Source organism: Theropithecus gelada, chromosome 11 (genome assembly GCF_003255815.1).
Source record: "Theropithecus gelada isolate Dixy chromosome 11, Tgel_1.0, whole genome shotgun sequence".
Lineage (NCBI taxonomy): Eukaryota > Metazoa > Chordata > Mammalia > Primates > Cercopithecidae > Theropithecus > Theropithecus gelada.
In genome coordinates, this window is record NC_037679.1 from 14,094,408 (window position 1) to 14,166,496 (window position 72,089).

The following is a 72,089-nucleotide window of genomic DNA, read 5'->3' on the forward strand; positions in this document are numbered from 1 at the left end:
ATTGTACTTTGCAGATATTGAACTTAGTACAAATAGAAGGTTTGTGGCAACCTTGCGTGGAGCAAGTCTATTAGCATCGTTTTCCCATGGCATGTGCTCCTTCACGTCTCTGTGTCACATTGTGGATGTTCTTCTAATAGTTCAAACTTTTTCACGCTATGGCGATCTGTGATCAGTGATCTTTAATGTTACTATTGTACTTGTTTGGGACACCACAAACTGCCCAAATATGATGTCAAAGTTAATTGATACAGGTTGTGTGTGTTTTCTGACTGCTCCATCAATTGGCTGTCCCCCCGCCTCATCTTTCTCCCTTTCCTCAGGCCTCCCTATTTCCTGAAACACAACAATATTGAAATTAGGCCAATTAACAATCCTGCAATGGCTTCTAAGTGTTTAAGCCAAAGGAAGAGTCACATATCTCTCACTTTAACTCAAAAGTTAAAAATGATTAGGCTTAGTGAAGAAGCCATATCAAAAGCTGAGATAGTCCAACTGCTAGGCCTCTTGCACCAAACAGCCAGGTGGTGAATGCAAAGGAAAGGTTCTTAAAAGAAATTAAAATTGCTACTCTAGTGAACACACAAATGATAAGAAACTGAAACAGCATTATTGCTGATATGAAGAAAGTTTTAGTGATCTGGATAGATCACATAAGACACAATATTCCCTTAAGCCAAAGCCTAATCCAGACAAAGAGTCTAACTCTCTTCTATGAATTTCATAAAACTCTTAGTTCTATGAAGGCTGAGAGAGGTGAGGAAGCTGCAGTAAAAAAGTTTGAAATTAGTAGAGGTTGGTTCATGAGGTTTAAGGAAATACATTATCTTGATAACACAGAAGTGCAAGGTGAAGCAGCAAAGTGCCGATGTAAACATTCCAGCAAATTATCCAGAAAATCTAGCTAGGGTAATTGATGGAGGTGGCTACACTAAATACCAAATTTTCAGTGTAAGTAAAACAACCTTCTATTGGAAGAAGATCCCATCTAAGACTTTCATAACTAGAGAGGAGACATCAATATCCGGCTTCAAAGCTTCAAAGGACTGCCTGACTCTTGTTAGTGTCTAATGCAGTTGGAGGCTTTAAGTTGAAGCCAATTCTCATTGACCATTTCAAAAACCCTAGCGCCCTTGAGAATTATACTAAAACTATTCTGCTAGTGCTGTGTAGATGGAAAAAAGCCTGACGGATGACAGCACATCTTTTTATAGCATGGTTTACTGAATATGTTAAGCCCTCTGTTGAAATCTACTGCTCAGAAAAAAAATTATTTTTCAAAATATTACTGCTCATTGACAATGTACCTGGCCACTCAAGAACTCTGACAGAGATGTACAAGATGATTAATTTTTTTCATGTCTGCTAACAAAACATTTATTCTGCAGCTCATCAAGGAATAACTTCAACTTTTAAGTTTTACTGTTTAAGAAATACATTTCGTAAGGCTTTACAAAATGGATGGATCTGAGCAAAGTAAATAAAAAACCTTCTGGAAAGAATGCACCATTCTAGATGCCATTGAGAACATTTGTGATTCATGGGTGAAGTAAAAATATCAACATTAACAGGAATTTGGAAGGTGTTGATTCCAACCCTCATGGATGACTTTGAAGAGTTCAAGACTTCAGTAGAGGAAATAACTGCAGATGTGGTAGAAATTGCAAGAGAACTAGAATTAGAAGTGGAGCCTGAAGATGTCATGGAATAGCTGCTTGTGATAAAACTAACAAATGAGGCCGGGCGCGGTGGCTCATGCCTATAATACCAGCACTTTGGGAGGCTGAGGTGGGTATATCACCTGAGGTCAGGAGTTGGAGACCAGCCTGACCAACATGGTGAAATCCCGTCTCTGCTAGAAATACAAAAATTAGCCAGGCATGGTGGAGTGTGCCTGTAATCCCAGCCACTTGGGAGGCTGAGGCAGAAGAATCACTTGAACCCAGGAGGTGGAGGCTGCAGTGAGCCCAGATCACACCATTGCACTCCAACCTGGGCAGCAAGAGCACAACTCCGTCTCAAAAAAAAAAAAAAAAAAAAAAAAGGAGTTATTTCTTATGGATGAGCAAAGAAATTGGTTTCCTGAGATGCAATGTACTCCTGGCGAAGACGTTGTATTCGTTCTTGAAATGATGACAAAAGATTTAGACTATTACATAAACTTAGATAAAGTGGCAGTGGGGGTTGAGAGGATTAACTCAAATTTTGAAAGAAGTTCTGCTGTGGGTAAAATGCTATCAAACAGCATTGAAAGCTACAGAGAAATCTTTCATGAAAGAGTCAATCAATGCACAAACTTTATTGTTTTATTTTAAGAAATTGCTATAGCCACACCAACCATTAGCACCCACCACCCTGATCAGTCATCAGTCATCAACATGGAGGCAAGACACTCTACCAGCAACAAGGTTATGACTTGCTGAAGGTTCAGATGATCCTTGGCATCTTTTAGTAATTAATAGAATATTTTAATATTAAGATGTATACTTTTTTAGACATAAGGCTATCACACACTTAATAGATGGCCATATAGTGTAAACATAATTTTTATATGCACTGAGAAACTAAAAATTCATATGACTCACTTTACTGTGATATTTGCTTTATTGCAGTGGTCTGGAACTGAATGTGCAATATCTGAGAATTCAGATGAGGTAGTCCTGTGCTCTTAAATTAGTTTGCAGTTTGCTAGAAAGCAACTCAAATTACAATCACAGCCTCAGGCTAAGAGTCTTCTACTTTTAAAATTTAACAGTCTATATCCTCTTCAAGCCAGATGAATGCCTCCTCTCCCTCACTTCCCATCCCAGCAGTCTCCACTGCCCTATTCCACCCAGTAGCCTCAGAGGCCTTTCTGTAACTCAGGAAAGTGATCTCCTAAATGCTTCTCCACCAATGTCACTTTCCTTGGAATCAGCTCCCTGTAATGACCTTGGCTTTCCTTGGCCTCCCCTTAGAATTCACTTAGGAACTCTAATTTGCATACATACATTTGTCACTTTTTGTTTTTTTGGGCAGCACTTATGAGGTCCCGCCTGTTTCCTGAGGGCAGCCTATCTCCCAGATTGGCCTCTCTTCCTTCTACAGGGCTTTCAGATAATGCAGGATAGAAATAGGGGGTGGGAGAAAGTCATGGCTGAGATAAGTCAGCACTGAAAGGGGATAGTGAAGAATTGGGGGAAAGGCTTGGACAACATGGAGAATGCATATAATAGAAAAAAAAAGCACTTCTGCTCATGGCCATAGGAACAGAGCTCTAGCTCTGGATGCCAGTCCGCGATCTTGATCACATTCCTTTGCTCTATCTGGCCCTTTTTTGTTTCTTTTCAACGAGACAACTGGGTTAGTCCTTTTGAATTGTGATAGTCTGTAATTTCCAGCCTCAGTTTACCCATTGGGAATGGAAATATTAGCCCCTGTTTTGCTAAGTTCACAGTGTAACAATTTGGTTTACAGCTTGTAAACAAGCCTACAACTTTATCAAGACTGCAGCGCTGCACTCCGCTTAAGAAGCCACTGAATTGCCATGTGTCTAATCCACTTTTCCTAAACAATGCAGCAGCTGTGCCATCCACCCAGCTTCTGTCACTCACATGGGAGAGAGGAGGGAACTGCAGAGTGGGCTAGAAACAATGAGCAGTTGTCCAGCAGCAATCAGCCAGTTCCCTTGGAGTGCAGACTCCGTCGTTCCATCGCCTCATCGTCCCTTCACTTAAGGACAGTTTGTGGCTGGGGAGGCTGGCAGAGGAGTCTGGTACTCCCTGGTAGTCAATTGGAGGAGATGGAGCCAGGCAGATTCTGGAGAGAGCTAAGGCAGCAGGGGAGCAAGGGTAGTCGTTCTCAGGGTTAATAATAGAACTTGCTGCAAAAGATTCACTCTCACCAATTCAGTTCTTTCAGAAACTTTGAGGTGGGTGGAGAGGGTAGGGCAGCAGGGAAGCATGCATTGTTTCTCTCTCCCTCCCTAGTGTTCCCTGTGCAGATCCATCAGTCACTCCTCATGGACTGTGTGGCCTGAGACTAGAGACTAGGAAGCCCCTAGGGAACAGAGGAGATTATCTTGACCATACCCCACTACCTCCAAAGTGAGATCTCTGATAGACATGCTCCCTAGATGCCTTTCAGTTGTCCACTTTCAGTTGTTAAGGAGTAGTGTTTGGCAGAATTGAATGTGGGGATTGCCTCATTCTGCAGCCCCAACCCATTTCCTCATGGAGATGGGATCAAGGATGCTGTTAGTCTCAGGTTCTTAACATGGTTTGCGTCATGCATGTCCTTGTGAAGAGACCACCAAACAGGCTTTGTGTGAGCAATAAAGCTTTTTAATCACCTAGGTGCAGGTGGGCTGAGTCTGAAAAGAGAGTCAGCAAAGGGATATAGGGGTGGGGCCATTTTATAGGATTTGGGTAGATAGTGGAAAATTACAGTCAAAGGGGGTTGTTCTCTGGCGGGCAGGGATGGGGTCACAGGTGCTCAGTGGGGAAGCTTCTGAGCCAGGAGAAGGAATTTCACAAGGTAAAGTCATCAGTTAAGGCAGGAACCAGCCATTTTCACTTCTTTTGTGATTCTTCACTTGCTTCAGGCCATCTGGATGTATATATGCAGGTCACAGGGGACATGATGGCTTAGCTTGGGCTCAGAGGCCTGACATTCCTATCTTCTTATATTAAGAAAAATAACATAAAATAGTGTTGAAGTGTTGGGGCAGCAAAAATTTTGGGGAGGTGGTATGGAGAGATAATGGGTGATGTTTCTCAGGGCCACTTTGAGCGGGATTAGGGGTGGTGTGGGAACCTAGAGTGGGAGAAATTAACCTGAAGGAAGATTTTGTGTTAAGGGGTGATATTGTAGGATTGTTAGAAGGAGCATTTGTCATATAGAATGATTGGTGATGGCCTGGATATAGTTTTGAATGAATTGAGAAGCTAAACGGAAGACACAAGGCCTGAATAAGAGAAGGAGAAAAACAGGTATTAAAGGACTAAGAATTGGAAGAACCCAGGACATCCAATTAGAGAGTGCCCAAGGGGGTTCAGCATAATTACTTGCTTGGTTGGCAAGTTTTTAGGCTCTATCCTTGAATTTTTATGTTGTCATATACTAGGCCAGATTGATTTAGGTAAAAACAATACCTTTCATTTAAAAATATACAGAGTCCCCTTTTTATAGCAGTAAGTCGAGGCCTCAGTGATTTTGGAGGAAAGAGAAATGCAAAGCTGGCAATTATTTGTTAAAGAAAGATTAGAAACAACTAGGAGAGAGTGAGTGAGATTGATAGTGTGGTGGAGATAGTTGGGGAGAGGTAGAGGGTGGCATAAAAATGGGAACAAGAATAAGAGTGAGTATGAAAGTAAAGACTAGGACGTCATCAGGGTGAAAGTATTGGAAGGTGCCCTGCCAGGAAAGATTATTTATTTACTTTAAGCGGGAGTTAAGAGTGGCAGTTTGGTGATAGAACCAGGAGATATCAGCTGTGATGGCTTGGAGAAACAGTGTAAACTGGCAGTGTAAACAAGAGCAGGGCATTTATGAGTAGTTGAGAACAGTGAATAGGAGTATGACTAGACAGAAGACAGTAGGGATGAAAAGTTTTTGGGGTGCAGTCCAAGTTGGGCTGGTGTCTGGAATGAGACTGGGGCTTAATAAAAAGGAGTGTCCATACAGGAGCTCAAATGGGCTGTACCCTGTAGCATTCTGAGGACAGGCCCAAATTCTGAGAAGGGCAAGTGGTAAAAGTACTGTCCAGTCCTTTTTAAGTTGGACACTGAGCTTGGTGAGGTGTGTCTTTAAAAGACCATTGGTCTATTTTACTTTTCCTGAAGATTGAGAATGGTAAGGGGTATGAAGTTTCCACTGAATACCAAGAGCCTGAAAAACTGCTTGGGTGGTTTGACCAGTAAAGGCCTGTCCATTATTGGACTGTATAGAGATGGGAAGGTCAAACTGAGGAATTACGTCTGACAGAAGGGAAGAAATGACTGTGATGGCCTTCTCAGATCCTGTGGGAAAGGCCTCTACCCATCCAGTGAAAGTGTCTACCCAGACCAAGAGGTATTTTAGTTTCCTGACTTGGGGCATGTGAGTAAAATTAATTTGCCTGTCCTGGACAGGGGCAAATCCCCAAGCTTGATGTGTAGGGAAGGGAGGGGGCCTGAACAATCTCTGAGGAGTAGTAGTAGATTAGCAGATGGAACACTGAGAAGTGATTTCCTTGAGGACAGATTTCCAGTATGGAAAGAAAATGAGAGGTTTTAAGAGATGTGCTAGTGGCTTATAACCTATATGGAAGAGGCTATGAAATGATGAAAGAATAGAATGGGCCTGTGAGACTGGAAGGAGATATTTTCCTTGGTCTAAGAACCATTTGCCTTGTGTGGGAAGAGATTGATAGGTGGAAGTTTCAGTGGGGGAGTAGGTGGGAGTAACTGATGAGAAGGAGAAAAACTGGCTGTGAGGGACAGAAATTGGAATGCTAGCTGCTTCTTTAGCTACCTTATCAGTTGAGGCATTGCCCTGAGCAATGGGATCTGATGCCTTTTGATGGTCCTTGCAGTGAATGACTCCAGCTTCCTTTGGAAGTAAAGCAGCCTTGAGAAGAGTATTTATTAAAGAGGCATTAATGATGCAGGACCATTGTGTAGTGAAGAAACCTCTTTTTGCCCATATAACAGCATGGTGGTGCATGATATGGAAGGCATATTTAGAGTCAGTATAAATATTGACGTGTAGTCCTTTTGCAAGAGTGAGGGCTCGAGTTAAGGCAATGAGTTTGGCTTGTTGAGAGGTAGTGGAGGGGGGCAGAAAGTATATGTGCCAGATGTGAGGAAGAAAATAGATTTTGGAAGTTGTGAGAACTGTAGAGAGTGAGTTGAGCATAGTTTGTGATTTTGAGAACCTCTAAATATATTAAAGAAGCAGTAGCCACCTCACACAGACATGAGGGCTAGGCTAAAACAGTAAGGTCAGGTTGTTTGGACAGAAAGGCTACAGGGCGCAGTCCTGGCTCTTGTGTAAGAACTCCGACCACACAGTGATGCACTTTGGCCGTGTGTAATGAAAAGGGGGTGATGAGTTAGGGAGAGCTAATGTGGGAGCTCTTTTTTAAGGACTGGAAAGGGGAATGGGGAAAGGATTTAGGATCTATGGGGTCAGCTAGGTTTACCTAGAATAGAATGATAGGTTGTGGAGGGAGGTATTGAGGATAGGAAAGTATATGGGTTTGGCACCATAGTGTGGATAGGCAAAACAATTTGGTTGATAAGGCACAGATCCTGACCTAACCTGTAAGGCTTGGTTTTTGGACAGGTAAAATGGGGGAATTGTAAGGAGACTTTATAGGCTTTAAAAGGCCATGCTGTAACAGGCAAACGATAAAAGGATAAAAGGCTTTAATCCTTTTAAAGCATGCTGTGGGATGGGATATTGGCGTTGAGTGGGGTAAGGGTGATTAAGTTTTAATGGGATAGTAAAGGGCATGTGATCAATTGCCAGGGAGGGAGTAGAGGTGTCCCATATCTGTGGATTAAGGTGGGGAGATACAAGGGGAGGATGACAAGGAGGCTTTGAACTGGGGAAAAGGGTGGCAACGAGGTATGGCTGTAGCCTAGGAAGAGTCAAGGAAGCAGATAATCTAGTTAGAATGTCTCGGCCTTATAAGGGAACAGGGCAGGTGGGGATAACTAAAAAGGAGTGCATAAAAGAATATTGTCCAAGTTGGCACCAGAGTTGGGGAGTTTTAAGAGGTTTAGAAGCCTGGCTGTCAATAACCACAACAGTTATGGAGGCAAAGGAAATAGGCCCTTGAAAAGAAGGTAATGTGGAGTGGGTAGTCTCCATATTGATTAAGAAGGGAAGGACTTACCCTCTACTGTAAGAGTTACTGAAAGCATCTGTGATGGTCCAGGAGGCTTCCAAGGTGATTGGGCAGTGTCAGTCTTCAGCCACTAAGCCAAGAAGATCTGGGAAAGAGTCAGTCAGAGAGCCTTGGGCCAGAGTTCCAGGGGCTCTGGGAGTGGCTGCTGGATGAGTTGGACAGTCCGATTTCCAGTGGGGTCCTGCACAGATGGGATAAGGCTTAGGAAGAATCCTGGGCTGCAGGCATTCCTTGGCCTAGTGGCCAGATTTCTGGCACTTGAAACAAGATCCTGGGGGAGGAGGTCCTGAAGGAATGCCTGACCACTATGACTTAGGTGTTTTGAAGTTTTTGTGTGCTGGAGATGTGGCTGGGGTTTCTCTCACAGTGGAGGCAAGTAATTACAACTCTTCTGTATTATTGTACAGCTTGAAGGCGAGGTTAATTAAGTCCTGTTGTGGGATTTGAGGGCCGGAATCTAATTTTTGGAGCTTTATTTAATGTTGGGTAATAAAATGCATATTGAGAATAAGACAGCCTTCTGACCTTGCAGGATCTAAGGCTGTAAAGCATCTCAGGGTTGCTGCCAAATGAGCCATGAACTGGGCTGGGTTTTTATATTCGATGAAAAATAGCCTAAACACTAACTGATTTGGGGGAGGTCAGATAAAGAAAAAGGAGATTAACCTTGACTATGCATTTAGCTCCAGCCACCTCTTTAAGAGGAAATTGCTGGGCAGGTGGGGGAGGGCTAGTCACGGAATGAAACTGTAAGTTGGACCAGGTGTGAGGAGGGGAGGTGATAGAAGGATTATGGGGGAGCAGAACCTGAGGAAGAATTGGAGCCTGATTCAACCTGGTGGGGAGTGACCTGAGGAGGAGCAGCCTGGGGATGAGGGGAGAGGTCAGATGGGTCTGTAGAAAAGGAAGATTGAAAAGACTCAGTGATGCTTGGGGTTGGGACTGAGGGGAAAGGTGGGAGGGAAAGAAGGAGGATTTGGGATGAGTTGCATTGGGAACAGAGACTAGGGAGGGACCAATGTGTAAAAGAATGCCTGGACATCAGGCACCTCAGACCATTTGCCCATTTTACGACAAGTATTATCTAGATCTTGTAGGATGGAAAAAATCGAAAGTGCCATTTTCTGGCTATTTGGAACCACTGTTGAGTTTGTATTGGGATTAAGCGGCATTGCAGAAGAAAATAAGGTATTTAGATATCTGGTGTGAGTTGAAGAGGTTTCAAGTTCTTGAGAACACAGGCTAAGGGACAAGAAGGAGGAATGGAGGGTGGAATATTGCCTCTAGTGAAGGAGGCAAGCCCAGAGAAAAGAGAGGGTAGAGACACAGAGAGAAGGGGTGGGGGGTGCTTGTCACCCAGGAAAGTGGTGCTTGCCACTAAGGTTGAAGGATCAAGGCAGGCATCCCCACGATGATCAGACACCTCTAAAATGTGGGTGAATAATCAAGCAGACATCCCCACAGTTATTGAACACCAAAGGAAGACTGTCTTCCCAAGTACGTGACCGGCACTGGAGTTTTGGGTTCATGGACAAAATGTGTCTCCTCTGTCTCTACCAGAGAAGGAAAGGAACTGAAATTAAGAGAAGGGAGAGATTGAAGGATGGCACCAAGATTGAAAGGAGAAAGAGGTTGAGGGGTAGTGAGAGAGGTTGGAGAAGAGAGTAAAAAGAGGCTGCTTACCCGGTTTAAAATTGGTGAGATGTTCCTTGGGCTGGTTGGTCTGAGGACCAGAGGTTGTAGGTGGATCTTTCTCATGGAACAAAGAACAGGAGGACGGAGGATTGATCTTCCAAGGGAGGTCCCCCGATCTGAGTCACGGCACCAAATGTCACGCACGTCCATGTGAAGAGATCACCAAACAGGCTTTATGTGAGCAATAAAGCTTTTTAATCACCTAGGTGCAGGTGGGTTGAGTCCGAAAAGAGAGTCAGCAAAGGGAGATGGGGTGGGGCCATTTTATAGGATTTGGGTAGATAGTGGAAAGCTACAGTCAAAGTAGGTTGTTCTCTGGCGGGCAGGGATGGGGGTCAAAAGGTGCTCAGTGGGGCAGCTTCTGAGCCAGGAGAAGGAATTTCACAAGGTAATGTCATCAGTTAAGGGAGGAACCAGCCATTTTCCCTTCTTTTGTGATTCTTCACTTGCTTCAGGCCATCTGGATATATACGTGCAGGTCACAGGGGACATGATGGCTTAGCTTGGGCTCAGAGGCCTGACAGTTTGGATCTGCTTCCCCACCCAAATCTCATGTCAAATTGTAATCCCCATTGTTGGAGGTGGGGCCTGGTGGGTGGTGATTAGATTGGCGGGTAGAGTTTTCATTAATGGTTTAGCACCATCTCCCCTTGGTACTGTATAGTGAGTGACTTCTCACAGGATCTGGTCATTTGAAAGTGTTAGCACCTCCCCTTTTCTCTGTTCCTCCTGCTCACACCATGTAAGATACCTGCTCCCACTTTGCCTTCCATGAGTTAAAGCTCCCTGAGGCCTCCCCAAAAGCTGATGTTGCTATGCTTCCTGTATAGCCTGCAGAACTATGAGCTAATCAAACCTCTTTTCTGTATAAATTACCCAGTCTCAGGTATTTATTTATAGCAGTGTGAGAATGGACTATATCATTCTTTAAATGAAATACTCTCAGCTCTTTCTGTTCTCTCATGACCAAGATAGCCTTAACTTTCCCCTCAGCTTGCCCAAATAGGTTTCTTCCTGACTCCAGGCCCTTGACCTCCCTTAAGAATATTTGCTTTAGAAAAATTTATAGTAGTTCTTTCTATTTCTTGAGATGTAAATCTTCTCACAGCCTCTTTCCAGTTTTACAACTCAGGAATATCTTTCTCTAGGACCTGAGAACCACCTCTTTGAAATGCAAACATCAAGGAAGGTTGTGCCCCTGTCTCCTGGTTTCTGTGGGTGGGAAGGGTAGGAAACTTGGAATGGGGGCTTTTTCCAAATTGCAAAACTATCTTAATAGGAGAAAGTTCATTTTTTTCTTTTGGTATGGCGAATTAGTAAACACAGATGGTTTAAAATTTTTCCACCCTAGCCCTTTGTCTCTGCCTCACTAGGTATCAGATTTAGTTTGTGCCTTCTCTCCTAATGCTGGCAATAGCATCAGAACAAAATCAACTTCTGTTTATCATGTCTGGTGTAATTTTTTCCTTTTCACTTTTGGTTATGATTTCCCTCAAATTCCCTCAAGTCCCTCTCTTCCTGTCATTTTTTTGTCTCATAATTTATTAGGCAGCCAAATAATACACTTCTGGAAATGCATATATCTTACTTCTCCCATCCTATTAATACTAACACTTTCTCAGGGGAGAAATGTGTCCAAGATGCTCTGAAACCACATACTGCCTAAGAGAGCACTACATGTGCTCAAGCCCTGTTTACTGACAAAACATTTAACTTCCAAAGCAAACTACAGCTGTTAATTAGCTTTAAAAACATGCCATGATTTAAAAAAAATTATTTGTGTTGTTTTCTGCCAGCAGAAATAGTGTTTTCCTCCCCCACAATGGCTAGGAGAAGAGACTCTGAATCCTACTTATCTCTTTTTCTATAAAGATGCAAAATTTTGGGTAGAGAAAGAAACTGGATTTAAGGAGGAGCCTCCAAGTTGATTTCTTCAAAGGAGGTCTCAAGAAGAAAGATAGGACTCTGGTGTTGTGGAAGATTTTCTGGAATTTAGTTAGGAGCACAGGGATGAACAGAGGTATAGAGGGAATCCTACTGTGAGATGAAGCATGCTTTTAGAGCCAGAAAGTGAGATGTCCTTCCTCTCTTAGCTTGGGCCCTTTGAAAGTATTAGAAACAAACTTGTCCCCTAAACTTGATCCTGAAGTCTCCTAACTGCCCTTGGCAATGTCAAAGCTTGGGAGAAAATTAAGGCTTTGTTCAGTTTACTGTGGTCCATATTATATATTTTAATACATACATAGTAGATACACCAGTGTACAGAGAAACGAAATGATGTGCCTAAGGTCTTTTTCTGTGCATGCAGCTTGTGGCAGCATTAGGATGTAGATTCCAAATCGCTCAGTCTGGTCTTCTTTCCCATGTACCATGCTGCCTTTCTCCTGCAGAATTTGGGGGTTTGGAGGACCAAGGTGTAGGGGCTGGATGTTGAGGGCAGTGCAGTTTCCTGCAAGAGGTTGGAATTAGGTTCTTCTATGAAGCCACTTCTGTCAGACCACATGCTGTTGTGGTGGTGGAGAAAGCCTGCAATGGGAATAAAAAAGATGCATATCATGCATTTTTGAAACAACTTTGGGTACTGAGGTTAGTAGGAATTTTCATACCTCAGCTGTGGAAATGTTTCTCAGTATCATAAGTGATATTTAAAGTCATTAGCAGCAGCAGCAGCAGAGTCATGTGACTTACGGTTTCTGCTCTTTTCATCATGAGGTGAGATTCCTGCAAGAATTTACCTCTTGCTGTTTAATACTTATAAAGGCATATATTTATACCTTTATTCTTTTGTATAGATTGCTGAGCACTATTGGAGAATATCACTAAACCACTATCAATTCATGTTCTGCACCTTGAAATGAGTCTAACATTATTCACCTATTCAACTAGCAATGCATTTTCTATTAATAATTATTTCTCTTGTTTTTTCCCCATAGTAGAATTCTCAAATTTTTACCTTTCTTTTCCTGACTCACACTTTTTAGTAATGACCCTACAGGAAAAAGAGAGAAAGAAATAGGCAGAATTTTTCTTGACTTCCTCTCCAGATGACCAATATAACTGTACTGACACATATAATTTTTTTTTCATTTTGTCTTTCCTCTAATCTCAGAGAAATATCTGTCACACTACTTTATGGCTAGCTACACCCTCCAAAAGTGCCTTGGATCTCATCTCATCCCAGTTCTCAGTGACTTCACACCATCATCATCCCTGATATGGTTTGGCTCTGTGTCCCCACCAAAATATCCTGTTGAATTGTGATCCTGAGTGTTGGAGGTGGGACCTCATGGGAGGTGACTGGATCATAGGAGCAGATTTCCCCCTTGCTGTTCTCATGACAGTGAGTGAATTCTCATGAGATCTGGTTGTTTAAAAGTGTGGAGCACTTCCCCCTTCTCTCTTCTGCTGACCGTGTGAATATGTGCTTGTTTCCCCTTCCCCTTCTGCCATGAATGAAAGTTCCTGAGGTCTCCACAGCCATGCTTCCTGCACAGCCTATGGAACCATGAGCCAATTAAACCTCTTTTCTCTATAAATTACCCACTCTCAGGTAGGTCCTTGTAGCAATGTGAGAACAGACTCATACAATCCCTTCCCTCCTAAACCATGGCCTTTCCCACTCTATTGATTCTTTCCTTCCAGGGAAATATTTACTGTATGCTGAAACTTTCCCCATCCTAGAAAAAAATTATTTACCTACTTTCTTTTCATCATTTCTTCCTCACTTTTCATATTAACATTTTAAAGTCTTGTCACCCAAATAAAAATATTCTTATCAAGGTTAGTAATTGTTATCTAGTCACAAATACAATGGTATCTTTGCATTCTCCTTCCTATTGGATATTTTATGGTAAATGTGACTGAAGACTACACCCTCCTTGAGAGAAACATCACTTGGTTTCTATTTGCAACTTTTTTTTTCTAATCAATATTACTCCTTTATATACATTGTTTCTTGATAAATCCTTAAATATTAATATTTCTAAGTTTCTTTTTTACTTCAGATTCTGATTCTGCATACTTTCTTGGGTAAGCTATCTTTCCTCATGCCTTCACCTATTATAAGTAAGCCTTGAACTCCAAAAACCTCAATTTCTAGATTCCTTTATCCAACTGCCTAATGGATTGCTGTTTGAGTTTGCCCTCCAAAATTCATGTTGGAATTTAATTGCCATCGTGATAGTATCAAGAGGTGAGGTTTTAGGGAAACAATTAGGATTAGATAAACTCATCAGGTTGAGGCCCCATGATGGGACTGTTGGCTTGATAAGAAGAGGAAGGGAGAGCTGAGAGGGCATGCGCTTGCTTTTTTACCATGTGATATTCTCTGCCATGTTATGAAGCAGTAAGAAGGCCCTCACCAGATGTGGTCCCTCAACCTTGGACTTCCCAGCTCCCAGAACTGTAGTAAATAAATTTCTTTTATAAAGTAAAATAACCAGCTTGTAATGCTCTATTATAGCAACAGAAAACCAATGAAGACATGGGCCTCTTTTTTATAGTATTTTAGAAGTACCTTACACTCACCATGTTCAGATACGAACTCATCAGCTTTTTCTAAATAGTCAAACAAGATAACTAGATATTCTTTCAGTACAGTGTTAATCTTGACTTTCTCTTTACACTGCTATTTTACAATTTTGCAGGGGCAGAGATTACTTTAGAGATTTATGTTGGGTAGAGATGCAAAGAATTTCCATCCAGTGGAACCAGTAATCCGAGAGATAAAGTTTATGCTGTTATTGAATATTGACCAGTTTTGTATCTAATATGGCAATCTATTAAGTTATCTCTCTGTATAAACTGACTTCTCAAATAGTCTTTGGACCAGGTCAAGCATATTGCTGGTACCTTTAGTAATTAATGAGTTGAGTAAAGTCTTTGAACATGTTTATCTACATTTGCATGAGAGTCATTATTTTACCTTTTTGAAAATTATACTTTATTTGCCTTCCAAAGTGTTATTCCTATTTTACTTCATTCTTAATAAAATGATATTTACATCCATTTAATTGCCCAAGAGAAAACCTGTATGCCCTATCTTTCTTTCTGTTCCTTATTCCATTTTTCCTCCCCAAACACAAGTCTAATCGGTCCTGGCTTAGACATTTTACCTTCTAAATATCTCAGAATCTCACTCATCCTCCCCTCCATTCCCACTGCCTACAGTTATTTCTGATCATCACATTTCTCCTTAGGTTTCTGCAGTCGATTCTTAAATTATTTTCCTTACTCCGCTGGCTTCCTACCCAGTCCATCTCCCATACTTCTGCCAGAATCATCTTTCTAAAAGACAAATTTAATCACATCACTTCCTTTGTAAATTTTTCAGTGGGTTCCTGTCTTAGACTAAATCAAAACACTTAAAATAACACAGGAGACTTTGTTTTATAACTTCCTTTCTATTTATCTTTCTTATTTTCAGTTTTGATCTTTCTCCAGCACATCCCCTTTCTCCCACTAGGCATAAGGTGTAGTTTCAGAACACAATGTGGTATTCCATTCACCTGTTTTTGAACTTATCTTTCTCTCTGCCTAGAATATCAATATTCTGCTTTTCCTTTTTCTACTCTCCTCAGTCACCTTCTCCCTGTTCAACGTTGGACGCATCTGTCCAGACTTACCTTTGCTACATCTTTGCCAACACACATCGTTAAAAAAAGTAATGTCATCTTCTGAGAGGTTAATTTCTGGTCCTTATGGCATTTAATGAAAAGTATTAATAATTGCTGATTTTCTTGTCATGTTTTTCACTAAACTATGTGCTCAAAGCATCCTGTGAACATTTCTGTTTATTCCGTATAATGCTTCTCTTGCTGGTGAGTTTACAAGAAGGCAAGTACATTTCAGTGGTGACAAAGGTAGTGAGAGAATTGCTACTTAGCTTAAAGGGTCAAGGCACACAGTAAATGAAGGTCAGATCCAAGTACAGGTAGTGAGGCTTGCCCTGATCCACAGTAACAGCCTAAACTCTTGCTCAATCAGGGCCATATGCTGTGATCAAAATGGCATTGACTTGAATTTCAGGAGACCTGGGCCTTAGTTCTGGCTCTGATACTAACTAGTTGCATGATCTTGTTAAGTCCTTTTCTTTTCCTGAGCCCATTCAAGTATAAAATGGATTTCAGGTAAATGAAATCATAAAATGCAAAACCACAGACAAAAGAAGACTGCTGTATCTTCTTGTCTCTTCCTCAGTCTTCCCTTTGTCTATACTGTCTCATTCTTTCCTTGGCTGTGGAAGGCGGAAAGATAATTTCTATTTGCACGGCATAATCCCCATTTTCTAAGTTGTAGTTCAAATGGATCACCAAGGCTACTTCCAACACTGCCAAGGCACACAACTTCAGGTGTCAACTTTCACATCAAAAGCAATGTAAGCATTGTTTTTGAGGATGTGCAGAGAAGAGGAGGTCCCGGCTTCATCCACACTACTTTACACAGTCCTTCTGGTAGAAAGAGCCTCTAGTAATTATACTGTATAGCATTTTCAGAAATATTGTCTTACGTAAGTCTTATATAGAGAGATGATGTCCACAAGATTCATCCATGCCATCACATAGTGCAAGGCTTCCTTTCTTTTAAAGGCTGAATAATATTTCACTGTATATATATGTCACATTTTCTTTATCCATTCATCCACTGATGGACATTAAGTTTCTTTCCACATCTTAGTCACTGGGAATAGTGCTGCAGTGAAAATAGGAGTGCTAATGTCTCTTCAGGATCCTGATTTCAATTCTTTTGGATAAATACGCAGAAATAGGATTGCTACATCATATGGTAGTTCCACTTTTCATTTTTGTAGGAAACTTAGTACTGTTTTCCATAGCCTTTGCACCATGTTACATTCCTACCAACAGTGTACAGAAGTTCCAGTTACTCTACATCCTTGCCAACACATATCTTTTTTTCTCACTAATAGCCATCCTAACACGTTTAAGGTAATATTTCATTGTGATTTTGATTTGCATTTTCTTGACGATTAGTGATATTGAGAATCTTTTGATATACCTGTTGGGCACTTGTATGTCTTCTTTCAATAAATGATAATTCCAAAATATATAAGAAACGTCTTCAACTTAATAACAAAACAAACAAATAGATCATCCAATTAAAAAATGGGCAAAGGTTGACAACCATCCCTTTGAGATGTAATTATCAAGGAAGATAGAACCTTTCTCTTCCAGTCTCCATGGGCAGGTGGGCGTCTAACTTAAGCACTTTGTTTTAACTTGCAAAATCACTTCCTGTCTTAAAAATATGAGAAGTTAATTTTTTTCTTTGCATAAAGCCACTTGACTGACACAGATGGCCACTCCAACTACCAGGCAAGTGTAGGGTGAACTGTGAGCCACAGATGATTCTGTTAAGTCTTCTTACTTGAGGACAAAGTATTGTTTATTTGACAACAGCCATGTAATGGGTTGTATCTGCTTGGCTACGTACAAGGGTAAGATTTCGTTCTGTCTTTGCAATCTGTTTAGTGGATGTTCTGTAATGCATACCATAGTCTGCTTCAATGCTTATTCAAAAATAAAACTGCTTTCTTTCTTTTGCACCTTTGTGGAGTGATTTCCTGGGGTAGGAGGAGATTTTGTTTTTAATTATATTTTCCTAACAGAGGCAAAACAATGTTGGTAAGAATTGTAAATGAGGTGGAAAAATATTCGCATTTTCATGGTGTGCTCCCACTGTCCCTCCCCCTTGTCTAATCTCTTCCTACACTTCACATCTGACAGTCCCTCTTCAGAATTTATTTTGATATAAAAATAACTGTGTCCAGTATCATCATCTATAAAATGGGGAATAATGAAAGATCTTATATCATAGGATGAAATGATTTAATATCCATAAGTGCTAAGGATTCTGTCTGCTATGTAGTAATACCTACATATATTTGTTGTTATTGGTAATATTATCATACAGAACCATCTTACATCAAAGAGAAGACTGCAGCTACCCAACTTACATAGGTTCCACCAAGCACAAAACAGATAGTGCTTTGAGTTACCCACCATTTGGGGGTATCTCAAACTAGTTTTCTTCTTTGTCTTGTGCTCTGAATGAACATTCCCCCCCCCCCGCCCCCGTCCCTCCTGTCTCTTCTGCTGCCACCAGCAGGGTTGACCAAAAAAATGAACTTCCACCTCTAGATATGGTCACTTCACAAAGAGAATAAATATTGGCCTGTGCTACCTCAGATCTGGTAAAAGAAACAAAAAGAACAACAAAATATAAAAACTTTCTCCTTGGCTCTGCCTCTTATAAGCATGATAAAGGTCAAGTGGTTTAAACGTCAACACAGGAAACAAATAGAAAGGGCTGTGAATTTGACATTTTTGAGCATGGTGGAAATCATGAGGAAAGGTGTGGGTCATCCTTCCTCAGGAACTTGGAGGAAGATTAAAACCTCTTTCCAAGCAGACACTAAATGAGAAGGTGGCAAGTGAAGAAAGCTGTTGGCTGGGAGTCAAGGTCCTCTTTCAATAGAAAAGGTGCCTGTTTGACTTCATTTCATGTTGCCATAACAATACCACAGATACGGCAATTTGTAAAGGAGAGAAATTTATTTCTTACAATTCTGGAAGCTGGCAAATCCAAGGTTAAAAGCCCGCATCTGGTGAGGGCCTCCTTGTAGCATCACCCTATGGCGGAAGATGGAGGGTGAAGAGCACGAGAGAGCAAGAAACAAGACACAGCCAAACTTGGTTTTATAAAAACTCACTTGAGATAACGAATCCTCTCCCACATGGATTAATAGTGACATTAATCCATTTACGAGGACAGAGCCCTCATGACCTCTCAGCACTGCACTGGGGATTGAGGTTCCAATATATCAACTTTGCAGGATTCATTCAAACCACAGCAGTGCCCTTGTGCTAATTACAGAAAGGCACTCACCTTATGTGAATGAATTAGAAAAAATTAGAACTCGCTCCTAGAAGATGAAAGCCCTAGAGTTTTTGGATGGCAAGCTCAGTAGGGCGGGATTCTAATTCCCATTTGCCTGCTCAGCTGGGTGTCTCTGGGCAATGCACGGGCTGCACAATGCTACACGGTGGCAGGCTGAGTGCTGCTACCACTTCCTATCCACTACTAACAAGTAGTAGTTAATACCTGGGACTTGAAACGACATTATAATGGAAGATCGTTAATCTCCAGGAAATAATTACAGACTCTGAACAAGGGAGAAGTGGGACTATTTCCCAGCAGAACTGAAAAAATTATCCCACTTAGCTCTGCCTTTGATTGTGGTGAGTGAACTTCCCCCTTCCATATTTATCACACAGGCTTTAATATTGGCAGTACTGAGCTGTTGCTATAGCTCTCCCCTCTTCTTGAGATTTCTTAAAGGGTAATAGAGAAGTGGATTGAGAGAAATAGGTTATAGCTTTGTGAAAAGATGGTTAAACAAATGTACAGGACATTGGAAAAATTTGGGAACTACTGTGACCCCTTCCTCAGCCAAAGACTGTGTCAGGAAAGAAGAGATCTCTTATTTTTCTAGGTAATTATAGAAAAAAATTCTACAAAATATTTTCCTAATTTACTTGAGAGAAAAAGTGTATTTAATTTATAAATTTATTCTATTTCATTGATATGATAAACTATCTTTTGTAAGACTCGTAATTATTTTACATTTTCACTTAAGCAGGCAAATAAAGACAACTAAATTGGCTGACACTATGAATTTTAAGGCACAACCTAATTTCAGAGATGTTAAAATGTGGAAAAATGTGTGCCTTAGAATCAATAAAATACAGCATTTTAAACCATACAGGTAATGGTTTAAATGCTGTAATGAAGCCCCATCACAGGCAGAAAATGGAATCTAGTTAGGTACTGGAAATGTGTGACTCCTAGCAATACTTTCTCCCTAGCAATTCAATTCTGATATTTTAAAATACTAACCTTTAGACAAAGTTGGGACAGGTTTGTGAGAGGAACTGGCGTTCTGGGCGTTGCATAGATTGCCCAGAAGTGTATAACCATATAAATCCTGCACACAGCCTGCTTTGTGGAACATCTTGGCATTTTTCTTGTGCAAGCCTGACATCTGCTGGACAAACGACACTTAAGCAAAGTGCTGCATTTTAGAGTATATTCAGTTCTTGGCAAGAACCTACTTGTGGAGTGAGTATACACTACACATTTTCTGAGAAGAATTTGCATGTAATTTTTATCTTTCTTCTTTTATAGGTAAGGTGTTTTTTCCTTCTGTCTTCTTTTATGATTTTTCCCTTTATTTTTGATTTTCGGTAGTTTAAAAGTTACATGCTTAGGTGTAGATTTTTGGGTTTTCTTTTTTGCGTTTATTCTTTTCAGTGTTCTCTGAGCTTTCTGGATCTGTGGTTTGGTATCTGACATTCATTTGGGGGAAATTCTCAATTGTTATTGTTTCAAATATTTCTTTTATTCCTTTCCCTCTTTCTTCTCCTTCTGGAATTTCCATTATGCATATGTTACACCTTTTGTAAGTGTCCCCTTTCTTGGATATTCTCTTCTATTTTTTTTTCAGTCTTCTTCTCTTAGCTTTTAAGTTTTGGTGGTTTTTATAGCTATAGTCTCAAGCTCAGAGATTCTTTCCTCAGCCATGTCCAGTCCACCAATAAGCCCATCAAAGGCATTCTTCATTTCTGTGATGCCATTTTTTATCTCTAGCATTTATTTTTTATTCTAAGGATTTCCATCTCTCTGCTCATCTGTTCTTACACACAGACTACTTTATCCATTAGAACCCTTATCATTTGAGTTGTTTTAAATTTCCAGTTTGCTAATCCTAACATCCCTGTCATATCTGAGACTGGTTTTAATGTTTTCTCTGTTTCTTCAACCTGTTTTTGCCTTTTACTATGTCTTTTTTTTTTTTTTTTTAATAACTAGACACGATGTACTAAGTAAAAGAAATTGATGTAAATAGGCTTTTAGTAATGTGGTGGTAAGGTTTAGGGAGAAAGGAAGTGTTCCATGGTCTTAGGGTTAGGTCTGAGTCTTCCAGTGAGCCTGTGCCTCTGGATTGTGACTCTCATCTGTGCTTCTCAGTCCTCTCTGTCCCCTTTGATGGGACGGGTTGGCTAGAGTAGGCTGGAGTTGCATGTTTCCCTTCCTTCAGGTCGGTTAGTCTCTGATAAAACCTCATCCGGTTAGGTTTTTGGTATCTAGTTTCTCCCGAGGGAAGACTTTGTTAAGAGGAATAGAATGCTCTGGTGCATTTCAAAATGGTTCCTTTCTCCCGTCCCCTGTTGGAAACACTAGGGGATTTTTCTCCAGTATTTCCTGTGAGAACCTGATTGAGCTCCTAGAAGTAAGACTCCCAGAAATAAGGTCTCCCTAGAGTTTTTATTTCTCAGACTGGTCCATGCTGAGCATCCAGTAATTCCTCGATTATTGTACGGGTTCTCTACTGTGGTTCTGATTGCTGGGGGAGTTTATGCTTTGCGGTTTTTGCTCCGATAAGTCATAAATCTTTGTATTTGCCCATTCTCTAATTTGAGGGGAAGTGGTTTGCCCTGTGACCCACTTCTCTGATGGGTCTAGGACGGTTACTAATTTTTCAGTCTGTTCAGCTTTTTACTTATTGTTTGGGCAGAGTGGCCACTTCCAACTCCTGACGTGCCAAACCAGCAACTGAAACCATCTGAAACTTCCTGAAGTGCGCATGACATATTGATGCCTTCTGCTATTTACCTCTTTTGTGGGTGACTAAGTATATACATATGATTCATATACCCTGAGATGTTGGTAGTAGGTAAGAAAGAAAGAAGAGTTTTAGATTCCTAAAACCACAGAGAATTAGAATTAAAACAGTTAGAGTTGTAAATATATTTGTGTGTCTGAGCAAGTACCACTGATATTTTGGAGTATTAACCAAGAAAACAATTGGACTAGAAAATGCAGAAAATGGTACCCAGATATCCAAAACAAAGGAATCTCTAAGCAAGATTTATTTACTTAATTCAATAAAGATTTTAATTTATACTATCTGGGGAAAATACCATTATCCCTTATGTCATTTTCTTTGTGGTTGTAGTAGATGGGTGGTTAAAACTACAGGAAGACTAATTTTCATTAGTTTAAATAATAAATTACTGGCCAAACTATTTAAAGGTATAAGAGATACCTCTGAAAGAAAATTAATACTGAAAAACTCATATCTGGAGGAAAGAAATTTTAGCTGCAATAAATAACAGTGTGAAATTCATTTCCTGCTTTGACAAGGGGAGGGAGAGCTATGCTCATCAGACCGTAGTTGCAGAAAGGAGATCAGACCCTAAATGAGCATAACTGGGAGGTACATTGAGGAGTCTGCCGAGTCCAATGATGTGGGCTGATTAGAACATAGCTGAAAGCAGGTGTTGGGATATTGATTGCCATGGCTGGTCCTCACCTGTTACAAAACTTCTACTACAATGCGTTTCAAACTTCAGTATGCAATGAATTATCTAACCTAAAGATCTTGGTAAAACTGTGATTCATTAGGTCTGGGGTAGGGGCTGATAGTCCACATTTCTAACAGAATCCCAGGGGATGCTGATGCTGCTTGTATCTGTAGACTACATTTTGAATATTAAAGTTCTACACAATGTCTCAGGAACAGCATTTCTCAGACTGTGATTACCAGACCAGCAGCAATAGCATCACCTGAGAACTTCTTAGAAATGCAAATTCTTTGGTTCTATCCAGGCCAACTCAATCAGACACTCTGGGAGTTGGGATCCAGTCATTTGTATTTTAACAAGCCCTCCATGTGATTGTGGTGGCTGCCAAAGCCTGAGCATCATTGATCTAGAGAAGTATTTTCCAGCCATAATAGAATCACCTGGAAGCTTAAAATAATTAGTCATTGGTTTCCAATTAAATCAGAACCACAGGATGTGGGACCCTTTATTATGGGTATTTTTTTTTTAAAACCTTCCTCATTTGATTACAATGTGCAGCCAGGTTTGAGAACTGCCTGAGAGAGGCCCACTTACTTCACGAGTCTTTGCCAGCAAAAGTCTGGTGGTGGGGCAGGTGCCTCTGTCTGCTGGGCCAGCGACTCTGACTCTCCTCCTCTTCACTGTTGCTTTGTACCTGTAACCAAGATCCCACAGAACTCAGCCAGAGCCAAGGGGGAAAGGGGGTAAGGAAAGGTGCAGGTGGCAGGTAGCTGTAGGGGAAGGAGGCTGAGTGTATTTGAGAGACACCCTCTTCTGTGGTGTCAGGGACACAGTAATGAGGAAGGCAGGAGCTGAGGTGTGGCTCTACATTCAAGGAGAGGTGACATACATGCAAATGATATTTCAAATAATCACGGCTTCTTTTGTGGCAAAGATTAAAAAGCTTTTTAAAGAGATCCCAATACCTCATGGAAGTACCTTCCACAGACCCAGGCAAGAGGAGTTCTGAGTTTTAGAGGGTCAGAAGAGTTGGTGGACTTAGAGAATGTGCCCATGTGTCCTGCACTATTTGTTTTAGAACGTTCTTTGGTTACTCAGAATCACAAGGTTTGCTGGTCAAATGGCCCCAAGCCGGTTGCAGGAACGTGCGCTGATTTTGACTGACGACTGTTCTCTCAAGGGCTGACCTCTCCAGTATTGTATGCAACCTAGGCCCAAATGATGACTGATGGCTGTTTGTGTAGGTGGGAGCTTGTGGCATTTGGATGTGCAGGCTCGGGTGACCAAACATGGGCATGCAAGGTCCCTGATGGTATAGGACAGGTCTGGGCATGGGAAGAGAAGGGGACAGGTCAGGAGCTGGGGAGTGGTTCTGCTCACACTGTCACCTTCTAGCACAGAAGTCCTAAGAGTCTGAGAATCCTAGATTGAAATCTGGACTTCTAGGTCTTTATGGTTAGATATTTGTCAAGGTAAGGGAGAATTTATTTTATTTAAGAGTGGTTAGCTTTGTGTAAAACTGCTCTCCATTTGTAATCTTATGAGGACCACAGCAAATGGTAATGACAGGTGTACTTAATGAGAACATTAAATGGCAATCAGATCAGGTAAGTATTACCAAAGGAGCTCTGAAAACTTGACTGCTCTTAGGAAACCAGGCCTCTTTCTCTTTCTCCCTGTATATTAAACCTGAATTCAAATCAGAAAGTATATATCTGGCTAGGACAGGAAGCCTGGATTTTTTTCCCCCAAGGGTCCTAACCCTTCATCTTCTGGGAAAGAATCTACAGCCTTTCTCTGCCCGTCTCTCCCTCACCTCCAACCCACTTACCTCCTCCAAGTCAAAAGTGTCCTGTGGCTGCTGGCTTAAAGACCGACGCAGTTCTGGTCTGTCTACACTCTGCTTCCATTTCTCCTGCGTGATGGACAGGTCCAAGGACTTAACCTTCCTGCCCATGAGATTCTTCTGGAACAGGCTCTTTCTTGCTCTGCTCTTTCTTTTCCAGAAAGTCTCATCCTTGGCTGGATGGGTTTCCGTATTGGTGGCTGGTAGACTACACAGCTCTCTCCTTATCTGAGCGGGGTCTGTGCTCCACTGTGGATCTTCTATGGGCAGAGAATGTGTGCAACAGGGTACCTTGGGGTTCGAATCCAGAGTTTGCGATGGTGCTAGCACTGTGGACATCCCCTGCTGTGTTTCCTCTTTGCAGCAGAGGACACATGGATAAGGAGAAGTGGGCAGCTTTTCACCCTCGACAGGGGGCACAGGATCTTCCTGTGAGAATTGTCCCAAATCAGAGTCTTGCTGGAGGACCTGCTTCTCTTCTTTCACTTTGTCCATCACTTCCAACACAACTTGGTCCAAACTGTTCTTTCTGGGGGTGTTGTGGGGTGGTGGTGGCCGATCTCGGGGGCATGTGTACAGACACATCTTGGAGATGGCTTTCCGAAGGCGGTCTCTGGGTGAGTGGGGTTCAGGCTCTCGGGACACAATCCTGATGGATGGCACATCAGTTGGATGGTTGCAATTCCAGAACATGTGGGATGGTGTGAACTTTTGGACGGGTGTCTTAGACACGTAGGAGTAGAGACAGAAGAAGGCATCAGCTGTGACAGCCAGTGTTTGCACCTGCTTAAACCTGCCTGGGTAAAAGAGTTAAAGATGGTGAGTCTGGGGTTCATCAGCAAATTTTCTTAAATCATTCCCTGCAGAAGGCTCCCCAAAGCTCAAAATTCAAGGAGAAGCTTCCAATTTTCCTACTAGTGTTTCTCCCTTTTAGATTTCTAACACCCAGGGTTCTTTTTCTTGAATTTCATGATTTCTTGACACCCCATCCCATGTAGATATTCCAACTGGGAAATAAAAAAGAGGGATAAGATTTATAGACATCATGCTGATACAATTCACCAAAAGGCAAGAAGGCCTAAAGGAAGCAGTAATGGCCTGAAGTCTCTTGAAGGCTATTTCTTTAAGAGAAAGAATCAGACAGAGTTCTCCATCTTCAATGAAGACAACATAAGAGGAAATAGACACAATAGGCAAAGGGTCAAAGCTAACCAAGGGAAAGCAGGATTTGAAGTCACTGAGTCCTGCTGTGAAAATCTAAAGGGTAAGGGAAATAGAGCAGGTGTCTGGGAGGGATACTCACTGGCCAGCATGAGGCAGGGATCTTCCATTTCAATCCTCCGCACCTGGGACTTCAGGAAGAGCTGGAAATCAATGCCCTTGGCCTGAGAGGGGGTGGTGAAAAATCGAGCGGGTATCCGAGAAGTGTCTTTGTGATCCTCTTGGCAAAAGCCCAGACTGAAGAGGACATCTTCTGCATCTTCTTGCACTTTGTCGAGAATCTCTGAGATGCTGAAATGAGGGAGTTTGGGTAAATAAGGGACAATTTTGAGACATACGTTAATTCAGAACATCAGAATATCTAACAAAAGTGTCAGAAGACTGAAATTCTTTTCTGTTCATTTCTCTGCTTTTCACTGTGACTTTGAGAAAAGCTTTCACTTCTCTGAATCTAAATTACCTGTCTGAAACAGGGAAACTACAATCCAACCCTAGTTATAAAAACTGAATAAAATTTTAGAACAGTACTTTGAACAACTTATTGCAGATGGATAAAAATTTAAGTAAATATGAAAAGATTTTGAAAAATGAAGAGCAGTATAGATACAAATAAATTTCACGGCTGAATCATTAAGTGCTCAGTTCCCAAATTTGCCATCCGACTTGCCCCAGTGGTTTTTGTGTGGGACGCCTAAGCAATGAATGTGTAAGAAACATAGAACCCCTGAAGGTCAACATTTTTTTCCTGACCTCAGGGCAAAAAGTACTCAATAAGTACATCCAAAACCTGATTTTGAGAGGTATGCTCCTTTCTAGCCTGTTTTCGGTACAGAAGTCCTGTGTCACAGAAAATCGCGTGCATGCACTCTCCCTGTATCGTATCAACCTGGATTTACGTCTAAATCGGAGTTCCACCAACCCGGGTGACACTAGAGCTTAGTAATTGTGTTTCAAACAGTGAGGCTAAGGGAAGCTATTGTTATTTGATGCTTTGAATAATCACTATCACTCTCTTCAGAAAGTATTCTGGGCTTTTTGATCAAATAGGGAACATCTTGTTTAGCTAATAGTTGGACAGTCAGAATCCCTGGATCTACTCTTGTGCTTGCCAGCTTTTATCTTCATGATCCTAAATTTCCCTTTCTGTGAATTGTGGGCGTAAAACTGGATCAGTGCTTCTCAACCATGGCTACATGTAACGGCCACTTTTGCAGGCTTTAAAAATGCATATATTTGAATCCCATCTCCAGACATTCTGATTAAATTGAACTAGGGTATGAACTAGGACTAAGGCTCAGTGAGGATAAATTACTAAACCTGGTCATGTGACAAAATTTAAGTCTCAGAACCAGGTCTCAAATTCAAATTTTGACTTCAAATTTCAGATACATTTCATTATATCATACTAGTTTTCCAGACTTTTCATCTTTTTTAAAGAGTTATTTGTGTGTATATTTTGCCCACCCTATTAAATCATTCAGCTCCTGGGGTCAAGCTATTTGTCTGCTTCATCTTTTCTTTTTTTATTTTTATTTTTATTTAAGTTCTGGGGTACATGTGCAGGATGTGCAGGTTTGTTACATAGGTAAACGTGTGCCATGGTGGTTTGCCGCACCTATCAACCCATCACCTAGGTATTAAGCCCAGCATGCGTTAGCTATTTTTCCTAATGATCTCCCTCTTCTCACCCGACCCCCTGACAGGTCCCAGTGTGTGTTATTCCCCTCCCTGTGTCCATGTGTTCTCATTATTCAGCTCCTACTTAGACGTGAAAACATGTGGTGTTTGGTTTTCTGTTCCTGTGTTAGTTTGCTGAGGATAACCAGCTTCCAGCTCCATCCATGTCCCTGCAAAGGACACGAACGTGTTCCTTTTTATGGCTGCCTAGTATTCGTGTATATGTACCACATTTTCTTTATCCAGTCTATCACTGATGGGCATTTGGGTTGGTTCCACGTCTTTGCTATTGTGAATAGTGCTGCTTCATCTTTTTCAAATTCCGTACAGTCATTGCCTGGCCTGCATGTCTGAATGAATTAATATTTTACTGCTTCATTCAATCAGCAAATTAGTCAATTAATCAATACATTGTTTACTGAGCATCTACTCTGAGTCTTGGAACTGTGATGGTACCAATACTGTACCTCCTGGGTACAAGTTTCAGTGGGAGGAGACACCTATATTTTACACATAGTTTTCAGCTCTGAGAAGACTCCTCTGCATCTTTCACAATTCTTGAAACAAATATGGTCACATTTTTCAAGCATGCAGTAAAAGTACATAACAGCTCCAGTAAGATATCCGAGAAAAAAGAGGCCATGGCTCTTGGTTCTATTCTCCTATGCTTCTCATCTTCTCCACCCTTCCACCCTGCCAAACTTTAGTACCTACCTTGAACTAGTCTTGTTGGTCCCTGCAGTCATGCTGCTGGAAGCCAAACTACAGCCAAGATCAAGTAGCTGGAAAGGCCTGGCTGTCTCGAGGAAACTCCTGCAGAGATCAAAGCTGATGTCATACAAATCTTATTTCCAGTTTGCACCCTGGCTTCAAGGAATCCCTGCTGGGCTTATTCACCCCCTGATGGGTACCTTTTAGTCTATGTAGTTGTTGTTCATTGGAAAGTCTCACTTTCTAATGTGAATCTTTAGGTCTTTATTTTAATCTCTTTGACCTACCCCAATTCACTGATTTTTAAAGGAGACATCATTTGCCCTGGCTGAACCTAACACTTACCTGGAGAAGAGTTTGCCATTGGCGGCCAGTAGTGTGGCTGGACAAGAAACAGAGAAGCAAAGAACAAATTAGAAGGGAAAATGAAAATCACCTGCGTTGCCCCTCTGAACTTAAAACTCAGTCCCCTCCATTTCCTTTTGTCACTGTGACAGACTAGCTGGACCCCATGAATTCTGTACTTCTTGGGGCCTCAATATTACCTAACACAGTTCTGGAATAAGGACAGATATGCCAGAGAGTAACTGGCCTTAAGCCTCTGAACTTCTGACCCATGACTGATGTCTAGGCAAGAGCCCCTCTGTGCTAAAAAGGATAGAGTCATTTGGTCCTCCTGGCTAGTGTTCCTGCCCCCCTACACAAGTCTTTACAGGTCCCAGGAGACACTGGTAGGTTGCTGTTCTTTCATTCTTTACTGATGCCCTTCTCCTCCTGAAGTATCGTCTCTATTTTACACCCAATGCACAAACTTGTTTGGAGTTTCTGTACAGAAAACAGTCTTAAAGATATCTGGGCAGCAAATGTTATAGTAATTTTATATGTCATTGTCCCAGGGTCAAAGGAAAGTTCCAATGATGAACCAGTAGGAGTCATGATAGGCTGATGAGGAAGTGTTTCTGGGCATGTGATGCCTTCTGTATTTTACGTTAGATAATAATGAGACTGCCCTTTCCCTATAGATAAGACCCCAGGGATGGGCTGTTTCTTTTTGAAGTTTTGCACTTCCATCCTATCCAAAACTCATCCAATGTATATCCCTTTCTCATCCCAACCTCAGAGAACTGTGCCACTTACCCTCTGCTCCCAGGGTCAAGTCATCTTCAAAGCTGGTCCCATGGCTGCAGAAGCCTGTCCAATAAACAGGTGAGGGTCACAGAAAATAAGGATGGAACGTAACGCATGCACACGCACACACCCCTGCATACACGAACACCTTCATATGCCCTTAGACTAGACTTGCACAACCACATAATCATACTAGATATCCACATGTTTGTCAAATTATTGTACATATACCACCTCAGAAGTCATATTCGTTTTTGATTCAGAAAGAATCATACATACATTCACCTATAACCTCTCCCCTATATCACATAGTTATGTACACAATCCCCTGCCAAACAGCAAACACACGGGGGTGTGCACTCACACCCATATAAACACATATCATCAAATATATAAGAACTTTATACAAGTTCTTATCCTACAGCAGTGGTTGTTATCTGAGCAACCCCTAGCAGAAGATAGCCTATGACTGTTAGTGAGCCTGTGGGCTCTGAGCCAGCATTTTCTTCTGGATTTCCTGAAGCCTTGTGACCACGAACAGTGTTTTGCAGCCAGTTTAAGAACACTCAGGTACTCTTTTGCATGCCTATACACGTACATGTACATAAACACTCACATACACACACGCACAGGTATGTCACTCTCCAGGTAGAAGAACAACAGAAGGACAGAACCTGTACTCACCACTGTAGATAAACTGTCCTGCTTCCTCAGAAAGTCCTTCTTCGGAGTATCTAAACCAAAAACAGTCTCATAGGTTGAAGTCACTTACTACATTTTCCCAGGAGCTTTTAAAAGCTCATACATGTTCATATTCTTTTCCAATAAGAGTCAGTAGTATTTAATTTGCTTTTATATTGGAGAAAACAAAGACAGAGTGGTTACTTGACTGAAAAATTCACAGAAGTAGTTGGGGAAACCGAGGCTGGAATGCACTATGTTTTAGATTGTGCTTCTGTTGTCCTGGCCACAGGACTAAGAGACAAAAGTCAGCTTAGCAATGATTCTTCGATCTTTAGGTAAAATAGGAAAGAAAGAATATTGAAGCAAAACTGGAGAATTACATTCATAGAAGCAGGGGTTTGCGTGCCATAATTTCCAAATGGCAAACATAAATTTCTAGGTTTTCTTAGAACTTTTAGATCACCTTAACTACCCACACTTCCTTCCTTCTCTCTGAACCATGTTATTGCTGAATATCATGTCATTCAGGAAACAGAAGAAATCGTATCCTGGTTAGAGATATTTTAAAATTTTCAGACATGGTCTTATCAAACATTTACCATCTCCACCAGAAGAACAAACAGAAATCAGCATAAATGGTAGTGAGAGACAGCTCAGTTTTACAAACAAGGAAGAAATTCTGTCTGTCAAAAACAGGTGTGTGAAGTAATCTGTGACAGGGCTTTGAAATGGGACCAGCACATCTAGATGCTAGTCCCGGCTCATTGTGGCTCTTTTGTTCTCGAATATCATGTAAGGGAATTTGGATCCCTAGATATTATCATCATCTAAGTCTACTTCAAACACTGACATGTTGTGAATTTTGTAGAGTTTGCTTTCCTAAAGCTTTTTACATGGAAGTTGTTCATGGTGCTTTAAATGTAATCTCAAGTGGAGGTTGGAGGGAAAAGGGTCAGTAACGTGAGTTAGCAGGGAAACTGAAGAGCGTCCACTGGTGCTGGTCCTAAAGGAGCTTTTCTCTTCATCAGTCTCCAGCAATCCAGATTACTCTCAGGCTACTGGAGTATCACTTCATGGTGTGTGTAACAGTGGGAATGGGCTTACTAACCAAATATCTCTAGGTCAAGTTCTGCCTAAATTTAACAAAATAAGTCATTACATATATAGATATCTTTTGCTTGTAACTCCTTTCAATAGTAAAAAAACCAACCATGCTTACCAAAATCTGAATTTTCATATGTCCTCATGAAAATTCATAGAAGCAGGTTCTACATCAAAGGTTCATTATAAAATGTGAAATAGTAGGCAAGCTCATTAAGAATAGGTAACTCTAATAATGCACCTAGAACTATAAATATATTTTTCTCTTCCTAATATATAATTACATAAAATATGCGATGGTATAATACTACAAACATGTGTAACTATATATAATATTTACTATTACTACTAAAAACAGCATGATAGCTAATATAGTCAAGTACTAGAATATTGCAATTTACTACTGCATTTAATGCTTGTGTTGTAACTGCACAGTAGTGCAACTACTAAGGCCTACTATTACTAGAGGTACAATTTAAATAGACTACAATTCCATTTCTAGGTTGTACCCAGTGGACATGCCTGTATATGCTCCCCCAAGTAAATACTAGTAGTGATAACCAAGAAATAGAAGCCTCCAAATTCCTATGTATTATAAAATTAAACAATTATGTAATAACTATACAACTTAATATTGCACAATAATAAGAACGAGTTACTACTGCATGCGAATACATGGATAAGCATCATAAACATAATGCTAAGCCAAAGAAACACACATAAAACAGTACATGTTGTATGACTATTTCTATAAAGTTCAAAATAATCCCAAACATATCTATGATGTTACAAGTCAGGGTATTTGTTACCCTTGGAGGCAGGATAGTGAATGGAAGGGATGGAAAGGAGGCGCTTGGAATGCTGGCAATGCTCTGCTTTAGGTTTCATGGGTGTATTCCCTTTGTGAAAATTCACTGGGCCATTTATGTATTTATTTATTTGCCTATGATTTATTTGTTGACAGGGTCTCACTCTGTCTCCCAGGTTGGAGTGCAGTGAGAATAGCTCACTGCGGCCTTGAACTCCTAAGCCCAAGCAAGCCTCCTGCTTCAATCGCCTGAGTAGCTAGGACTACAGATGCTGCCATGCCTGGCTAAGTTTTAAAAACTGTTTTGTTTTTTCTTGTAGAGTTGGAGTAATGGTACATTGCCCAGAGTGGTCTTGAACTCTTGGGCTCAAGCATTCCTCCTGCCTTGAACTCCCAAAGTGCTGGGGTTACAGGCATTAGCCATGTGCCTGGCCTCAGTTATATATTTAATACTCATTTATTTTTCAGTAGGTATATTATACTTCAATGTAATTTATATTAAAAAGAAAAAAGTTACTGATATGTATGCTGAACTTCAATACGATTTACATTTAAAATGTCACTGATAAAATTTCTGGTTTGTCCAAAGCAAAACTCACTTGTATTCATTGGATACAAGTTTTTATTGGGTGCTCATCCTACATTTTTCTGCTTTAGTTATTATCTGCCAAGTATTTCTATTCTGTTTATGAGGAACAGCCCCTGATGGGTCTTGGGGAAGTCTGTGGAACCTTCAACAGAAGTGTGGACATGGGCCTGGAGCTATTGATGCTTTCTCACTGAGCACAATGATTTGAGACTTTATGGCCATCACTCAAGTCCCAGGCCTTCCATGGGTTATTGGATAGGCCATAAAATCAATGACCAGGGACTAGATCTATAGCTGCTCCCCTCTTCCCACCCTTGCACTGAAAAATTCCTTAGCATCGTTTTAAGTCTCAAATGAAAGAGCCAAGATATTGCTCTTCCTGTATACCCAGTCCCTAAACAAATAGTAGGGAGGAGGGGTTGGATTGTGGGAAGAAGTATATGGCTATTTTTAGCTTCTTCTAGATGTTTCCATAGCTACCTGCCTGCAGAGATTTAAGCTGAAGCCCACACAGATGATTTTTGGGCTCCCAACCCCACCTCTGGTGATTCATGAGCAACACAGTCATGTCCCAGAAAATCTCGAGAGCTTAGGAGGAGAAAGAAAAAAGGAGAGGCATAGTTTGCAAAGACATGCATGATCAGATCCGGTGGCAGAATAGCCGGCCGCTATATTCAATTGCACTGAGAAACATTGACACTAAATTGCCTGAGATGTTGGTGTACTATCCTGGAGAGCTTGTCAGAAAACAAAATGCTCTTGCTACCAGAGGATGTTTGGCTTTGGAAAGAGAAATTGAAACTATGTGGTCTTGGAACAAAATTTGAAAAGTGCCCCTCAGGGCACCTGGCAACAGAGTGGACAGATAATCAGTAAATGTGGGCTCCTTGTTTATCCTCTTTTCTCTGTGGTCTTGGAGCGTGGAATATTGTGGTAATTCAGAATCTCATATTTAGAATGCATTTTCCCTCTATCTTCTTCATTATCTATTACCAAAAGTCAAGTGTACTCTCACTATCAATCATCGTCATTATCATCCTTTAATTTTTCTAGCTTTTCCATGCAATTAAGAAGTATCACATACTTAGACAGAATTAGAAAACAGAGGAAATTGGAAAATTTTCTGACTCCAACAATTCCCCTTCCAAAGACAAATGCAAGTATGTTGATTAACTCTTTATGGCTGTTTTGAAGTTTAAATATTTGAAACCTTTTCAAAACACAGATACATAATGAAAATGTAACAGATACCCTTGTTCCAGTCACTCCATTTTCACACATGTAAACATTTTTCCATATTTGCTTCAGAAAAAATAAAACATTCAGTAATATATAATATAAAATAAAAAATCAAATACTAAAGATATAACTAAAGTCTTATTTTACTTCTAAAGTCAATTCTTTTCCTTCTTCCAGATAATCACCATCCAAGAGTTAATATGTATCATTTCTGGGCATATTTTTTCTGATAAATAAACAGATGTAGATAGATGGATAGATATAGACAGACATTTTGTGGAATGATAGGTAGGTATAAACTCCTCCTTTGTAAAACTCACCAGTCACTATTAAAAGCACAAAACACATACACATATATTATCTCATTTAAACCTCAAGAGAGCCCTTAGACTGTATTATTCTGAGTGTCCCACTTTATAGCTCGGGTGTCTACAATGAACAGAATTTAAGTTATTTGCTTATGATTGGTTAAACACTTAGTAGCACAAGAATTAGGCTCAAATCTTGGAGACTTTTCACTAACCAGACCACCTTTTTGTCATAAATTTTGGTTCAGGGTTTATCTTTGTAGAGCATGAGTGAAGAAAGATGAGTTCTAGAGTTTATTATCTTGTATTTCTGTGAATTTGTTATTTTCAGTTAGAATGAAAAATGTTCTAAGTCAAGGAGCATATTTTAAACTACTTGGCACCCCTCTAGGTTATTCAGATAATCAGACAGTTAGCAAAAGCGTAATTAATAATTGTTGACATGAATTGACGACTCAAGAGTAGTTAATGAGATAAGGACATTAACTGAGCTGACTGTTTCCCCTGTACATATCTGGTAAGCATTTTAAATCCTAGGACAGTTCTCATTCTAGGCTTCTCACCCAAACCTGCAACCATTCTGATTACCACCATTCTTTTCTTCCTGTATTTTGTGGGTCCTCTAATTGACTTTGAAGTCAATGAATTGTGAATAAGATGAGAGCAATGAGAACAATAGGTTTTTTTTTTTTCAAACAACAAAACAAACACAAAATAAATCCTTCCTGGCATTGCCTTCTTGGGCACAGGTGAAATAAACAACCTTGGATTATTTGGTGCTATTTATTTCCTACCAAATAAGCAAGAATGGGTTTCTTTATGCCAATTAGTAGATGAGTTTAGATTAAAGGCTATATAAAACTTGAGACATTCCTGGAGGGAAAATAAGGAGCAGGCAGAAGTTGTCCATTCTGAGAATTCATTATTACACAGAAGACTAAATAGGTCACAGAATCCTTCCTTTTGTGTCTGGGAATACTGAGCCTAAGAACGGTCTAGGCTGATGGGCTGTGGGGTCTCATATTTAAAGTATCTCTGAGGAAAGAGATAATGCACTGCCTTGAAGTGCCTGCTCCAATTCTTCCCTGCTTTGAATCACTGTCATAAACCCTAAACTTCTCCTATGTTCTGCAGTAGAAATAAATAACACAGATGAATTGCTCTTCAGCAAGAAAGATCAGGTTTCCAATTCCTTTTGTTACACAATGTAAGACTCCAATCTAAAGGGGAAGTCAGGGGGAGTAGGGGTCTGGAACTCACCCCAACTATTCCCCATCCACTCTTAGCTTTAGACCGAACACAACCTCTATTCCTAGACCTGGTGCCTAATTTAGTCTTAGCCCCGAGTTGCACTTGATTCACAGTTATGATTACCGGTTCACCCTAAACCCGCAACACCCCTCCAACAACCACCTCGACCTTACTTCTAATCTTTAGGCCCAATTCAAATCCATCTTCCTGTCTCTGAGTTTCCAGGAGTTGTATCTGTTAGCAAATCCAACCATCAGTCACATACCACCCCGTTGCCTGTCCAGCACTTACCCACAATCCTGCAGCCAGTCTTCAATTTTATTGATTGGATTCCCTAGAAAAGTCAGATACTAGATCACTGTGAGAACTGAACGAAATCAGACCTCCTCCCTGCAACTAATTCCATTCCACAAGTTTATTCTTACATAAGCTGCGTCATGAATCTTTTTTTCTACATAAAGCTTTTCTTTAAGATATGAGAGGAATACACCGTATATAAAAATAGTGGATATTTCTTCTCTCTCTCTGCTTCTTTTCTCCCTTCCTCCCAAGAACCTGGAAAGTGCCCAAGATGTCAGGCCCACTGCTGTCTTTTGAGAGTTCCTTTCCCACAAGGGTGGATCCTTCTCATTTAAAAAGAAAAAGAAAAAGAAAGACAATCTTGTTTTTGTGCTTTTTTGCTTCCTACCAAATAAGCATTTATATCCATCAGAATTTTTGTTTTACTCTTATGACTGTGGTCTCATTTGAACCTCAAAGAAGCTCTGAGAAGTGTAGGAAAGGTACTACTATTTCAACTGGACAAATAAGTCTTAGAGAGGTGAGGGACTTCCCAAAGGCCACACAGCTTGTTAGTGACAGCATTGTGGCCAGAGTCTAGGCATCCAGCTTGTGTGTGGTCTTGTTACACAGACAAAATAGAAACACCGCAAAGCATTCATAGAGAACCCCCAGCCTCGGGTTCTTACAGAAGCTTCTCAGGATGATGAAAAATGTGCTTTTCCCTTTTTCCCAATCTTATGCCTGTCTCTTTCTCACATAACTCATATTTTGTATTACTTTAGCTTTTCTCTTAAACATATTTAAACCAGTCAAAACAGCCCTCCACGAGGGCCTCGCTAAACAAGGGACCTGTTCACACTCTGCAGACCTGGGTCTGCTGTCACCTTTTATCACCAGACAACATAGATAGACATCTGTCTGATGTTCATCTCTTACCTTCTTGGAAAACGTCATCCAGGCTGGAAGGCTCAGGATCTGGGACATCCTGCAGGGCGGCGGCAGCCTCCTCTTCTAGGACCTGGGTCTGCCAGTTACGGCTCTGACGGAGCCAGGCCCGCCGTTTCTCCCAGGATGTGGGGCTCAGCACAGAGTCCTCCATGGCCCTGGCTCAGACTTCAGAGCCTCCCGTAACAGTAATGCTGTCCTAAGAGTTGAAAAACAGCGATGCTCCCTCATCCTGTGCTCAGAAACCACCATGATGCTCAGGGTTGCCCCCGAATTTTCCTGTCTCTGCCCAAAGGAGCTTGGTCTCTCTACACATTCAAGAGTAGGGAGGACATCCCTAGCTCATTTTCTGTCTCTCCTGCAAAAAAGGAATGCTCTGAAAACTCTAAATATCAGGGTAAGTCTTTCAAGTCAGTAAGTTTGAAAGCTTCAGACATCACGATTTAATGGATATTAAGAAAACTCTTCTGACTTAAAGAATCTCAATTTCTCAGGGTAGCTGAAATGCTGTATTAGAAAACATTTTTTCTTTAATCCTTAAGAATGTTATCTACCAGAATCTTCCATTATGACTAAAACATCTATAAGTTTAAAATGTATAAAATTCATTTATTTTTTAATCCTCATCAAGACGTATGAAAAAGTTGAAGGTCTCAACGGTGAAACAGATTTTCTAAGGTCCCACAACCAGGATGTCACTCCAACTATAGGAATTCTAGGTTTGTTTGTTTAGTTTTTCTCTTGATTTTTTATGTTCCTGTTTTATATATTAGGAGTCCACATGTGACTTATCTCAGGAAAAAATGCCCTGTGATTAAAAGCAAGGAGACACTGCCTTAACCAATTAGCAGCCAGCACCTTCAGGATAATCACTTTCTAATTTGTCAACCTGTGCTTCTACCTAACTATGAATTTATTCCTCAGCTCCTCAATGCAATTACTAATCCTATAGATTCATATTTCATGTAACATTACCTAAACATGCCTGTATTCTTCCAAGAGACACAATGATGGCACTAGATACACATTCAAAGAGGAACAGAGGGGAAGAATCATGCAATTGTCCAAACAGAGCTTTAAAAAGCTTGAGGCTAATGTAATATTCATTGGCTCATACTCTGTTCTGCTGCCTCTCCCCCGCTGGCCATACTTGCATCCCACCTCACTGAGCAAGTAGGAGTGGGGCTGAAACTCTCCAGGTCTTATCCCCCTATTCCCTCAAGCTGCCATAAACAACTTCATCTTAAGAGCTACACTTTTAACTATTGGAATAAAAAATAAAATAAAATAAAATAAAATAAAATAATAAAATAAAAATGAAGACTACCAGTTTACAGAGACTTCTGTTCCTCCAACACTTAAAACCATTAGTGAGGCATCCAGTGATTTAGGCACTAAAATAGCTTTTTTGAAAAGAACATCCTGAACATAAAATGCATTCCTAGGACAATAAAATTGTTTTTAATGCCTCTGCTTGTTACAGACAAAACATACCTAGGAAAAAATAGTACATAATTACTGTTGTCTGATCTAAATTCCTTCACTTCAGGTCCGTCCAAGACATATTTTTCTTCCAAGTGAGACAGTAGTTAGCACTATGAGACTTTGCTCGTTAACCCTGGGTACCTGGCTGTTTGTCTACTGCCTGTGCCTTTCAGAGAAAATTAAATCATTAAATTAAGTTTGTGTCATAAAGAAGCCTCAAAGAAGAGTAGCAGAGATGACTTGCTATTCTCTGGTCAGAGCTGTCGGGAGGAGATAAAGACAGGATGAAACTGCCACTAGAATGACCTTAGGACAAGAATCTAAAAAACCTTGATCAGTTTGTTTACCTAGTCCTGTGATCCGAAATATTTAATAGATTGGTTCCAGAACCCAGAGAAGAAAATCACAAAGGCTAACTTGCCTATTGTTTTTAATTTCCAAAGGAAATGGACCTCCCTTAAATCACCGGGAATCTTCAGCTCACAGAATATTTTTGGTAGTAGAACTCAAAAGGAAGGTAGGAAGCCAGGAGGGCAGGAAGGCAGAAGGGCAAGAGGGTAGGCAGAGAAGGAGGAAGAGAAGGAGGGACGGAGGGAGGGAGGAATATCTGGCTTCCATACTTTATTCTGCCACTTCAAATGGGATAACCCTGGAAAATTTCATCCCTTTATTTGGTCTCAGTTTGTCAATGAAAACATTACAGCCGTAATATTTGATGCGTCTGGTACTACAAACTTCTGGATGTGCCGTTTTACAGTCGAACCCCTACAATGCCTAGCACAATCCCAGAATCTCACTAATTGAAATGGAGGTTGGGGCTTTCAACATCCTCTGTGATGTGACTCTATTTTACATTCCTCCCACATCTTCAAAAATATATCGCAATAATATAGGGTAATTTCCTCTGCATCCCCTGAAAATACTTACCTCTTTTTTTAACTTCAGTTTTCTCATATTCTTCCCCCTTTCTCTTCATCTTCCTCAGTCTTTGCCACACTCATCCTGCAGTGTCCAGCTTTTAAGCAACCTCCTCCATGGAGCCATGCCTGGCTTCCACAGTCTACCTTAATCACTTTCACTGAGCTCTTTCTCTGCTTGAGTTTTTTCTTCTTAGGTATTATCACTAACATACTTTACATTTTACTTATTTACCCAATTTATTGTTTACTCTTCTGATTAGAATACAAGCTCTAAGAAGACAGAATTTTGGGGTCATTTACTACTGTGTTTCTAATGCCTAAAACAGAATCTAACACATTGTAATAACTTAATGAATACCCATTGTCTAAATGAGTGAATGTCTAGAAGGTGACCGTTCCTCATAGGAGCCCAGTGCCTTTCAGAGTCATCAGAGACACATGCAGGGAGATCAACTTCAAAACAGTAACAATAAGCTGGTAACTACGTGCTTACTAAGCATGTAAAAATGTTGTGGGTTGAAAGCTGGAGAGAAGAGAGAGGGTTATTCTAAGACTTGTTTCTATCCTAGAAGTTCCTACAATTGAGAACAAAAGTTGTATTTTCTTGACTAGTCCCTGTTTACTGCCTGTCTCTATGTCCTATGTACGGAAGTTTTACTTAATGTTAATTCCTAAAGGAAAGTGCCTATGGAAACAATCCTTAATGCTTAAGAGTTCCAAAGAAAGGCTTACAAATAAATGGCAATTGTAGGTATGACAATAAAAAGACCAGACAGGTTAAGTGTTCACTGAGAATGACAGACATTTTCCTGGCAATTTGGGTGAGAATGTAATAATTTTTCTACTTGAAAAAGTAACAGTGATCTCAAGTCTAAAGAAAAGACACAAGGTAGATCTAAGCTGATCTTCACAACTCTAGCACACATGATAGGGGACTGGGAAATCGCACAAATAATTTTTTTCCCAATCTCAGCAACACTTGAGTTGTAGAAACCTGTCGATGGAGTGTTATATAGGATTAGTATAAGTACAGCAATATCAAGAGGCAAAAAGAAATGGTAGTGTCTGGTTAGTGGTAATAGGAGGAAGTTGTACTGCTGGGAGATAAGAAACTGGGTTTTTTTTTGTTTTTTTTTTGGTGGAAATCTGCAGGAAGCAGCAAATGATTATCAGACAAACACATCAGCCATGAGAATGTTAGAGAGAATTAAAAAACGAGTGCACACAGATGTCAAGATAGCAGCTTTGTAGGTCTTGGGGCCCCTTGTAATAGAGACAAAGACATGAAGATGTTTTCTCCAAATAAGTCATTCAAACACGTACACTGATAATACAATGGAGTTTGGTGCAGTGAAAGGAAAACTGATTAGAAATCAGGAGACTTGGACATTTTTCTGACTTGTCCAATTAATTGACTTATGGCATATCAGTTAGGTTTTTTATTAAGGTTTCAGTTTAATCCTCCAGGAAACGGATTGGTTGGACTCAACGTTTGTGTAAATTTACTTCCACTACCAATGTTTATTAATTTATTTAGGTGAGTTTGAAATACGCATAGGAGTAGTACCCATAAAAGAAAGTGCATTTATACAGTTTCCCCATTAAAAAATTGGAAATGGGTCAGTGGTCTCTGGAGTTACTTCCCATTTACCAAATTCCCTTTCAAATTAACACCAACATATGGAGCTCCTGCACATGTGGCCTTCACACTGGATCCAGGAAACTGGTGAGCCTGAACATGAAGGCCATATGGGAACTTATATAGGGAGTCAGTCAGGTGCTACGCATTGACTGTCAACACTGCTTGAACTTTTCTGCTTCTTTGCTTTAGCTTATAGTTTCATCCACTTTCCTCTCTAATCAAACAAATTCTTTCTACCCTTTAACGGCCTACTTAAGTCATCTCCTTTCTCTGACCTACCTGTAGCAACTAACATCCATGCCTGCACCATATGCAACAAAACAGTAAGTGGCTACCTCTCTTGTCATCATTTACCACTACTTGTAACTTCTCCCCTAAACCCATCATAGAACATAGCACAGTACTTTGCAAGAGAAGGGACTCCATAAGTGCTGTACCTGCAGAGGAGCAAGAATCACCCTGGCACTGGGAAATTATCCCCAATTAGTATTCATCATAGGACAGGTGCTCCTGACTGTCCTCATGGCCTTGGATCCTAATGTACATTTTCGCACAGCTTGTAGTAAAGACGAAAAAGGCTTAGAGCATAGTCTTTCCAGTCCTTTGCTGATATAACACAAGGTCACCCAAGTCTGACTTAATTTATGAAGCTTGAACTACCAAATTCTCCTATTTAAAAAAAAATATTTGCCAGTCTTTCAAGTTTTTATTCATTTCTTCATCAAAATTTCCTTCTGGAGTTCATCTGTCATCTCTCTTGATGCTGGCTTATAGTATATGATCACATTTGGTCTTCTCTGTGAGGATAGAAATATAAAGCCTGCAGATATCTGTTCTCCAATTTTCCCACGAAACTTAAGACATTCCCACACTGGTACTATTGCTTCTTGCCTGAATCAGCCCAAACCTTATTTCTCCCCTCTGCTACCATTTCCAGCCTTTTGTTCTTTCCTCTTTTCTACATTTCTTTAGAGGTTCATTCCATAAATCCTTCTCCACAATCTGTCAAGAGTTCTGAAATCCTGTTACAGCCAAGTGGAGTAAGACAGAATTCTTGTTCTGAGGATGCTATAGTTAAAAGCAGAAATTGTAGCAGATAGGATTGAGGTTAGACAGGAGAAATATCCTCTACTGGTTAAGACTAGGGAGTTAAGAGCTGTGAAATGAGTATCTTCCAACAAAAATTATTACTAGAGGCAGTAACTGTAGCAGCAGCGGAAAGCCTGTAGAGGTATGTCATAATTATGACATGAAGAATATCACCTATTTCTAGTCTCTGTTTTCCAAGGGAAGCAGTCTGGGATTCACTACATATTGACATGGGCAAGTCAAAGGTAGGTACTCATAATAACTGATATGTAGAGAGGACGGTATATGTATCCACAAAACTTTCCTGTAAACTGCTTAACTGAATCCTGACAACCACTTTAGAGCTAATCACTGTTACCTGACACTCACGGAGATATGTTACTTGTCCAAGGTCACGTCCCTGTAGTGCTGAGATTGAAACTCAAGTTGGTCTGACTCCATGTTATATAGTTTTTCTGCTGACATTACAGTAAGAAAATGGCCCAATGTCACCATCCAATGTAATTTGGGATTTAAAAAAAAGGAGAAGTAGTTTTAGTAAATTCTCTATTTCGCATGCTATGCAAGCTCTCCATCTTATAGTCTAGTAGAGAAAAGGCAGCATGAACACAAGGTAATTTATATTTGGTTCTGTGACAGTCTTAGTGCGGGAAGTGTTGCTTTGTTTGTGTTATTAGAATAGTTTCCTTTCTGACTCCAGCGAGGTGATTATGAAGCAGTTTAGCCTTCCTCAGGCTTACAGAGTGGTTTTTTTGGCAAGGGCCCCACTAACTTCCAGTTGGGAGGAGAGAATCTGCCTGGAATTCCACATTACTTTCAGATTGTTGTGGCATTCAGAATATTTCATAATGGTTTGGGGCACCACAGAGCAATGAGAGCTGATACCGTCACAGCCCTGTGGTGGGGCCCCACTCAGTACATGGGGCCTGTCTGGGGAGTCTTGAGGAAAGAGCTGGGATAGCTGGGCTGGTGACAGGTACTCAGAGGGCTTGGGAAAATGGATAATTACCATTATTTGCTATAGACATATTTTAATATTTTAGCAACTATTAGCCTACCAGTTTGCACCTGACAAATACCAGCTCTGCTTACAGATACTTCACTATGGGGAATTTTCAAGGGGCTCAGTAAGGAAAACCAAAGCTTCTTTTACTTTAAAGTTCAGAGTGTTATTTAGAAATTAAAGAAAAGGAAAACTGTAGAAAGAGTTTGGGCCTTGGAATCAGAGTTAGCCTAATTTGGAATCATAGTTCTGTCTACTTCCTGCGTATTTGTCCTTGGTAACACTATCTTTCCTTCTATACCTAAGTTTCTTTTTCTTTTTCTTTTGTCTTGCTGTGTTACCCAGGCTGGTCTTGAACACCTGACCTCAAGCAATCCTCCCACCTTTGCCTCCCCAAATGCTGGAATTATAGGTGTGAACCACCGCACCTAGCCTATACCTAATTTTCTTCATGTGCTAAATAGATACTGTGCCAAATTAGTTGGGTGACTGGCAGCTGTAATCAGATAACATATATTAAGTCCCTGATGTATAAAGGTGGTGCTTAATAATTGATAGATATGATTATGAATCTGCCCTCAGTCTAAGATGTTCACTAAAGTTGAAACATCTTGAGGAATAAGGAAGGAAAGAAGGAAGGAAGAAGGTGTGAACAGCAGGGTACAGCTGACAGTATAAAATCAAGATGGTGAAAAAGATTTTTTACTATGTGGTAAGCAGAGATAAAAAGTAATCAATGAAAAGTCTTTCTTTCTTACCTAATTCTCCAAGGGACCAGAGAGATTATCTAATCCTGGTCACTCATTTTGTAGTTGAGGAAACAAGAGAGAGAGGAGGGAGAAAGAGAGAGAGAGAGAGGAGAGAGAGAAAGAGAAAGAGAAAGAGAGACAGAGAAGAATATTAGTGGTTTTAAATGGGGACCAAACTCACAAGTTCTGAGTTCCAGATGCATGCTTTCTTCCTTTATATCGTACAGCCTTCCTTCTGCCACACTTGGTTTCCAAGGCCCAGTCCTAGGTTTGTCTTTAGTGCTCTGGGGGACATGTATGAGACAGACTTCTCTTCTCTTCTGTCTGTTTTGTGCCTATGCCCCAAGCAGTGCCTGTAAGTTGAGACTGAGAGTGAGAACCAGTGTGGGAGGAGAGAAGAAGGAAATGGGGTTTCCATGATGTGGCCCATAAGATCTTCTGCATCCACAGCCAAGATATACATCATTACCATCGCAAAGAGCTGTGGGAAATCCCAGAGCAGCTAACATTTCTCTGTTTGTGAACTGGGCAAATTCCACCTCAACCCAGGGGAATTGTCCCCCATTTGACATACCCCAATCTGCAACAAATTCACACATTCCTTCATAGATAAGAACTGTCTTCTAGCTCCTAACCCTCTTTAATGTCACTCAGGTTGGAAGATCATCAGAACAAGAATTTCCCAGAGAATATTTGAGCATTCTGAGACTTCTGTTGTCCAAGGAGCAGTTCAGTCTGCTCAGGGAAAAGGGGAGATGTTATTTGGTAAATAATAGAAACAAAAAATGCCCATTTATCAATGGAACTCCTATTTCCCTCCCTTTTCATACTCTTTCTCCCACATATAAGTGTAGCTGAATAAATACTGAAAGAAGATCATCTAAGACCTTTTTCCTCTCCTTCCCTTTCTTTCTTACTTCCACTTTCAGGATATGAATTTTAAGAAAGGCTTGTATAATGCTATAGGAAATACTAAAGTTGTGTATTTGGAAAAAAATCCCATATTCTCAATGTAGGGACACATCAAATATCTTCATTTGAATGGGCAATAAAGACATCAAGAATAAGAAACAGCAGTTTATCTGAGCTGATTTGTAGATGGTTTCATCAAGAGAAAGGAGGAAGAATCAGCAGATTTCTCAACCATTGAGTTAGCTCTGTGAATTTGTATCTTTAATTCTTCAGTTTTATCTCCTTGGTAATAAGCTCTGTGCTGCATATACTCATTTTCTTCTTTCCTGCTTTTCCTTTTCAATATCTGCACACAATCTTCTTGTCCTCGTCCCTCTGCTTATTTGACTGAACTCTTTTCTTAATCTAGAATCTGTGTTTAGGTCACTCTGCCTCAGGCCTGTGTGTGGTAGGGTACCTAGTACTGTGGGTACTGGAATATCCACTTTGGTCTTGTTCCTTAGGTGGAAAAGAGAACAGTTGTCAGTTTGCAGGTGGAAATAAATGTGTGATCTTTTCCCCTTACTGTAGCCCAGAAGGAACCTTGTAAGTCACAGTATTGGCTGAGACGAGACCTCCTTTTAATTCTCCACTAGAATCCAAATCATACACATTGAACTGAAAATGACAATTGGGCCTTCATGTTCGCTACGTAATGCTGAACCATAAACATTGAGCTGAAAATGATGGTTGGACCTTCATGTTCGCTACATAATGCTGAATCGCAGGGTTCCATCTTAATTTTCAAAAACCCAAGAGTTATGAGGACATGTTGGCTATATATGGTTTCTAAACACCCTGGGTGCATGTGAATAACTCATATGTTAGATTGCTCTCTATCCCTCCTGCTATATCTTCAGCTTGTTATTTCTGATAATAGTCTAAGTAGAGACAGACAATAAATCTGACTTCCCTTCCTCCTCCTAACACTTCATGCTGCAAGAGAATCATACAAGATCTTTATCTCTAATCACTCAGCTGAACAACTGTTGAGTCTGATACTTGGGCACACAAATTGAAGGTTCCTACCTCCAACCTCCCATCCTAGGTACTGCCCTGCACCATCTAGAAAGTCTCCTTAGCTCTCTACTCAGGACCACTTGTGGTATACAGAGGAACTAGTACTTCCCTGGATATCTCCTGTAAATGCTCACAGTCTTGTCAAATCAATTCTGTGGAACTCTCCTCTTGGCCTTGCACTGCCCTGGGGACCCACCCTTTCTCTTCCACCCACTGGTGAGCTCAGTGGCACAGAAGGGGGATGGGAAAACCCCAGGGTGGAGGATCTTTCCACTCCTCCATCTACCCCAAAACTCATGTAGGTGGTAACAGGCTCTGCCTGCTACCACTGGGGCAAGGGGTGTTGGAGGATCATGAAGCCCCCAATATTATGTAGGTCACTGAGAGGTCAATACATCCATCTATCCGTCTTTGAGATGTGAACCCTGAAATCCGGTCCTGACGGTGGCTCTTGAGCCTCCCAGTTAATTTGACCTTGCATCACTCAAGTGTGTACATCCTGCCTCATAGCTGACCTCAATATATCTTGCTGCAGTTTATCTCAACAAGTTTCTTCTACAGCTTCTGAAGAAAGAGGTCATACCCATAGAAAGCAAAGTTGATTTCAGCCAGGTACTCTCAATGCTTGGAGCTATGGACACTAGAGTAGGGCCCGAAATGAAACCTGGAAACTTCTTCCTTGAGAACTTTTCAGTGTTATAATCAGATGGAAATTGCAGCAACAGCGAGTTCAGCAAGACACAGAGAAACTTTGCAGGTGAGAAAAGTAATAAAATTCCTAAAATAGTTATTTAAGTCATCAAAGAGAGCCAAGTTTCGAGAATCTAGAAAGATTACCTCTCTGATAATAAAAAGAAAACAAACAAACGAAAGCAGAAGGCACCCGGTATCATTCTCCTAGGCATAATGATGGATGCTTTTAAGGTTGAAGTAAGAGCGGTGGGAGATTTTCTCCTGATTTTCCCTTGTCTTGATCTTGATAGCCTGATTTTTCTCTGACACGTTTCCTTCTTTCTCTTAGCATCACCCTAAATCAGTACAGCCTTGAAACTGAGATAAAGGCTGCACTTACCTGTCCGCTGGTAGAAAACTGAGTTTGAGGCAAAGCAGTTGTCGAAGCTGGGCCGAGGCCTTCACAGGTGTGGGCACAGAGGTGAAGCGAGGGAGAAAGTATCATGTTGTAGATTATGCCTTTCTCCCTGAACTCATTCAACTGCTGTTGCCTGCTCAAAAGGGGAAGCGGAAATGAGAACACACCACACACACACACATCCACACATGTAGACGCAGTCCCCGCCTCCCAGCCCAGCCACATCCTTTGCTCCGGCTCAGGAGACTGAGGGCAGGACAAACCATCTGGAGACACGGTGCTCACAACTAGGAAGACCTTCCTGCCCCAGAGTTGTCTCTGTCTTTCCAGAAAAACAGATCTTTTCCTATTAAGGCAAAGGTACAGTCCATTTAAAGAGGTGTGTGCAGCAGTCTTCCTACCATATAACTAGAATTCCGCTGCTGCAGACAAATCCTTCTGTCCTCAGGAGAGCTGTCTGAAAATGGGAAAGCTCTCTCTCATAAATGATCTGGCGTTTGTCTCAGAGAAGATGTTTCCAGCCCTGTCACACACTTGAGAGGGATCCGAGCCAGTCGCTCTGTGTTTATAACTTTCAAACTCTGGTAAATTCCCCCGAAGCTTGTTTTTGAATACTGCTTACTTTTTTTTCTGTTAGTTTCTTAACTTTGTTTTTACGTTCAAACCACTTCAAAGTTTTCGTTTTTGTAATAAATGACTGCTTTCCCCCACGTTTTCAAAGCTGAACTTTTAAAATCAGTTATACCCTGAAGATGTCTTCAGTTTATTGGTTTTCAGTTTGGAGAAGGCTTAATGAACTCTAAAAGGTTTCTTCCAGTCCTCAATCACTCTCACCCACCAGGGGCATTCAGCACTGCTGACGATCCCTCCTTGCTTCTCCAGTATCTCCGAACACACTTTCCTCTCTGTATGATACTGCTGCATTTTGGGTATCTTCTTTCTCTCTCTCTCCTGATTCTACTGTTTCCTTCTTTAAATCATTTATTTATGAATATATATCACAATATTTATTCTACAAAGCACTCCTCTAATGTGTTAATTGTGACTGATTTTCACATGTTCATTACCTTCTTTCTGATTTTTTGGCTATTTTTTTTTTTTACCATGTTTCTAAATTCCATTTCCAATCATCAATAGGACAACTCCACTGAGTATCCATAGTATAGCTATAATATGATAGAAATAATCCTAAATAAAATTCTCGCTTGGCAAATTAAGTTCCCAAAACATTATTTTCTTCAAGTATCATGTGAGGAAAATGACAATTCTCTCTGTTTCTCACTCAACCCTTCCCCCACCCTATTCCTTTTACATAGGCATGAAAATATCTAACATGCTTTCTTAGGACATAGTAGATGCTAAATATGTGCTTTTCTGAGAATTAGCTTCACAGTCAACAAGTAAAACACTAAACCCAACATGCCTAATTCTCTTTATTTACTATTCTTTTCTGTACAAATTAACTGTAAAAACTCAACTAATGGAAACTTAACAACTCTTAAATCCTAAGTTTCTGGAATTCAATGTTTTCCTGAACAGTTGTTTTTCAATATGTTTGGGATATGGAGAATATCACTTCTGTAGGGAGTTTGGAAATATGTGAGGGAGATTTAATTTTCAAAGAAATGGGAAGCTGATACTGGTATTTACTTCTGAGGGTCAGTGATGATAAGTGCTTTGGAAGGGATAGGACTGTTCAGCACAAGGAATAATTGTCCTGGCCCAAATGTCAGCATTTTGTTAACATTGATAGTTTGATGGTTAGGAGAGCAGGCTTTACAGTGAGGCTCTGGCATCAAGTAGCTCTGTAGTCTTGGATACATTAACATCTCTAGGTCTCAGTTCGTTGGCTGCTAAATGGGGATAACCTTACAGGAGTGATTGTAGAGCTATAAGAATAAAGGAATACAGAGTATTTAGTCCAGTGCCTACCTTACAGCAAATGCTCAAGAAATTGCAGCTATTTTTAAGACTCTTGAAATATAATAGTTTCTTTTCTTTTAACTTTTATTCTAAGTTCAGTGGTACCTGTGCAGGTTTGTTACATAGGTGAACTCTTGTCATAGGGGTTTGTTGTACAGATTATTTCATCACCCGGGTATGAAGCCTAGTACCCAATAGGTATTTGTTTTGATCCTCTCCCTCCTTCCACCCTCTACCCTCCCATAGGCCCCAGTGTGTGTTGTTTCCCTCTACGTGTCCATGTGTTCTCGTCATTTAGCTCCCACTTATAGGTGAGAACATGCGGTATTTGGTTTTCTGTTCCTGTGCTAGGTTTCTAAGGCTAATAGCCTCCAGCTCCATCCATGCTGCTGCAAAGGACATGATCTCGTTCTTTTTTATGGCTGAGTAGTATTCCATGGTGTATACGTTCCACATTTTCTTTATCCAGTCTATCATCAATGGGCATTTAGGTTGATTCCATGTCTTTGCTATTGTGGATAGTGCTGCAGTGAACATACACATGCTCGTATTTTTATAACAGAATGATTTATATTCCTTCAGGTATATACTCAGTAATGGGATTGCTGGGTCTAACGGTATTTCTGTTTTTAGGTCTTTGAGGAATCGCCACACTGCCTTCCACAAGGGTTGAACTAATTTACACTCCCACCAACAGTGACAGTGTATAAACATTCCTTTTTCCCTGCAACCTCGCCCACATCTTTTATTTTTTGACTTTTTAATAATAGCCATTCTGAGTAGTGTGAGATGGTATCTCATTGTGGTTTTGATTTGCACGAAATATAATATTTTCAATTTATCCAAATGCTATGTCTATCTGTCAAAATTACCTCATTCATTAAAGATGCCATTTCACAAGCAATTGCTAGAGATTTTTTTATTAATAAAAAAGATTTATTTATTTTTTGATTTTTATTTATATTTATTCTTAATTTTTGTGGGTGCATATGTAGGTTTATATGTTTATAGTATTTGTGGTTTATTTTTTGAAAGAAATATTTTTCTCTTCTACAAGCAGCTTCTGAAAGACGAAGATGAAGACTACATGATTCCTAGGAGGAGAAGGAGGCCCAGGGTATTTCTCGGTTTATCTTCTTTCTCTGTTGTATCATCTTTCTCTTTCTTTCTTTGTTTCTTTCCTTCTTTCCCTTTCTTCTTTCCATTCCCCTTCCTTCCTTCCTTCCTTCCTTCCTTCCTTCCTTCCTTCCTTCCTTCTTTCCTTCCTTCCTTCCTTCCTTCCTTCTCTCCTTCCCTCCTTCCCCTTTCTCTTTTTTCCCTCTCACCTGCCCTTCCCACCCTTTGAAAATGTTAAGTGTCTCTATGTCTTTGGCACCATGAACTTCTCTGAGCATGTATTCCAGGTGCTTCATGAAAACGGCTTGTTCTTTTTATACTAGATGCAGTAGTTCAGGGTTTCCGAAGGGTTTTTTGTGAGCTTGTTCATTTTTTCCCCTTGGTTAAAAATAAAAACCCTTATGCTAACTGAGATAATGAATTTGTTCTCTACTGCCTGTGTGATTCAGCACTTTGGTGCCTCATGATAGGGCCTATTTGTTATTCCATGGCTCCCTCTCTTGTGTTTTATAGAACTTAGTAAAAACACTGAACTAGGGGTAAGAGAACTATCTGAGTTTAAAACTATACTAGTTACTTAATTTCACTGGATATCAGTATCATCTTCTGACAAACAGAGAAATGTTTTCTAAGATCCTCTTGGCTTTAGATGTCTGTAACATCTGTACAGACTATTTTTCTCTACCCTTTTATAACTACATGTAGCTTATTATGGAAAATGAAAATATTAAGTGACAGATATTTGGTAAGAAATTATTATAAAGGTAGTAGAAAAAGTACTTTGAAATACTCTTTTCCATGGAAAAGGCAAGTAAATATTGCTTTTGAATAATATTATCCTCCACACATGTAACCTGAAAACACTGATAAATAAGAACAATTTCTGAACACTGATGTGCCCATCAAACAGATGGGCTGTAGTTGGGTATAAGTTCTGGAGCTGCAGAACTAAGGGCTGAGCTGGCAAGTTGCCCAGACCTGGGGCAGAGCCAAGACAGCTGTCCATAGAGGCTGTACCAAGACAGAGAAGCTGCTGCTCAGAGCCACTGCTCTGGGCCGAGCAGCTGGGCCCCTCTACCCAGGCCCAGATGCAAATCATCTGCCTCCATTTCAGCTCTCAACCTTCTTCTTTCTCAGATCCTGGGGTTTGCAAATGCCATTTTTGTTTGGTTTGGTTGGGTTGTTTTGTTTTTTTTCTAGGAGTCTGTTCCTCCAAAATGCTGATGTGGGAGTTTGAGTGAATTTGTCTCCTTCCTATCCCAAAGGCTCAAAAGTAGAAAGAGAGAGTGGCTAGAATTGTAGGGGAGAGAGCAGTGGTTTAACTCACCACAGATTTTCTGAACTTTCTCCAGGCAGAAAAGTGTCCACCAAGGTCATCTGGTTCTTTTCTCTGCTTCTATGTTCTGGTTGTTAAGGATACAGAAAATGGGATTCGATAACTTTTCTAGTCTAACCATTCTCCTAGATTACTCCACTCAATGCCAGAAAGTTCTTCCTTCTGTCTGGCAGTATCTTCCCTGTGTAAAAGTCCAGCAGAACAGAAGAGCAATCCATCTCAGGCCTCTGCAGAGGTGTTCTTTCGGTGATCTGGATTGCAGTTCTACCCAAAATGTATTTTACTGGATACCTTCTGAGTGCTGGAAATGAGAGAGATCTGGGGAAGGGGCTGAGGGGAGTGTAGAAGGAGAGGAAGAGATACAAGGGGGAGAAACAGTGTCAAATATTATCCCTTAGAGGGCTTATTTTCTAGTATGATCAAGTAATTTGGGGAAATACAGGGTTAACAAAAGACAAACATGTTCCTTTAAGGCAGTGGTCCTCAATCTTTTTGGCATCAGGGACTGGTTTCATGGAAGACAATGTTTCCATGGGAGCAGGCTGAGGGGGATGGTTTGGCGATGAAACTGCTCCACTTCAGATCATCATGCCTGCCACTCACCTGCCTGCTGTGCGGCCAGGTTCCCAACAGGCAACCAAACTGTGCTGGTCTGGGGCCCAAAGGTTGGGGCCCCCTGCTTTAAGGCATAACTTCTTGAGGTTTTTAATAGATTAACATGAATTATGACGCTCTTAGAAGGGAAAGTTTTGTATTTCCCAAATGTATTGGCCTATGGATTCCCCTCGCTTCCCCTCCCCTCCCCTCCCTTCCCCTCTCCTCCCTTCCCCTCTCCTCCCCTCCCTTCCCCTCCCCTCCCCTCCCTTCCCTTTCCCTCCCCTCCCCTCTCCTTCCCCACCCTTCCTTCCTTGGAACATCCCAAGGAAATTATTTTGGAAAAGTTTTCTTGCACTACAGCCACTTCTCTGGATTAAATCGTGACATTAACATCTTTGATTATATTCAGATGGCTATGAACACAGGATTGACTTTTCAGTGAGGCTATGTTTCATCTTTCTTTTGATCAAGCCCATTTAACTCAGAATCACAGGTCTTAATTGAGTTCTTCAGTGTGACTTGTGTGGCGAGTACTCAGTGTTTTGTAAGCCCACGGAGGGGGGCAGAGCCTGGATGTGGGTGTAAGTGCAGTGGAGGAGGAGAGATCTGGGGGTTTCATAGGATGGGAGGCAGGAGCCTTTTGGGGCTAGAGAGAGATCTATCAAGAAAAATCGCATGGACTTGACAAACAAGAAATGTGGAATAGTTTTAAAACTTGATCTCTCTACCTAGAAGAAAAGAGGGCTTCTAGAGGGTTCCTCCCTACACCAGGGATCTGGTACAAAGTAAATACTCACAGCAATGGTATAATTATTGACGGGGAAAGAAAGAAGAGGAGGAGTGAAAAGCAGTCAAAATTTTTAGATGAAAGAGGATTTAAGGTGGTTTGAGCTATTACCTTAGTATGTTCAAGCTGCTATAACAGAGAAAAACCCATAAAATGGGTGATTTACAAACAACAGTAATTTATTTCTGGCAGTTCTCGGGTGATGTCCAAAATCTAGGTTCTGGCGGATTTGGTATCTGGTGAGTGCCTACTTCCTAGGCCATAGACACCTGTCTTCTCGCTGTGTCCTCATGTGATGGGAAGAAAGAGCTAGCTCTCCGGGGTCTCTCTTATAAGGCACTAATCCTGATCATGAGGGCTCTGCCCTCCTGACCTAATCATTTCCCAAAAATGCCACCTCATAATATCATCACCCTGGGGGTTACAGTTTCAACATATGAATTTGAGGGGCTGGTATGAACATCCAGACTATAGCAACCTCGGAGAAACCATGAAGGGAGCGTCAGGGGTCAGTGACTTCATGGATTTGGGGAACATTTAAAACTGGGTTCTTCAGGCCCAACACTCCAAAGCCTTGAAAAGGATAAGCATCAAAAGACAAAGTAGCAGGTAAAATTTGGGGGTTGTTGTAGATTTGGTATAAGGGAAAAATAGGTAGGGTGAGTGAATATGGCGTTAGAGCTTAGAGGTAGAACATGAAAACCTGGGTTATTGTGAGAAAGGGGCAGGAGGTCACAGATTGGAGGAAGGGGCAGATTTTTTTTTTTTAAGCCTAGGTTCATCTCTCATCTCCACAAAGCAGAAGCCTTGAAGTCTGAGGCCACTCTACCGAAGTCAGACTGCATTCCCCGTCCACAGGATTCTGGACTCCCTGGTGCGCAGAATGGACACTGGTCAAAGCAGAAGAGGGTGCGGGGCGGAACCCAGCAATGAACTGCAGAACAATAGACCAAGGTTTCTGGAAAGATGTTAAGTGTTTCCTCAGTGTAGTGTCAGTTAATCAGAGGAAGTGGGACAACTGCGGCCTTCTCATCAGAGGGATATCTGCAGGTGGCGGGATGGTGCATGTGGCACCCCAGAGTGCGGTCCGTGCACGCAGGAGTGTCAGGTCCAAGGAGAGTTCTCTTTGTTAGGTTTGAGAAAGAGTAGGAGGAAGAGGTGGAGGAGGAAAAGAGAGAAGAGAGACTGAATCAGAGAAAAGCAGAGAGAGAATCTGAGGGAAATGATTTACATGCAAGAGAAAGTGAAACTGAAGTGTAACCACCCACCCAAATTGCAAAAGGCAACTTTTCTTGTCCACCCACTAGAGGAAACATCTCATCTTTTTCAGGCACCTGGCCTGGCAGCAATCATCCTCCTCCCATCGCCTGCCCTGCCTCCCTTAGAAGGTGGGAGCAAGAGCAAGTGGGAGTGAAGGAGATGTCAATGACTTGAAATGCTCCACAGCTACATATTATAATTTTCGCTATACTTATATTGAACCTGTCTCTTTTGACCTACGTGTTAAGGAGTGAGAAGTAAAAAATCCTGTCCTTTAGGCCTTACTCTGCTTCTTTTCTTGATTGCAGATTCCTTAAATGTAAAATGAGGAAGTAAAAATAAATTGTCTTTAAGGTTCTTCCCACTGTAATGTTTTACATTTCTAATAATACTATCATTTAATGAGTGAATACTCTGTGAAAAATGACTAATATATCTTAACTTGAATCCTCAAAACAATCTCAAAAGTGGATATTGTGATCCACAGATGAATTACGTGAGATTGTGTCTCTTTCTGACTTTTCCCACCCTGCAAACCTCTGTCTTCACAGATGAACCCCCAACCTGGTACACAGTCATGCATCGCTTAGTGACGGGGACATCCTCTGAGAAATGCGTCCTTGTGCGAACATCACAGAGTGCACTTACACAAACCTAGATGGCACAGCCTACTGCACACCTTGGCTCCACAGTACAGCCTATTGCTCCTCGGCTGCAAATCTGGACAGCATGTTACTGTGCTGAATGCTGTAGGCAATTGGAACACAGTGGGAAGTGTTTGTAGATCTAACACATCTTAACGTAGAAAAAGTACAGTAAAAATATAGTATAAAAGATAAAAAATGGTACATCTGTAAAGAACACTTACCATGAATGTGGCTTGTAGAACTGGAAGTCGCTCTGGGTGAGTCCGTGAGTGAGTGCTGGTGACCATGAAGGCCTAGGACATTACTGTACATCACTGTAGACTCTATAAACACTGGACACCTAAGCTACACGAAACTTACTTAAAAATATTTTTCTCTCTTCATTAATAAATTAATCTTAGTTTACTGTAAATTTTTTATTTTATACAATTTAAAATTTTTGACTTTTTTGTTAGTAACAGCTGAAAACACACATTGTACAGCTGTACAAAAATATTTTATTTATATCCTTATTTGATAAGCTTTTTAAATGTTTAAATTATTTTATTTTACTTTTTAAACTTTTTTAAAAAATTAAGACACAAATACACACATTAGCTTTGGCCCACAGAGGGTCAAGATAATCAGTATCACTGTCTTGCACCTCCACGTCTTATCCCGCTGGAAGGTCTTCAGGGGCATGGAGCTGTCGTGTCCCTATGATGATGATGCCTTCTGGAAGAGGTCCTGAAGGATCTGCCTGAGGCTGTTTTACAGCTCACTTTTTAAATAAGTAGAAGTAGTGCACTGTAAGACAACAATAAAAACTATAGTGCAGTAAATACATAAACTACAAAAACTATACATAATTATACATAAACTATACATAAAAGTTTGGTGCAGTTCAGTATATGTATAGGAGCAGAGCAGTATACATAAAAGTATAGTGTAGTAAATACATAAACTACATACATAAACTGTTACTCCAGTAACAGTTGTTTATTATCATTATTAAATATGTGTTATACATAGCTGTATGTGCTATACTTTCATATGACTGGCACGCGGTATTTGTTTACACGAGCAATCAACACAAACGTGTGAGTAAACGTGAGTAATGCGTTGTGCTACCACATTACCATTGCTACGACGTCACTAGGTGATAGGAATTTTTCAGCTCCATTATAATCTTACCGGACGGTCCGTCCTTGACCAGAATACTACTATGCAGCTCCCGACTGTACTCCTAATAACCACCAGGTGGCAGCCTATATCCATTCTTTAATCTCACAGTTACCTAGGTGGAAATCTGAGATTAGCCCACTGCCCAGGAGGCTGTCTAATCCAGACTGATGAATTAACCCAGTTATGGAGTATCTGGGCAAGCCCTGTTTGTCTGATTTGTATCACAGGAGACTGAACGAATTTAGGAGCTGACTAAGCAATTGAAGATTTCTTCCTTTGATGTTTTGGATTTATTTTTCATCTTTGGAGACAGGGTGTCCCTATTGCCCAAGCTGGAGTGCAGTGGCATGGTGACGGCTCACTGTTGCCTCGACCTCCCGGGCTCCAAAGATCTTCCGACCTCAGCCTCTCAAGTAGCTGGAACTAGGCACCACCACCATGCCTGGCTAATTTTTTGTAGAGACAGGATCTTAGTTGCCCAGGCTGGTCTCCAACTCCTGGGCTCAAGCAATCCTCCCACCTCAGCCTCCCAAAGTGCTGGGATTACAGGTATGAGCTACCACCATGCCCGGCCAGATTGCTCATTTTAAATTAAAGAATGTTCAGGGTTGAATAGAATTTCAAAAGGTTAAGGAGTAAAAAGAAGTCTGTCCTTGCAGAGAGATCTGAGTGAGCATAAATACCAAGATGGAAAAGTATAGAGTATGTCTGGGAAAAATCAAGTAGCTCAGCATGGCTATACTGTGAGTTGTGTTATGAGAAAGAATGAGTGGAATCTGGGATAACCTAAATTAAGTTTAGATCTAAGAAATCTTGAATACCGTATTTTGGGTTGGGAACTTTAACAGTTTTCCTTTGAAATGGAGAACTTCTGTACACCTGTCACTCTGACTTAACATTGTTAATATTTTGCTTTATTATAATGTCTTTTTTCCCAACATTTTGAGAATCAGTTGTAGATATTATGCCCCTTACCTCTTAAAATTAAAGACAATGATTTTCATAACTATAGCATAATTATCAAAATTTTAAAAATTAACATTGATACAGTCATCTAGTTTACAGACTTTATTCAAACTTGATTATTTTCCAAATAATTTGTAGGATCACACACTGCATATAGTTTTCATGTCTCTTTTGTCTCCTTTAGTCTGAAATTCTTTCTCTACTTTTCTTTATCTTTCATGGAAGTTGACTTTTTTTCCTTCCCAAGTTTTGTTTTAGGTTCAGGGGGTACATGTTACATGGGTAAATTGGGTGTTGGGGGGTTTGGTGTACACATTCTTTCGTCACCCAGGTAATGAGCACAGTACCTGATGGGTAGTTTTCTGATCCTCACCCTCCTCCCACTCATCACCCTCAGGTAGACCTCGGTGTCTGTTGCTTCCTGCTTTGTGTCCATGGTGTACTCAATGTTGATAGTTTTAAAGAGTATAGTCCTTCTATTCTGTAGAGCGTCTCTCAATTTGATTTGTCTGCAGTTCATGTTATTCAGTCTGGGTTAGGCAGTTTTGTCAGGATTACTACATGTGATGATGTCTCCCCAGTGTAGCACATCAGGAATCATGTGGTATCAGTTTTCCTATTATTGGTAATATAAGGTGGTATTCTTTTTTTTTCCACTGTAAATTTATAATTTTCCTTTTTAAATTAAAAAGTACTTTTAAATATTTTTAAACTATGTCAATATCCTATTCCTTATTAAACTTTCAACTCTCACCCACTAGTTTTGGTATTTTATCTTCTTAAGAGTTGGGAGTCATCAAAAATACATTGAGTTGGATAGGATAAAATCAGAACCATGTTTAGAAGTGTCACCCTAGAAGCTGTGTGTGTGTGTGATTTTACTATCTTCAACTCTGATGCATTGTAGGCCTTCCTTTTCTTTTCTTTTTTTTTTTTTGGTTTGTTTTATTTTTTGAGATGGAATCTTGCTCTGTCTCTTAGGCTAGAGTACAGTGGCATGATCTCAGCTCACTGCAACCTGTGCCTCCTGGGTTCAAGCAAATCTCCTGCCTCAGCCTCCCGAGTAGCTGGGATTACAGGCGCCTGCCTCTACACCCAGCTAATTTTTGTATTTTTAGTAGAGACGGGGTTTCACCAGGTTGGTCAGGCTGGCCTCGAACTCCTGACCTCAAGTGATCTGTCCACCTCGACTTCCCAAAGTGCTGGGATTACAGGCGTGAGCCACCGTGCCTGGCCTAGGCCTTCCTTTTGTCTGGGACTCTGGTACTCAAGTTCTGACCTGCTCCAGGTAATCTTTTAACCTTGAGTCTAGCACATAAGAATCTTGGTAGATTGGGGATGCCCTCCCATCAGGCCAGTGCAGCCAGGGTCAGATCATACATTTTGGATGGATTTATTCCTTTGGGCAGATTCCCTTGTGCAAGGCACAACCAGCACGATCATAAGTGCAGAGACCTAACAGCTCTGGATTAGATTTGGGGAACATTCGAATCTGGGAGAAAACAAACATACATTAAGGTCTTCCAACTCACCCATCTCTCTTTTGGTTGTTTCACTGTATGTCCTCTCATGTAAATCTCACAACAACCCTTCAAGGCAGGCACTAGCATTCTAATTATACAGATGAAGAAACTGAGATTCAGGAGTCTCTGTAAAAGGCCACAATTTAAAGCTTGATGTCTGTGATTCTGAAACCTATATGCATTATATATGCTACTTATAATCCATTGATTGCAATGACAATTCTAAGAGCAAACCCTGTCATTGATTGTCACTGACATACCAGCTTTTTAAATACACATTTTCCTCACATTCTCATTTCAAGTTGTGGGAAATAGAGAGCAGATGACATTTGTCTCATTTGATAGATGAAAATCAATGCCCACACAGCTAGTGGGAAAATCAAGCCTTTTGACTTTTAGTCGAGAGATCTTTGTAATTTTATCATGTGCCCTTTTTGGGCACGTGAGGATTTAGGGGAGTGAGGGAGAAGAGATAAGGAGAGAAATCGATAGGGGTGGAGGACATCAGCAGGAGGAAATCTGTACAATCAAGATGGCTTCCTGGTCGTGAGCTGTGGAGCTGCCCAGCGATGCCCGCAGGCTTCAGGATGCAGGACACATCTGTGCCCCTGGTTCCTCTTGCCAGAGCCCAGGAGATTGGCAGGGACCCTAGGGAAGACCCACTTCTGGGTGCAGGGCAGATGCTGAGCAGCTGAGCAAGCAGAACTCTGCAGGCCGGCGTGGGGGGTTCTCCTCTAGCTAACTTGGGTTTCCAGAGGCCTGAGAGCACAGCCTCCATATCTTCCTCCTTTGGGAGGAGGAAGGCTGGCTTCTCTTCCATCTGACTCCCAGTGGTTCTCAAGTCCCCAGTGGGAGGTATTTGCCTGGGAAAAACAGAGCTGAAAGAGCAGCAGAACCTCAAGGTATGAAGGAAAAGGAGAAACTGGCTTCTCCTCTGCTTTTTCTTATAAGACAGGAGGCAGTTAGGGTAGGGCCAAGAATGATTTTGTGAGTCCTTGGAGGGGAGAGGAAAGGTTAAAAGCCACGGGGAAAGTTAACTCTGAGGGTAAAGAAGAAGATCCCCAGTGTGTCCCTACATGTCTACCTACTGTCTGCAATAATAGACACATCTGAGTGGGACTGGCTTAGGTTTGTCATAAAAAAAGATTTCCAAGGTTTTCTGACAACAGGAGGGATGTGATGATGCCTGGAGGGGCCATGTGTTCCATAGAGAGGCAGTGACTAGAGAATGGGCTGTCTGGGTTTGACTCCCTGCTCTGTCATTAACCTGCTATTTGAATTTGGGCAAGTTACACAGCCTTGAAGTCTTCGCCTTCTCATGTAACATGAGACAATCATGGTGGCGACCTCAAAGTGATGTGCAAGTGAAATGAGGGAGTATGTAAAGCTTAGTATATCATCTAGTACATAAGAAGAGAGCAGAGACTTTAGCTGTTGTCACACTTGTCACTTCCAGAGAAAGGGCATTGGGTTGAGGGTGAAGAAACCTGGTTTCTATTTGTTTTTGTATATCCAGTTCTTTCCTTGGCAAACAATATCTTCTTCTTTTCCCCCATATGTCCTCTGGTAAAGAGGCAGTATTGCGTGAGCTCCAAATTCTATTTTAACTTCTGATAGTAACTCACATTTTGAGCGAATGCAAATTACTTTCTCGCTCTCAGCCTCAGTTTCCCCATATATAAATGGAGAGGATGATAGCAATTTGGAGTTGTGGATTATTAGCATAATGTTTCGGGTCAGACAAGCCTGGATTTGAATCATACCTTTAAAACTTACTAGCTATGTGACTGTGGGCATTTTACTTAATATCTCTGAGCCTCAGTTTCCTCAATTGTTACATGAGGCTTATAACACCTAACACTTTTGTTGAGCTTGACAAAGACTACTTAAGACAGTAAGTGTAAGCAGCTTAAACTAGAACCCAGCTGAAAGTAAGTACCCTGGCAGCAAATTTGTAGCTGGTAGCTTTCCTGTATGAACGAACGAAATCACCTAAGGAGTACTCTTTTAATCACATTGCTTCTGCCTGAAACAAAAAGGAGATAATAGATATGCAAATTTCATGTCCTCATTCTGCTTCCCCCATTTAGATTGATCCACCGAAAATGTATCTAAGAATATTTGTCCCAAATTCAGCCATAACCTGCTCCAACATCCCTCATCTATTCCCTCCAGGGTAACTCACAAGGCTCATCCATCAATTCGCAAACTCACCTTTGTCATGCAGAGTGGACCAGCCTGGAGCTACAAATCCCCCTCCCCCAACACCCACACACCCCAACACACACGCACACTCACACACACACATACACTGCACACGTAATTTCTCAAAAGCCAAATTAAAGTCCCCGTCCATCCACTGCCAGAAGCCCCTTTCCTCTCCTTACTCCCAAAGGAATCCTCACCCTTCATTGACATCACCCTTCCTGCCTGACTCCATCCTGTATCACAGACGCGCACTGGTCACCATCCCACTTCTCCTCCCCTTCTCTATTGCTTGGTAATTATATTCTCCGCCTCCCAGTGTCATGCTAATATAAGCTCCTGGCACAGCTGCCCAGATTAAATTAGAGTCCAAACCAGCAGGCCGACTAATTATATTTTCTGGGATGGAATTGTCTTCCCCCACCTTTGGGGTACGGGGCCAATAAAAAGTAAATGAGCACTGCCAATATTTGCAGAGGATATTTGACTCTTCTTGCCTGGGTGGTTTTGTCCTCCCCAACCAATCTGGGCCCTTGAATTAGATTACACCAGAATGAGAGAAGAGAGTTTTACTCAAATGACCCTTCTGAGTCCTATCCATTTTCCTGCAGGTCAGCTCAGCTGGGCCTGACCACCATCGTCAGGCCAAGGAAGAGAAAATGGCATGGAATCCTTTCTCAGGAATGAGACTCTTCTGCTACCTTTGTGAGTCCCTCCCTCAGTCCCAGCACCGAAATCTTTCCTCCAGATACTCACTGCAACCTGTCCTGAAATGATTGTTGCTGAATTATTTTTACTTCTGTCTCATGTGAAAAAGAGTGTTGCTTCCCTTGCAGAACACTGTTCCAAGGCCGATCCTTCAACTTTTACCTTTCCTTATTTATGGCTAGAACAACATAAAAGTTTCAATTGTGAAAAAAAAAATATTTTAGACAAGTTAAATTTGACAGAGTTTAATAGTTTTTTTTTAATTAAAAAAAAAATTTTTTTTTCAGAGACAAGGTCTTACTATCTTGTCCAGGCTGGTCTCAAAATCCTGGGCTCAAGCAATGCTTCTCCTCTGACCTCCCAAAATGCTGGGATTATAGGTGTGTGGCATTGTGCTGGCCAACAGAGTTTAATGGAACAAGAAAAAAAAAAAAAGATTCATGAATTGGGCAGCCCCCAGAATCACAGCAGATTCAGAGAGGCTCCAGGGATGCCTGGCGGTCAGAGCGAGTTTATGGACTGAAAAAGGAAAGTGATTTACAGAAAACGGAAGTGAGGTACGGAAATAGCTAGGCTGGTTACAGCTTGGCGTTTTGCCTTGCTTGAACATGGTTTCAACAGCTGTCTGTGAATGGCTGGAGTATGGCTGCTGAGATTGGCTGAGACTCAGCTTTTGTTACAGAAGCATACTCCTCAGTTAGATTTCCAGCCTGCCTACCTACTAAGTTAGGTTATGGTTAAGGACTTAAGTATGAAAGTACGGAGGCTTTCCAAGGCCAGGTCTTAGTTTGATATAAAACAATTTCCCTAGATTCAAAGTTTACTTCATTTCTTGATTCCACAAACATTTATTGTGCACTTGCCATATGCCACATACTGAGATGGGTATTGAAACATGTAAAGGCAGAATTCTCGCCTTCAGAAAGATCAGGGCCTCACGATGGGTCTAAATGTGTGTAGATGTGCACAGATCAAGAAATCTGTGCAAGGTGCAGTGGAGGCATAAGAGGCTTGCAATAAGAATCAGAAGAGGCATCACTGAAGAGGTGATTCTTGGTGAGGTTTTGAAAAATTGTTCAGAAGACGAATAAAACGAGGATAGGAATTCTGGGTAGAGAGAGAAAAGATATAGGGGCAAGAAAGTCATAGCAATTTCATGACCTGCACACATAAAGGATAAGATGAAAGGAGTAGCCAGAGACGGCCTTGAGCAGCTGAGGGATGTTTTACTTCTGGAATTTTCTGGACCCCAAATTCATGTCCTTTTAACTGAGGGAGAGCCGACCTGCCTCTTAAAGGTCCGGGCAACCCCAGTTAGGGCCTTTTCTTTTGCCACCAACTTTCCTCTCAAATTTGCCTACAATAATTCCTCCCACAAATAATTGTCCCATTTAGGTGTGACTACTTCCTTTGGAAGTGCATTTAAAGAAGAATCTGATATTTTCAAAGCATTGAAGGAAAAAATTCTGGTAGTAGAATTTCTAAAAACAAAAGAAAACATCTGACTGGATCTCTGATGTTCTTCCACATACTCCGCAACCTTCTCTGCCTCTTTATTTATTAATTTGTTTGTTCAGCACCAGGTTTTCAGCACCATACCAAATACTGCTCCAGAGATGATTTAGGGGAGAAGAAAAGGAGAGTCTTTCCCCTACAGGAACTCAGTCTAGAGAAAGAGAGACAGATACATAGGTAATTAGAAAGAAGATGCAATGAGAGCTCAGAGGGGAGGCATGGTGTTTGTTTCCAATCACAGCCGTTAACAAAGTACTGGAAATTGAGTGGTGTTTATTGTAGGCTAGCAGCTTGAAATCAAAGTATCAGCTGGCTGCATTCCTTGAAATTTATAGGGGAATTCTCCCTTGTCTTCTCCTAGATTCTGATGGTGTGCCAAAAATCTCTGGGATGGTGTGCCGGAAATCTTTGGCATTCCTATGCCTGTAGATGCAAATCTCTGTCTTCACATGGAGTTCTTTGTGCGTGTTTTTGTCTTCACATAGTCGCCTCCTTTTTTTTTAAGTCGGAGTCTCACTCTGTCGCCCAGACTGAAGTGCAATGGCGCCATCTCAGCTCACTGCAACCTCTGACTCAGCCTCCTGAGTAGCTGGAATTACAGGCGCGTGCTACCATGCCTCGCTAATTTTTGTATTTTTAGTAGAGATGAGGTTTCACCATGTTGATCAGGCTGGTCTCGAACTCCCAACCTTGTGATCTGCCCATCTCACCCTCCCAAAGTGCTGGGATTACAGGCGTGAGCCTCTGCGCCCGGCCCATAGTCGGCTTCTTATAAGGACAACAGTCATATTGGATTAGGGTCCACCCCACTCCAGTATAACGTCACCATCATTTAACTAATTACACCTGCTATTGCCCAGTTTCCTAATAAGGTCACATTCTGAGGTTCTCATTAGAATTTCAAAGTATCTCTTTGGGGGAAACACAGTTCCACTTGTAATAGGCACCTGTTTTTTCCTCGGTGTATCAAGAAGGTTCTTAGAAGCAGGAATGATTGAACTAAGTATTTATTCCAGAGAGTCAAGTAAAAATGAACTAAAACAGTGATTTAGAGAGAAATAGTCCCATGGAAGAAATGACATGAGAAGAGCATGAACGTATGGAAAAGGCACAAATAGACCAGGGCAGTGTAAAGAACTTCCTGTAGCTATAGCATACAGTATTCAAAAACAAAGTGGTGAATGATGGGATGTGAGAAAGGTACACAGATCAGATAGTTACGGGTTTGGTAGCTGTTTTATCCTGGTATCAGTTGAGACCATTTCTTACTTATGGACTTGGGATTTACTGCCCTGACACCACTGAAAAGCAGAAGGTTGAGCAGTTAGTAAGTGTGACGTGGGAAAGCGGAAGTGGGAGACAGTTCTGCCCTTAGCAGCTGCAATCGTCCCCCTGCTCCCCTCCTTTCCTTCTGGAGTAGGCACAGCCATCATCACTGGACTTTCCTGTGAAATGGAAATCCCAACAGAAAGAGACTCTGTCGTATTCATCCATATATTCTCAGCACAACAGCTGGCCCAGTGTACACACTGGATTTAGATTGGTCGAATGAATGGATAGATGGAAAAGTACATTCAGCTCAGCAAAACCCTGAGCCGGCCCTGCTGACCAAGTAATGCACGTAGGCGCATGCCATTTCCGCATCCTGGTGCCTACTTTACTCCTCTTTGTTTCTCTGTCTTTAAGGTTCCGTCAGGGATGGTCTTTCAGGTGATGAAGAAAGACTCACAGAAGACTCTAGTAATCTGTGTGTTTACTACAAGGCTATGTGGGGAAGTGAAATAGCACGGGAGTATGCAACAACAGAAGCCTGATTATTCCGAGTCCCGGGGATGCCAGGACGGGTGCACAGAGAGGAAAGTGAGATAATTAAGGCACCAACCTGGACTCGAACTCACTTTCTGTGTAACCTTAATACTGTTACTTCCCAAGAGAGGATCTGCTAAATTCCTCTCACCAGCATCCAAAATGAAGCATTTCTACTGTGAGAGTTTTGCCTTCGGCCCCTTCAGAGGGGTTTGGTCTCCACGTCAGAGCTACACAAGGTCTTCTCTGACCCTTAGCCCAATCAGCTACACTGTTGGGCTTTAATTTTTGCACAACACCTATATTATAATTTTAGAGAGAATGAACCACTGTTCTCAGAAAGGGACAGTAGACCAAACAACTTATTTTAAGATCTCTCTTCAGAATAAACCAGACTGTATCAGCATGATACAGGTCTGGAATTCCATAACCCTTGACAATTTTTACACTTCCTAAACACATGCCTTATATGGACATACTTCTGTCTTTCATGCTGTCTTTCAAGCATTTCCTCGCTCAGTTATCTATCTCCCCAACCACTCTGAACAATAAGAAGGTTATGAACATTGCAGTCAGGCAGACAAGGGTTAGAGTCCAGCCATGGCATTTAATAAGTGTGCACGTTGGGTGATTAATGTTCCTCTTAGCTTCTCAGTGTCCTTATCTGTTGTAAAAGATGCAATAGGCTGGGCGCAATGGCTCATGCCTGTAATTCCAGCACTTTGGGAGGCCGAGGCAGGCGGATCACAAGGTCAGGAGATCGAGACCATCCTGGCTAACATGGTGAAACCCTGTCTCTACTAAAAATACAAAAAATTAGCTGGGTGGGGTGGTGCCTGTAATCCTAGCTACTTGGGAGGCTGAGGCAGGAGAATCTTGAATCCAGGAGGCGGAAATTGCAGTGAGCTGAGATCGCGCTACTGCACTCCAGCCTGGGCGACAGAGCGAGACTCCATCTCAAAAAAAAAAAAAAAAAAAAAAAAAAGCAATAATGTTTCTTCATAATTTATATTGAGTATTAAATTAGAAAATGGTGTGAAATTAGCTCAAGATATGCCAGTTTTCTTTCTCATTTCCTTAAGGGCAAAGATAATTTGTCAGAATTCTTTGTGACCATTTTCCTAGGACCCGTTTCAGAGCAGGCACACAGTTTGCTTATTGATGGACTAAAATCAGTTTGAACATATGTCTAAACGAACATAGCTTACAAGGTGATAACAAACATTATAGCTACTTACAACAATGAATCTGGGTCTGAAGTTCAAAATTTTAAGTGTTCCTGTAACTGCTGCCGCTTTCAGAATATGGGAAAGGAACGTATAATTTGTTTCTTGCCTAATTTTGAAAATGCTGCAGAGCCTGAGTGGTTTACTAGACCTGCTCCCTCACTAGCAGTTCCTCGTGTCCCTTTGCTGCTCTTTATGGCCAATTTTTTCTGTACACGTATCCACCCAGCCAAAGGACGTATCCATCCAAGACCAAGGTATGGAGAAGAGTAGAGAGGATTGGAAGGGAGGAAATCATCCAGGAGAAGGAAGAGAGCTGATGGGAGAAGGAGGGGCAGATTCTAGATAAAGACAGAGAAGGCAGAGTTGTACATCCTTCTTCTCATTTTAGGCCATTCTCCTTTCTCCTTTTTGCAGACTGACTCTTCAGACCTCTTGCTATATCCTCTTGCCATGCATGTATATACTATAACACATTTAATCAATCGTTTCCACAGTGTCTTAAGTATTTTAAAGTCATATGCTCCTTGAGGCATGGGACAAAGATGTTTGTTTTGAGTAAAGAATTCTCAACAATAACTTCTCCCTGGAAAAGAGAAACAGGATTTCTTTCATAATAGGAGGGATCTAGGACAAGCTGAAACCAAGGTAGAACATCTGACTGTAAGTGTCAGGAGATTTTTTCCTAAGAAAAGCTGTGAAATTTAATTTTCAAGTTTGGATTTAAACATAAACAATATCGTTCAATTAGAAAGAAACTCGTTAGTCCAATTCCTCCACTAGATCCCCAGTGCCTGGAGCAATGCCTGGGCATCATAAATACTTTGTAAACATTTCTGCAATGATGTCAGCTTGTCACATCAATAATGTGGGGATTGTCGAGATAACCAGAGTTCTGCTCAACATACGTAATAAGTGTACTGTGTTTTGTGTTGCAGAGACTACATTGAGGAGTATAACAAGTTTTCAGCTTGAGAAGGGCTTGCATTCTGTAGGAGAAATGAACAAACAGCATTAATGGTGATGATGCAGCATGGAACAAGTGCTATGACAGAGATTAAAAATCAAGTGCTTATTCATTTACTGGAAAGACAGAAGACCGATTCAGCCTGGAAAGAAAAATCCCTGAGAAGATGGTATGGACTAAACAAATAAATGGGATTTTAACAAATAAAGAATAAAAATTATTTCATTTTATAAAGGGAGGCAGAATAATCTAATCTGAATATGATTTGGATGTGAGTAAGGGTTGCAGGAGATGAGGGTGGGAGTGTGTAGATATCTGGGGTAAAAGCATTTCTCACTGAGAAAACAGCAAGTGCAAATGCCCTGAGACAGGATCAGGGCTTTTGAGGAATTGCAAAAAACCCAATGATCTTGGAGTAGAATGTGCAAGCCAAAGTGGGTCCAAGATCAGATCAGAGTGATAGGAAGGGGAGGGGCGCAGAATATGGAGAGTCTGGGATGTGATGGTAAGAATCTGGGCTTTTACTCTGAGTAAAATATGAAGTCATTTGAAGTTTTGGAGCTAAAAAGGGGCAGAACTGTCTCTCTCACTGCTGTGTTGAGAATAGAATGAAAGGATCAAGGACATAAGTTGGAAGACCCGTCAGGAGACTATGGCAGTATTCCAGGTAAAACATGATGGCGTCTCAGACAAGGGTGGTGGCAAAACTAGTGGGATTCTTAAATTTTGGAGGTGGGATCAATAAAAATGTGTTGATGGATTGGAAGCATAAGAAAAAGGGCACCCAGGAATGTCCTCAAGTTCTTGGCCTGAGCAACTGGGGAAAGGGGGTTACCAATAGTAACTGAGAACCTGAAGCTTGGAGGAGGAGCGATATGGGCGACGAGCAGGAGCTCAGCTATAGACATGCTAAGTTTGAGATACGTTTTAGTCATTGTTTCGTGATATCAGGTTGGCAATTGGATGTACTGGTCTAGAGTCCAGGGTAGAGTCTGGGCTGAAAATGCATACTTGGACATCATCACTTTTTGACAAGATGACTTTAGAGCATAATAATACACATTTAGTTGACTGTAGAAGGAAGATAGAATTGTGATGCCAAAGTCTGTGGCTTGCTCCACCATGGTGAATTGCTTTCTAAATGATTTTAATGTTCTCTGTGTTATAATGATGTGGAATGTTCATTGGAATGGTACATTTGACTATTAACTTATTTTAAAGTGGTAAAACATTTTTATTCTAAAAATAAAAAATTAAAACAATCACACATAGCCTACTGCCCAAGTGATAATCATTGCTAAAAGTCTGTTATATTTCTTTCCCATCTTTTTTCTTTGAGTGTTTCTAAATGTAGAATTTCTAAAATGTCTCCTAAAATAAGTTGTTGATAAGACAAAGCTGAGTTTTTTTTTTTTCATCAACTTTTATTTTAAGTCGGGGGTACATGTGCAGGATGTGTAGGTTTCTTACATAGGTAAATTTGTGCCATGTTGATTTGCTGCACAGATCAACCCATCACCTAAGTATCAAACCCAGTAGGCATTACCTATTCTTCCTGATGCTCTCCCCCAACCCTGACAGGCCCCAGTGTATGTTGTTCCCTGCAATGTGTCCACATATTCTCATCGTTCAGCTCCCACTTATAAGTGAGAATATGTGGTGTTTGGTTTTCTATTCCTGCATTGTTTGCTAAGGATAATGTCTTCCAGCTTCTCCCTTGCCCTTGCAAAGGACATGATCTCATTCCTTTTTATGGCTGCATAATATCCCACAGTGTACATGTATCACATTTTCTTTATCCAGTCTATCATTATTGGGCATTTGGGTTGATTTCATGTCTTTGCTATTGTGAGTAGTGCTGCAGTTAACATACCTGTGCATGTATCTTTATAATAGAATGATTTACATTCCTTTGGGTATTTACCCAGTAATGGGATTATTGGGTCAAATGATATTTCTGCTTCTAGATCTTTGAGGAATCACCAGACTGTCTTCCACAATGGTTGAACTAATTTACATTCCCACCAACAGTGTAAAAGCATTCTTATTTCACTGCAACCTCACCAGCATCTGTTATCTCTTGACATAATTGCCATTATGGCTGGCATGAGATGGTATCTCATTGTGGTTTTGATTTGCATTTCTCTAATGACCAGTGATGTTGAGCTTTTTTGATGTTTGTTGGCCACATGAATATACAAAGCTGAGTTTTTTGATGGCAAGAGAGATCACTATCTTGTTAGAGCTTTAATATTATTTTTATGAAGACAAGGAGGAGTCAAGATATTTATATGGTTTGCAGGCATAGTTTAAGAAAGAGTTTTCAATGTGAGGAATGAATAGAACTGAGTAAGAATAACAATATAATAGTTTAGAATGGGGAGAGAAAGCAAGATAAGAGTTATGAGGTGAGGATTTTGAAGAGTCTTGGATGGTAAACAGTCATTTGATGTTCATTTAATCTTTTTTTTGTGAATTCTGAAAAAAATTATTTAAGACATATTTTTGGTCAGGCATGCTGGCTCATGCCTGTAATCCTAACACTTCGGGAATCAGACGGATCACTTGAGCCCAGGAGTTCAAGACCAGCCTGGGCAATATGGTGAAACCCTGTGATATGGTTTGGCTGTGTCCCCACCCAAATCTCATCTTGAATTGTAGCTCCCATAATCCCCCCGTGTTGTAGGAGGGAGCCCGGGAGGAGATAATTGAATCACAGGGTCAGTTCCCCCATACTGTTCTTGTGGTAGTGAATAAGTCTCACGAGAGCTGATGGTTTTATAAGGGGATTCCCCTTCCACTTGACTCTCATTCTCTCTTGCCTGCTGCCATGTAAGATGTGCCTTTGCCTTCCACCATGATTGTGAAGCCTCTCCAGCCACGTGGAACTGTGAGTCCATTACATTACAGGTGTAGAAATATTTAAATTCTTAGTATGCCTTGTAGGTAATTGTGATCATATTGTATAATTTTGTATGTTATGTCATTTTTATTTACTTTATGGCCTTTTCTACGTTGTGTGTATCTACTGCAAACATTATAGGTAAAAGCTACGAAGTTTCATCTTTTGAGCTCACCTAAATTGAATTAATGATTCTACTGAGCCCATTTCAGTTATTCCCTATTTTGACTTATACAGATAACAGATGAATTTACTTGCACACAAGAATAATTCTGAATATGGGATTGTTTCTTGTATATAGAAACCCCTTAGGTAAAATATGAGATAAAAGGAATATAGTCACATCTTAACTCCAAAGAGGCTATAAGTGGTTTGATTTAGTTTGTTTCCAGATAAACTCCAGTCACATAAGTCAAGCCATTTTAGTGGGTAACTTCATTTAAGTCACTATGGGTATATTATTTTTTCTTTTATTTTCATCCACAAAGTAATCCAAACTTTTTGCCCAATGGAGGAAAAATAAATGTAAGGCAGACATTTAGAGGTCTTGGCAAATAGGAGTTTGATATTCTCTATGACTCCAAATGATTAGAATCTTAAAAGCTAGCACTATTATGCAATACTTTTCCCAGAAAACAAATATTTGCATTATTAATTCCAGTCAAAAATGATATACCAAGGAAATCTCTGATTTTCTCCAGCTCTCACAACTCTTCCACACCAAAACCAAAAATAAAACACCTAAGTTTTAAAAAATTCTTCTTAAGTTAAACGCCTGCAAGTTTACTTATACATGGTACCTAAAGTAGGTTACTGTGAAGCTTTAGAGAAAAATTCATGTAAATATCCAGACCATATTTGGTGCTGAGTTAATGGGAATACAGTACAAAGCTGCATCTGTCTCAAAGCATAGATCAAATTTCACCTCCTACTGGAACCATTCTCTGAGCCATGAGTCAGCTTTTCTTAGAATCCTAGAGCATGTTTTATACTCATCATACCTTTTCCTCTATTAAAGTTATGCGTATGTGCAAATAGCCACCATTGGACTATGAAGCTCTGGAATTCCTGAATCATTTCCTATTTTATTCACATTTGCGTCCCCAGCACCTCACAGGATTTGAACAAATAGATATGTGTTGAATGGGATATAATTTTGGATTATCAGGTGATTGGCATTTTCTGCATCGCTACTCCCTACCATCAGTGTGCCTGATCCTGACTTTACTGATAACCCGATGTACTGTTGCATCAGTAAGTCTTAATTATGTAGCCTCAGGCATCCCAGTAGGAGAGCAACTTCACTGAACAGTACTGTTCTCACTGACTTCAGTGACTTCAAAGGTTTTCCTTGAGGGGATAGCAGGAATCAAGTTGAGTGAGCGTGGGGGAGAGCAGGGAAAATAGAGGCCTCCGGCTAGGGCTGAAGTGGGCTAAAGTGGGGAAAGGGAAGTTTACCTAAATCTTCCACAGCTCTCTTAGAAATTGCCCACAGGGAAGAGGAAAGGGAGGGAGTGATGGCTAGGGGCCAGAGTGGGGTTGGTGAAAGGCTGACAGATGGAGTGCTCCCTTTGAGGGCTCTCTAAGGACCAACGGTTGCACAGCCACACAATGTACAGAAGTAAATCAAATCGAGGAACATGTGCACTAAAGAAGAAGAAAGAAGGGAGGGGGAAGAGGGCACACAGTAGGGAGGGGGCTGCGAGGGAGGTGGAGATACCCAAAAGCCTGAAGAAGACAGAGTGAAGGGAGTTAGTTAGGGAGAGGGAAAAGAAGCTCATAGATCTGGAGGCCTGCATTTTTCTGGAGCCTCCTGGGAGTAAAAGGGAAGATGTGGACAGGGAGGGCAGATCTATCATATCTTAAGGCCTCAGGGAACTTGATTGGGCATTTCATTCATTCTTAAGTGCAAGATAAAATCCTTAATACCACAAATAAATAACTATACATGAGTGTGTACAGGCGAAGACTCCACCAGCACCCTTAATAATAGGTAGCAACATCTCCGGGCAAATTGCCAGAGGAGGTTCCTAGAGGAGAGCGCAGTGGTTTATGCCTGGCCACAGCTGGTACCCACAGGAAATATTCAGAGCCTGAATTTAGCTATTAAAGACATTAAATCTCTTCTAGCCTGGGGGAAAACAACTCTCACCCATAAAGCTGGATTTGAACTTCTAACTCCTGGATTCATCTGGGTGAAGGTAGAAGGAGTGGAGGCTGAATATAAAGAGAATATTTTTTCACTGAGTCACTGGATAGGGTAAAGAGAGTTTGATTTTGTTTTTGCCTTTTTACTTCCCCTCCCTCACCTTACTTTTCCAATTCTCATTTTAATCATCTTTTATTTGTTAAACCCTGAGCCCCCAATATCTCTATACTCCTCTAACTCCCTTCATTATGACCCTTTTCAGCCTAGCGAGGATGAGACAGAGATTTTTCCTTTAATGATGGAGTTAACTACAATGAACCAGGGAGCGTTATGGTCCTAAAGTCAAGGAATGGGCAAGTTTGGTACTTCAATGCACGGTGTGAGTGGGGTGACAATACAATATACATACAAGCTGTGGTATTTTAAAAAGTAAATGAAGCTCTAAAAATAATTAATAGGCATTAGTTGATCTATAACAGGTGGTAACTATGACTGTGCTAAGCAAACCAGAACTCATTGTCACCCTGGATGTGACTAAATTGGCATGTAACCATATAGTTGTGTGTTCTCTCTCTCTCTCTCTCTCTCTCTTTCTCTTCTTCTTCTTCTTCTCTCTGTGTGTGTGTGTGTGTGTGTGTGTGTGTGTACGTTTGCGGAGAGGGCAGGGGTGGGTTGTGGAAACTATTCAACTTGCCATGGAGAATCTCCCTTTATGGTAACTCCCTGGGACCATTACTTCCCTTTATCTAACCAACGTTACTCTTTGGAGGAGACGGGATTCTGGAATGGGGTATAAACTTATTTCATTTTTATTAAAATCTATCCTATCCTTCCAATGCTCAAGAATAAAGGGATAGAATAATAATAAAAATAAATAAAAGAGGCATAGAAATAAGCAGGCTTTCAAAGTACAGCATTTATTTCCTGGTTGTGTGATCTTGAACAAGTTGCTTGTCCTTTCTGTTTTGTTCACTGATACATCCCCAGTGCCTATTGCACATAGAAAGCACTCAAATATTTATTGAATGGATGAATTAATGGACCTCATTCTCCTCACCTCCTAATAAAAGTGATAAAATAGCACCCATCCCAAAGAGTTGTTGCAGCAATTAAATGAGGTAATTCAGGTAATTAGATGAGGTAATGCTCTAACTCAATGCAAAAAGCTCAGAAAATGCTGGTTATATGTATTTCTAAAGGAGATGATAATATATGCAGACTACTGATACAACAATTATGTGGTACAGACCCTTAGAAAATGTCAGTTTCTTCATTTATCTTTTTCCATTTTCCCACCCTAAAATTCTGGTATCTTAAAATACTCACTTTTGAACTCCAAAGGGCTAGTACAGCTTTGTGTGGCATGTGTTGCCTCTGTTTCCTGACTCCCTGCCATCTTAGTTCATATCAGCATTAAGGAGTCTAGAAGTTAAAGTAGTTGTAGCTGAGAGAATAGGAGGGCAGGAACAAGGGCAAAATGAGAATTTCAACTAGACCTTGTGGTAGAAGAATCATTTATAGTAGAAGCAAAATGTCAGAGTTGAAGAACTGGGCTATGTGAATGTTTCTTGTATTCTTTTGCTATTTTTGATTCTTAAAGTT

General features: G+C 40.9%; 1 protein-coding gene across 16 annotated transcripts; it reads right to left on the reverse strand.

Moving 5' to 3' along the window:
* Nucleotides 1-11,481: 11,481 nt before the first annotated feature.
* On the reverse strand, nucleotides 11,482-45,847 carry TESPA1 (thymocyte expressed, positive selection associated 1). 16 transcript variants are annotated; one of them, XR_003121764.1, is made up of 12 exons: nucleotides 45,673-45,847; nucleotides 35,733-35,940; nucleotides 34,806-34,848; nucleotides 29,219-29,268; nucleotides 28,544-28,597; nucleotides 27,752-27,788; nucleotides 27,410-27,508; nucleotides 25,101-25,309; nucleotides 23,783-24,594; nucleotides 22,546-22,645; nucleotides 18,149-18,202; nucleotides 11,482-12,094 (listed from the first exon to the last, which is right to left on the reverse strand). XR_003121764.1 is itself a non-coding variant. In XM_025401740.1 (11 exons), exons 2-10 carry the CDS (start codon nucleotides 35,893-35,895, stop codon nucleotides 22,547-22,549), a joined length of 1,566 nt encoding a protein of 521 aa, XP_025257525.1. In that variant the 5' UTR covers nucleotides 35,896-35,940; nucleotides 45,673-45,847; the 3' UTR covers nucleotides 11,482-12,094; nucleotide 22,546. The 16 variants fall into 16 exon arrangements, 10 of the variants coding, with proteins under 10 accessions (XP_025257525.1, XP_025257526.1, XP_025257528.1 ...); XR_003121765.1 differs by lacking the exon at nucleotides 45,673-45,847 and adding an exon at nucleotides 38,154-38,319; XR_003121766.1 differs by lacking the exons at nucleotides 35,733-35,940; nucleotides 45,673-45,847 and adding an exon at nucleotides 34,940-35,061.
* Nucleotides 45,848-72,089: the final 26,242 nt, after the last annotated feature.

What these genes read in the sequence shown, in the direction of transcription:
- TESPA1 (XM_025401740.1), bottom strand. Translation starts at nt 35,895, where the DNA reads ATGGAGGACTCTGTGCTGAGCCCCACATCCTGGGAGAAACGGCGGGCC. An exon ending in GGATGACGTTTTCCAAGAAG is followed by an intron (nt 34,849 to 35,732) that starts GTAAGAGATGAA and finishes TGACTTTTCTAG; the next exon opens with GGAATCCAATCAATAAAATT. An exon ending in ACCAACAAGACTAGTTCAAG is followed by an intron (nt 25,310 to 27,409) that starts GTAGGTACTAAA and finishes CCCTCATTTCAG; the next exon opens with CATCTCAGAGATTCTCGACA.